Genomic DNA, 70,047 nt, shown 5'->3' on the forward strand with positions numbered 1-70,047 from the left:
GGGCGCCCGACAGCTGCCACGTCTGATTAAACCGTGATGCATTGAACTCGACGCGGCAGCCCGTCCTGTTCGCGCGGGAGCCCAGGAAGCCGGTGATCCGGAAAGAACGGGCCCGGCGCTGCTCTTTCCTGGCGCCCCTCTCCGCGCCAGGAGAGCCGCCTGCGTCTGGGCGGCGGGTTCTGCCACCATCAGCCATGGAGAGGGAGAGGGGCCAGGGCCAGGCATCGTCTGCGCTCCATGTCCTCTGCCTCTGCTCCTCGCTGTGTTCCGGTCGGGACCCTGCTCCGGGCTGGGCTGCCTGCTCCGGGCACGTGACCCTGGCTTCCTGCCTGGGCTTCAGGCTGGGCAGCAGCAGAGAGCACCTGCCTCCTCCGGCCAGATGGTGGACACGGGCCTGCGGCACGGGGCCCAGGGGCCCTCCTCAACCTGGGAGCCCTCCAGGCTTCCCACCTGCTGTCCACAGGGTGCCTGCCGGGCCAGGGCCGGGCCAGGCAGCCCGGGATGTGTGAGCGTGAGGCCTGCAGCACGCGGAGCTGGGTGGGACCGCAGAGCCAGCAGGATTCCGAATCGTCAGAGGCTGGGAACCCCGCATCCCGAGGGTGGGGGCAGGGCGAGCAGCCCGGCAGAGGGCACTGAGGCTAAAGCGCCCCCAGACTCGGCCAGCTGGGCCCCAGAGGAAGAGCTGACGGTGGGACAGGAAGGAGCTGCTGGTGCCAGGCGGGCAGCAGCCGGGGGCTCTGAAGGCCGCCCGCACAGCGCCCCTCCAACCCCCGCCCCCCGCGGCCTCTCCTCGTTCCCCGTCTCAGCACTGGATGTTCACCCTCAGCTCAGAGGCCTGCCGGCTGCTTGCTGCTCCTTCTTGGCCGAAAGGTGGGCTGTGCTGGCTGCACACGGGCGCTCCCGCGGGTCAGGGAGCCTGAGGCCCGAGGGTTGGCCCGTGGGGTCTGCAGCTGGACCTGGCGCCAGGCAGGGGCGGAGCCGGCCACGCACCCTCCGGCCTGGAAGTGCCCTGGACAGTGGTCAGCCCAGGAAGCCGGGCAGCACTGCCCCACCCTGGCCACCTCGCCTCCAGGACCAGGGTCTGCGAGGCCGGGAGAGCGGGGAGGGGATGAGGACCGGGGTGGACAAGGACGTGCGCCGAGGGCTAGAGAGGGAAGGGAGGAGGGGCGCTCAGAGGCCCGCGCTCTTCCGCCCGTCCCAGGTCCCAGGTCCCCCTTCCCTGTCCCCCGCTCCAGCCCACGGCACCGCGCCCGCCGGGCCCGCCCGGCTCACACGTCACCTGGCAAGAGCCTGTGGGGAAGTGTCCGCCGTGGGGGCAGGCAGGTCATCGTCTTTCTCTGTCAGCCTCCGCCCCTGCCCACACAGGCAGAGCGCCATGGCCCAGGGCATTCGGGGCTGCGCTGTGATGAGATGCGGGAGCAGCCACTTGGCAGACGGACGCCTGTCCCCCCAAACCCACAAGCTCCGCCCCCTTTCAGGGTCTCTGCTCTAACCGGCCCTGCTGTTTGGAGATAATGAGGACTGCATCGCGCATGCCTGTGTGCGCCTGTGTGCACGTGTGTGCGTGTGTGCATTGTGCATGTGTGTGCCTGTGTGTATGTGCGTATGTGTGCATGTGTGTGCCTGTGTGCATGTGTGTGCCTGTGCGTGTGTGCCTTGTGTGTCTGTGTGTATGTGTGTGCCTGTGCATGTGTGCATGTGTGTCTGTGTATGTGTGTGCCTCGCGCGTGTGCATGTGCGTGTGTGTGTGCACATGTGTGTGCATGTGCGCATGTGTGTGTTGTATGTGCTAGTGTGTGTCTGTGTGTGTATTTGTGCCTGTGTGTGCCTTGTGTGTGCAGGTGTATGTGTGCCTGTGTGCATGCACATGTTTATATGTGTGAGTGTGCAGGTGTGTGCGCATGTGTGCCTGTGTGTGCCTGTGTGTGTCTGTGTGGTGCGAGTGTGTGCATGCCTGTGTGTGCCTGTGCATGTGTGAGTGTGCACCTGGATGGAGTGGGTCACCCTGGACAGAAGTGGGCAGTTTCATAGCATCACACCCACAGTCCTGGGGGACGAAGAGGAGCACCCACACAGGGTCAGAAAGAGAAGAGTGGGGGTTCCCAGCAGCACAGCCGGCCGGTAAACCCAAGCGATGCCCCCGTCACAGAACCTCAAGGATGAGACCCCAGAACAAGGTCAGGGCAGCTGAGGACCCGGAGGGACCTGCCTGCAGGGCCTCCGTGGGGCGCTCAGGGGACGAGGAAGACCCCACACTGGTGATCTGGCCCCGCCCAGCCCCCGCTGTGTCCATGGTCAGCTGCAGCGGGGAGGCTGCAGGCCCCGGTGAGTCCTCGCAGGACAGCCGCCTGCAGGGGGTGAGGCAGGCGGGGCGGGGAGAGGACTGGGCCGACCAAGTGGGCAGCTGGTAGCACCTGCGTCAGGGCTGAAACCTCAGCCCAGGATCCGGCACCAGGAGGGTCCCAGCCCCGCCCGCGCCCACCTGTGTCCCGAGCACTTGGCCCCAGCTGGTTGGACACCGTAGATCCCTTACCAGCCAGTGTGGCTGGTCCCGCCCCTTGGTCAGGAACGCGGCTGCCACATCCAGCTCCACGGAGCCTTGGGGACTTTAAAACGTTCCCAGCCCACGGAGCCCCCTTCCTCTACTGCCCCCGATATAGACAGCACCCCGTCTCCACCAGGGTTCCTGCCCGCGCCCCTCCCCGGCCCTGAACACCACCAGGACCACAGTCGCCAAAGGACCTTCCCAGGACCTCCTCAGCCACCCTCTGCCCTGCCCGGGGCCCTGGCCCTAAAGCTCCGCCCCCCAACCCGTCTCCCCCTCCCCCACACGGGATGCCCAGGCCTGGCCCCCCTCCCGCCCTGGCTCTCTCCTGGGTCCTGAAAGAGGCCCGTGCCGCCCAGCCGGGCGGCTCAGTGGCGGAACCTGGAGGTCAGGGTTCCATTCCCAGGCAGGGCGCAGGCCCGGGCTGTGGGCTCCATCCCCAGCGGGGGGCGTGCAGGAGGCAGCGATCCATGATTCTCTCTCCTCCTTGATGTTTCTCTCTCCCTCTCCCTCTCCCCCTTCCGCGCTCAGCACCCGCCCCCCCCCCCCCGCCTCCTCGGAGGCCCTGTGCCCGGCCCCGCCCGAGGGGAAGGCCGCCTGGGGGGCAGGGCTCCCCTTTCTGTGCTCACAAATCCCCGCGCCGCACATTCTAGAACTCTGCGCGCAGGCGGGTCTCCAGCCGGACAGGCCTGGCGCGCGCGGGAAGCGGGGCGCAAGGGGCGCGCAGGGACCGCCGGCGCCCCCTTCCCAGCGCGATGCCCGCGCCGACCCCCGCGCACAAGGGCCCCCGGCAGCCGCGCCGCGTGTGGTTCGTGCGGGACCCGCTGGGCCTCGCGTGCGCCGCGGCCACGTGGCTGCTGCTGCCGGGCGGGTGCGCGTTGCTGCTGCGCGAGCTGCTGGGGCCCGCGCGGGGCGGCGCGGACGGCGGGGCGCACGGCGCGCTCTCCCTGGCGCTGGCCGGCCTGGCGCTGGCGGCGCACGCGCGGACCCTGCTCACCGACCCGGGCGCCCTGCCCGTGGGCGCGGGGTCCGGCCTGGGCGCCGAGCCCGGGGGCCCCCGCTGCTCCGTCTGCGACCTGGTCCGGCCGCCGGGCGCGCACCACTGCCCCGTGTGCGGGCGCTGCATCCGCCGCGTGGACCACCACTGCCCGTGGGTCAACAACTGCGTGGGCGAGGACAACCGCAAGTTCTTCCTGCTGTTCACGCTGTACACGGCGCTGGCCGCGCTGCACGCGCTGCTGCTGCTCGGGGTGCCCGCCCTGCGGGGCTGCGCGCACGGCCGCCGGGCGCCCCGCGCGCCGCTGCTCCTGCTGCTCCTGGCGGCGCTGTACGGCTTCCTCTTCGCGGCCGTGATGCTCGCCCTCCAGCTGGGCACGGTCTGCACCGACCGCACCGCGAGGGCGCGGGGCGAGCGCGGCTGGCGGGCCGCGTGGATGAACCTCAAGGACGCCCTGGGCCACCCGCCCTCCCTGGCCTGGCTCAGCCCCTTCGCCTCCCCGCGACCCCCGAGGCCCAGTGCGCGCGACCCCGTGGTCTGAGGCGCGCCCGGCGGCCGTGGGCTGAGCCTCCAACAGGTTTTCAGGGGGGACACGCGACAAACGTCAACACGAGCCGCCTTGTTTCGGGGGGCACCAGGAGGCCAGCATGGCGGACCCTGTAAAAGCCGGGGTCCTCTTCTGCCCAGAAAGGGGGGGTGGGCGTAGGGCAACAGGTGAACCCACCGCAGCTGTGAGTAAAGCATCGGGAGTGGGCACCACGAGTTCCTGAGGCGCCTGTGAGCTGAGGGGCTGGCGACGGAGGTGCCCCGCCTGTGGGGTGCGTCCTCGGTGCCCTGGAGTGAGGACTGCCCCTTAGCAGCCTTTGGGGCGGGGGGAGCGGTGAGTCACCTGCCTTGGTGGGGAGGGCGAGTGGCTCTGACCGCCTAGGGCTGGGGGAGGGAAGAGGAGGGGGACACGAGGTCCCCGCTGCCCGGAAACCCCCAGCAGCCTCCGCCCTCCAAAGGGGGAACCAGCTGAACCCGGGCAGGGCCAGCAAGCTCCGTCTCTGGAAGCGGGAAAACCAACCAATCGCATCACGGACCCCATGCGATTCTCCATATTCCTGCCCGAAGGTGGGGTGGCTCCCAGAGCGCCGTGGCCAGATGGGGGGGCCGTCCTGGGGAGACACTGGGGCTCCCAGGGGCACATAGTGGCTGGGCAAGGCCTTCTGCCTTTAACCATCTGCTCCGCGGACACGTCTCCCCACATGGCCCCGTGGCTGTCGGGTGACATCCTCTCGCGGTGGGAGAGTAGTCTGTTGCAGAGAATGTCTTTCCTTGTCTCTGGCGGGGGATCCGTGACCCCCACCACAGCTGGTCCCAAATCCGTGCTCCGTGGGCCTGGGGCCCCCTCCCCGCACTCGGTCCCCTGTCCCGCTGGCCACACAGTTACCACGGCCGCGCTCCTCACAGGAGCCTTGGGAGGACATGTGCTCGCTCAGCCCACGTGTTGATTCCAGCTGCTCGGGGGAGGCTTTTATGCTCAGTGTCAGCAGCAGCTCTAATTGCGTGTTTAGCCCTGGGCTTGAGGACCCGGCGGGGAAAGCCTTTCAATGAGGAAGCAAGAGGCTGACGCCCCTCAGGCAGGATTCCCAGGGCCCGGGGCGCTGGGGTCTTCCCGGGTGAAGGAATCGATGTCGGGAGCCGATGGGGTAAATTATGGGATAACTTTTCTATGAACAAGAGCCCGTCAAGGCCCCCAGACATCGCGTGACTTCGGGGAGAAGCGGGTCTGGGGGAGGTTGAGGCCACAGCTCCCCGGTCTGACCTCTCGCTGGGGCCTCTGAGCCGGTCACAGGCCCTGGGGGGCGTGGGACCCCTTTTCCAGGCAGCAGGGACGTTCACCTGGGGGTTCCCAGGGACCAGCTGGGGGTGAACGGAAAGAGGATTCAGATAGACACTCACACCTGGAAATGGTTGCCATGGACCCTGGCCAGTGTGGCTCAGTGGGTCCCGGGTTCAATTCCAGTTTACGGCACGTACCTCGGTTACAGGCTCCTCCCCAGCCCAGGCCTGGTCAGGGCGCGTGCAGGCGGCGACCAATCAGTGTGTTTCTCTCACATTGCTGTTTCTCTCAGTCTCTCCCTCGCTCTCCCACTCTCTAAAAACCAATGGAAAAATATCCTCCGGGGAGGATTAAAATTTAAAAAATGGTTGCGATGGTCAGCCCAGCTCCCGTGGCGACGGAGGTGAGGAGTCCCAGGACCCCGTCTGCCGTCCGGGGCTGAGGAGGGCAGTGGGGGAGGTTCCAGTCCGAGTCTGAGTCCAAAGCCAGGGAGGCCTGTCCAGCGCCGAGACCAGCAGACGGGGTCCTGTCCCTCGCTCCGCCTTCCTGCCCCACAGGCCTCGGGGGACGGGGTGGGTCCCCCCACACTCGGGGCCTGTGCCTTACTCTTCCAATTTTTTAAAAAAATACATTTTTATTGACTTCAGAGAGGAAGGGAGAGGAAGAGAGAGATAGAAACATCAGTGATGAGAGAGAATTATGGATCGGCTGCCTCCTGCACGCCCCCTACTGGGGGCTGAGCCCACAACCCGGGCCTGTGCCCTGACTGGGAATCGAGCTGTGACCTCCTGGTTCATAGGTCGCTGCTGAACCAATGAGCCACACAGGCCAGGCTCAGTCTTCAGATTTAAATGCTGATCTCTCCCAGAATCGTAGACACGCCCTGGAATAAGGTGACACCAGGTGTCTGGGCACCGTGGCCCAGTCACGTCTACACAGGAAATTACCCAGCACAGGGGCAGAGGCGCAGGGGCCTGAGGGCCTGGAGCACTCACCTGCCCACCCCACGGCCCGGGCCGCCCGCCCTTCACCTGGTCCGTCTGCTGGTCACACCTGCCTGCCAGGCCCCCGAGGCCTGGCCGTGCCCCCTCCTCTGTCTCGCTCCAGGCAGCAGGGCCGGGCAGAGGCCGCACGCTGCTCCCAGGGTCAGCGAGACACCGGCACATCCTCGCGGCCTCGGCAGTGCAGACGGCGGTGTCCGCGGTGTGGCCCGCGGGTCCCCAGAGGCTGACCCAGGTGAAGGGCGGGGCTGCACAAGGCTGGGCAGGGGCTCCTCCAGGCTGTCAGCCCCGCCTGCGCTTCACCCGTGTGCTGGGTCATCGTGTGTGTGGACGTGACTGGGCCACGGCGCCCAGTAGCTGCTTAAACCTTATCCCGGGGCGTGTCTAGGATTCTGGGTGAGATTCGCATTTAAATCGGGAGCCTGCGGCCGCCACCAGAGAGGTCTGACCGAAAATAGGTGGCTTGTTCCTTGGCCACCGGACATAAAGGCAGCGGAGGAGGGAGTGTGCTCCGAGGGCCAGCTGGTCTGGAAGCTTCTGGAAAAGGCAAGTTGGGCTGGGCAACGTGCAAGCAGCAAACACATCTGCAAAGATGGGGAGTGGGGAGCAGAGCCAGGGCCTGGGGTGATGCTGCAGCAGGTGCAGAGGCTCCCAGGAGCCCCAAATGGCAGGTGTGGGTTAGGGTTAGGGTTAGGGTTAGGGTTAGGGTTCCAGTTATGGTTTGGGTTCAGTTTAGGGCTAGGGTTAGGGCTAGAGGTTAGGATTAGGGTTAATGTTAGGCTTAGGGTTACAGTTAGGGTTAGGGCTAGAGCTAGTGTTAGGGTTAGGGTTAGGGTTAGGGTTAGGATTAGGGTTAAGGTTAGGATTAGGGTTAGGGCTAGGTTTAGAGTTTGTGTTAGGGTTAGGGTTAGGGTTAGGTTAAGGTTAGGGATAGGGTTAGGGTTAGGGTTAAGGTTAGGGTTAGGGTTAGGTTAAGGTTAGGGTTAGGGTTAGGGTTAGGGTTAGGGTTGAGGTTAGGGTTAGTGTTAGGGTTAGGGTTATGTTTAAGTTTGGGGTTAGGGTTAGGGTTAGGGTTGAGTTCAGTGTACATTTGTCAATGTAAGAAAAGTGAACGCCGAAACCGGTTTGGCTCAGAGGATAGAGCGTCGGCCTGCGGACTGAAAGGTCCCAGGTTCGATTCCGGTCAAGGGCATGTACCTGGGTTGCGGGCACATCCCCAGTGGGAGATGTGCAGGAGGCAGCTGATCGATGTTTCTCTCTCATCGATGTTTCTAACTCTCTATCTCTCTCCCTTCCTCTCTGTAAAAAATCAATAAAATATATTAAATAAATAAATAAATAAAAATAAAGAAAAGTGAACGTCTGTAATGCTTTCAATGGTAAGGACACCTTTTTGGAATGGCTGAAGGATGTTACAACACCTGCTGGATTCTAATTGGCCCCCTGTCTTTCTGGAACCCCTCCGGTCGGAGGCCCATCCCTGACCCCTGGCTCTTCTGTCCTGCTGGCCACCTCTGAGGTGTGGACCCGACTCCGCCTTCCTCCTGTTGGTGATCTGATTGCAAAGACCACGTCCCGCGGTTGGCTGAGGGAGGCAGAGCATCTGAGGACCCATGAAAGGAGGCCACAGGCTGTGAGGGCTTGTGGTGGAGCAGGCTGTGCAGGAGACTCCTCGTGTGAGAACTGGTGACCAATCCCCTCCGGACTTCAGGATTCCCGGCCGGAGGGGCACTGGCGGAGGTGGTCACCAGCCCACCCAGGCAGCCCTGGGCAGCGGCAGGGCCTGGGGGCGGTTTGGCCTGGACTCTCGAGCTCTGTGCAGCCAGGACGGAAGGCAGGGGTGGCTCTGAGGGCACAAGTGGGGACGGTGGGGACGGTGGGGCCCACACGGCCCCCTCTCCTGGACCGGGGTCCCTCATAGTCCCTGGTTCCCAGCAGCCAGAGGAACCGGGAGGGGTTGGGAGGAAGCCCTGTGCACAGACTGACGGGACTGGGCTGTCTCCACCCACTGCCCCCACGTCACCACCAAACCCCCAGGCTGCTGGCTCCTTTCCCACCCGGGGAAGGTGCCCACGAGGCGTGAGGCAGCCCAGCCCTGCGGCTCCGGCAGAAGCCCTGCCAGACTGGACTGCGGGGCGGCTGTGGACCCCAAGCTGGGGGCCAACCTCGCTGGAGAAAGACCGAGGACAGATCAGGGAGTGGCGGCGGGGGCACAGGGCTGGCAGGGGACGGAAGAAGCCCGCTGTGCTGGGCGGCCTTGCTGGCTTCGGTTCAATGAGATAAACCATTTTCTGAAGCACAGACCTGCCCAGGGCAGGACAGGCGTCTGTGAGGGAGTGAGCTCCCCGTCAGCTCCCACTCCTCCAGCTGGCAGCTCCGTCCCGAGAAGCATGGGTGGCCTCGGCCCCCGTCCAGGCCGCTGTGTCCCCCCCCAGAGCCGCCCGCACCGGTCGGGGCGCGGTCTTGAGCCGAGGCCGGTTCCTCCACCGGAGGAGGTGGAGCTGTGTGTCTACAGGCTGAGCTCCCGAGCCTGGCTATTTATATCCCCTCCCCGATCGGAGAGATAAGGGAGTGTGTTCGCAATTTTGATTTCCTTTCATAAAACAGAGGATGAGGCCAAATGGAAGTCGGCTTCCAAATGATCGCAGATTTCAGCTCTGAAAACCCGAGTTCCCGTTCAGCCTCCAATACCACTTAGCGGAAATCTCGTTTTGTAAAAAGAAGCTGCGTGTTGACCGATTCCTTCGCCTCAAATTCTGGAGGGATTTTAAAGCTCTACCTGGCGCGGGGGGGCTTGCACCCCACTCGCCAGGGATCCCCAACCCCCTGCGGGGTTGGTGCAGGCGGGGTCACGGGGTCACAGCTCCGAGGACGCTGATAGGCCCAGAAGGTCCCTGCAAACCCCACGGCCCTCCCGCGGTCGCCTTCCCTGCCCGCCGCACCCAGGCCAAGTCACATTGGCGTCGTTTATGGGCTGATGGGAAGACTGCTCACAGGTGGCACCCCCTTCTGCTGGGACACCACCTCCTGCCCAGACCCTCACTGTGTGGCCTAAGCAAGTCACTGAACCTCTCTGGGCCTCAGTGTCCACGCCTATAAAATGGTCACGAGAGCAGCACGTATGTCGGATGAACAGCAGTAGATACATGGAAAGGACTCGCCCAGTTTCTGGGACATAGTAGCCCTTTGCAATGGAGGATGGATGGATGGTGGACAGATGGATGGATGGATGGATCATGAATAGACAAATGATGGATGGATGGATGCATGGATGGATGGATGGATGGATGGATAAATGATGGGTGGATGGATGGATGGATGGATGGATAAATGATGGGTGGATGGATGGATGGATAAATGATGGATGGATGGATGGATCATGAATAGACAAATGATGGAAGGATGGATGGATGGATGGATGGATGGATAAATGATGGGTGGATGGATGGATGGATAAATGATGGATGGATGGATGGATGGATGGATGGATAGATGGATGGATAAATGATGGATGGATGGATGGATGGGTAAATGATGGGTGGATGGATGGATGGATGTATGGATAAATGATGGGTGGATGGATGGATGGATAAATGATGAATGATGGATGGATGGATGGATGGATGGATAAATGATGAATGATGGGTGGATGGATGCATGGATAAATGATGAATGATGGGTGGATGGATGCATGGATAAATGATGGATGGATGGATGGATGGATGGATGGATAAATGATGGGTGGATGGATGGATGGATAAATGATGGATGGATGGATGGATGGGTAAATGATGGGTGGATGGATGGATGGATAAATGATGAATGATGGATGGTGGGTGGATGGATAAATGATGGATGGATGGATGCATGGATGGATGCATGGATGGATGGTGAGTGGATAAATGATTGGATGGTGGGTGGATGGATGGACAGACAGATCCTCCTAGCTCAGCCAATCCTCCTGGCATCCATCCCCGGGCCCTTCCAGCCTCGGTCCCAGGTGCACAGCTGGATGGATGAGGGTGGGAACTCCATCCTGTCTCAGTGCCTCCAAGGAGCTACCCTGCAGGGAGGCTAGTGTGGCTGCTCAGCAGGAGCCCCCACGGCCTCCACACGCGGAACTCGAGACGCCGATCCTGCCCTGCTCCGCCCAAGTGGGGCTGTTTTAGTCTCACGCCCGGGGGAGGCCAGCATCCCTGGGACAGCGTGAGAGAGACAGAGAGGGAGAGAGACAGGGAGACAGAGAGGGAGAGAGACAGGGAGGGAGGGAGGGAGGGAGGAGGGAGGGAGGGAGGGAGGGAGGCAGAGAGGTAAAGAGGGAGGGAGAGGGAGAGAACGTGCAGCTCACACATACGGTTACCTCATCGCCGGGCGGATGACCAGCTGTCAGTGTGTTTGTGCCCGAGTCTGAGAGACAGGCGGGGACTCCGACTTCTGCCCTCTGTCTTTAGAATTAGGGTTGGAACTAGCAGAGAGTTTTAATTCCCAAGAAAAACAAGAGTAATAAGACCTTTAATGGTTTCCGAGCCAATTACAAATGGTCCCTATTGGAACCGCAGCCCCGTAGGGATGAGGACTGGGCAGGTGTGGGCAGGGGCGCTGCCGGCTCCGCGGGCACCAGCATCACCGCTCCCTCTGGGCTGGGCTGGGGGTGAGGCCCCCGGGCAGCCCTGCCCCTGCCCCTCAGGGAGGTGGGGGGCTTTACCAGTTAATTTTGTAAGTATGTTTATTAATTTATTTCAGAGAGGAAGGGAGGGAGACATCAGTGATGAGAGAGAATCATCCATAACCAGCTGCCTCCTGCACGCCCCACACTGGGGACCGAGCCCATAACCCGGGCCTGTGCCCTGACCGGACGAACCCTGACCTCCTGGGTCATAGGTCGGCACTCACCCCTGAGCCACCCGGCCGGGCCACAGTGACCTTTCCTAAGCTGTCACCCACGGAACACTGTAACTGGGAGACACAGGCCCGCCCTGTGGGGGGTCAGGTCCAGCCCCGGCTGGGCCCGCCCTGCGGGACCCCAGATCAGGAATCAAGCACAGAACCCCCCAGCCTGGCTGTGGGACCTCACGGAGCCCGCGAGGCGGCAGAGGGGCGCCCCCCACCCCAGCACCCCAGCCCGGACCCAGGTCCCTGCCGTCCTGCTCTTGACAACGCTGTTCACTAATAATCGGCTCCGTTTCAAAGTCCAAGGACGTGCCTCCCTTCTGCCCGCGGTTATTACTTACCCTTTTCCTGTTGAATATTTTATACTTTCCCCCCCAAACTTTGGCTTCCTCCCCCGCCCCAGAAATCAGTCCCGTCTGAGGTTGGGCACCGGGGCTGCGGCCCGCGAAGAGCGCGCCTGCCACCTGGTGGCCGTGCGGGGGGTTGCAGCGGCCAGGCAGCTGCTCAGACGCCACCTGCAAGGGCCTGGCCCAGCCTGCAGCCCCCGCCCGGCCTCCTCCCGCCGCCCCCCTGGGAACAGGACCCCCAGGCTCAGGCACTGGGCGTGCAGAGGGGCCTGGGAGCCTGGGGGGGGGAGGGTCCGGGCCAGGCCACCTGGGAGGCCCCCAGGCAAAGGGGCTGGAAGTGAGGGGTCTCAGAGCCACCCGGCACCCCAGCACCAACTGACCTCGAACCGCCCACCGGAGCCTCTGAACGCCCAGCGAGGCCCGAGCGCACGGCCCAGCCCAGGGAGGCTGAGCCCTGCGGGCCGGCAGGACACCCTCTGCGACCCCAGGACGGTGGCATCAGGCCCCACCAGCGCGGGCCTCGGCGGAGGGTCTCCCTGCGGGAGGCGCCCAGTCTCCTCCCGTTGTCCTCGGGCGGCCATTTCGCAGACGTTCAAGACCCCGGGCGCCTTTTGGTGTCTTTTCTCGCTTTTCAACGGGATTCGTTTTCATGAATGAAACTTCCTGCAGACGCAGCGCGATGAGGAAAACCCTCCTGGCCCCACAGCAGGCTGCGTGGCTCAGCGTCCACTCCAGAACCCCGGGGTCCCTGGTCCGATTCCCGCTCAGGGCTGTGCCCCAGTTGTGGGCTCGACCCCCAGTAGGGGGCGTGCAGGAGGCAGCCGATCGATAATGTTTCTCTCTCATCAATATTTCTCTCTCTATCCTTCTCCCTTCCTCTCTCTCTAAAAAAAAAAAAATCAATAAAAACACTTAAAAAATAAAAGGAAATCCTCCTTAAATAGACCAGAGCAACGTGCCAACTTGAGGCAAAGCCCCCTCCGCCGTGACGGCCGAGGCCTCAGGACACACCTGTCTCCGGTCAGACGCCGCTCAGGTGAGTGGCCTGTGTCCGCAGGAGGCAGATGGAGGCGCGACAGGGGCCACCTCGGGCCGTCCCCGCAGAGCCCGGCTGTCCTGGGCCCTGGGAGCCCTGGGCACAGAGGCCTGACCGCTGAGCGTGGGGACGGCCAGGGATTCTGGGGCGATGGCTTCTGCAGGCCCAGCAGACCAGGTGGCGGGGAGGGGAGGTGGCGTGGGACTCCCCAAGGGGCCAGGGACGGAGGGAGAGGGAGCCCCCGCCACCCCCCCTCACCGGGCAGACATCCCACAAGGCCCAGGCCCTGACCCACCTGCCTGTCCCCAGCCTCCTCCTCCTCTGGGGAGCCCCTTCTCCCGGGAGCCCAGCTGACCAGGGACCCCAGACCCTGAGCCCCTTCCTCTCCCCACAGAAACTGCAGTCAGGACGGGATAAGGTGAAGATCGTAATATACTGAAGGCAGCAATTGTTTGATATGTTTTTATTGATGTCAGAGAGGAAGGGAGAGGGAGAGAGAGAAACGCCAGTGATGAGAGAGAATCATTGATCAGCTGCCTCCTGCACGTCCCCAATGGGGATCGAGCCCACAACCCGGGCCTGTTTCCTTGACTGGAATCGAACCCGGGACCCTTTGGTCCGCAGGCCGACGCTCTATTCACTGAGCCACACTGGCCAGGCCTGAAGGCAGCAATTTACGTTTTCACAGACAAGGACCGGCACATGGCACTGACCTGTAGGCACTGACAGTAGCTGAGAGACCGGACTCACTATCAGTTGGAAGTGGCCCACTAATTAACTGGATTTTTCTCGGGGACGTGCAGGCGGCGGCTGCGGGGAGGGCTCTGTCCTCGGAGCAGCGCCTGCGAGGCCGCACCTGGACGCGAAGCTCTCCCCGTCCGCCGAGACCAGATGTGGAACGCAGGTCTGGACAGAGCTGAGCGCCGGGTCGTTAGGCTTTCTGAATGGGGGTGTCGCACACGTCGGCACTGATCCTGACGAGTCGCATTTGCCTCTGAGGGGGTGACGCCGGTGACGGGGGGCAGTCAGGGCCGAGGGTGGCACCCAGGCGGCTGGGACTCAGAGGTCGGGACGCAGCCAGAGGTGGCAGCTGTCTGGATTCCGGGTGGTGGACAACTGGATATTCAGGGAGACGGGAGGGTGAAATGAGGCGGGATGGGCCTGGACACGCCCCGGGAAGAGTCCCCCCAGGACCCTCCATTGTGGGGATCCTCTCTGCCCACCCTGGATCCCCCAGGAAGGGGCCGCACCTCTGAGCCCCGGAAGGCAGCCTTGGGCCCCTCGCCTGCCCTGGAGGATTCCTCGGTAGCCTCCACGCGAAGCCGTGTTCCTTAAAATGTGGTTTTCCTCGCGTGCCTGGGACGGTTGAGCTTATTGGACACGTAGGTTTGTACTTTTTGTGGAATTGGGGGAAATTCTTCAAAAAGTAGAAAACATCAAGTGATGACCAGGAGGTGGCGCTGCTGGGCGACAGACTGGCATTTGTCCTAAAGTCAAACACAGGCTTGCCCCACCCTCTGCCCCCTCCGTCCTGGGTCCTGGCCGGAGAAATGAGAAGACAGGCCCTCTGCACGGTCTGTATGTGGACGTGGCAAAAACTGGAGACGCCGCCAAACCAGTGAATGGACGAAAAGTCATAGCGCTCCGTGCAGCGGTGTACTTCCCAGCAGTAGAGCGCGTTCTGGCCCGGCCACGTGGCTCCGTGGCTGAGCGTCGACCCATGAACCAAGAGGTCACGGTTCGATTCCCAGTCAGGGCACAAGATCCCCAGTGTGGGACTTGCAGGGGGCAGCTGAGCAATGATTCTCTCATCCTTGATGTTTCTCTCTTCCTCTCTGAAACCAATAAAATATTTTTTAAAAAATATATAATATTTAAAATTTTTAAATTAAAAAAAAAGTGCTTTCTGCACCTGCAGATATGATCACTACCTGTGTTATGTGTGGCATGGAACATTCCACGCGTGGTCTTTCTTGGGTAGCCTGTTGGTGTGGTGGTAACACTTCCTGGTTCTTGAAGGTTGAACCAGCCTTGCACGCCTGGGGTAAATCCCACTGGGCCGCGTCCTGGTGGATTCTTTTTGTACATTTGTGTTTGAGCTGCTACTATTTTGTTGAGGATTTTTGCTTCCGTGTTTATGAGAAATGTTGGTCTGTGGTATTCTTTTCTGTTAATGTCTTTGTCTTTTTATATATATACTAGAGGCCCGGTGCACAACATTCGTGCACTCAGGGGGGGGTCCCCAGCCTGGTCTGTGCTCTCTCACAGTGTGGGAGCCCCACAATCGATGGTCCCAAAGAGGTAGGCAGGAGCCAGGGGTCCCCCAGGCCTCACTGCACGGAGCCGTGGGCCCTGCCTCCGGCCGCACGCACAGCATCAAGCCCCCGCCCACCTGCCCCCGCCCACTGCGCACGCAGCCTCCTGGCGATCGTTCGTTGAGGGCATCACGGCATGAGGGCGTGACGACCACATCGGCTTTTATTAATAGGACTAGAGGCCCAGCGCACGATATCATGTGCAAGAAGGGTCTCTAGGCCTGGCCTGTGATCAGGGCCATGTCTGCCGCCCCACAACACTCGCCACCGCCCCCCAATGCTCCGCGAAGCTCACCACCCCACAAAGCTCCGCGACACTCGCCTCCGCTGCCCCCCGAAGCTCCGCGAAGCCCCCAAGCCGCAATGCTCGCCTCGCCTCCGCCACCACGCGATGCTTGCCGCTGGCCGCTCACCACCCGCCGCCCACCGCCGCCCACCAGTCCCCAGTCCTGCCCTGCCGCCACCCCCAGGGGGAGGGACCGAGAGGTGGTTGACGCACCTCATAGCGACTGGTCGATGGTCATTATGGTCCTGGCGCCGTTATGGTCACTGGCCTTTTATTATATAGGATATGTTTTTATTGATTTTAGAGAGAGAGGACAGAAGAGGGAGAGAGAGAAACATTGATGAGAGAGAACCATCGATTGGCTGCCTCCTGCACACCCTCTACTAGGGATCAAGCCTGCAACCAGGCATGTGACCTGCCTGGGAATCGAACCCTGACCTCGTGGTTCATAGGCCACGCCGGCTGGGCACCCCTCATGGTTCTTGTTTCACAGCCAAGGACAACCCACAGCAGCTCACGCCTGGCCCAGGGTTCCAGGGCGTGGCCTTTGGGAAGCTTTGCAGCCGAGTCCAGAGACAACGTGGCTGACACCCCCAGGCCCAGAGCCCTGCAGACAGGGCTCATTCCTGAGACCTCCAGGGAGCCAGTGGGGTGGAGCTTGTGGGGATCCTCCCTGTGTGAGGAGTGAGGGGCACGGGTGGAAGCGGGGCCCCGGGTGGGCAGTGGCCAGGGGTCCCACGAGGCTGTGCCACATGGCTCACCGGCCCCACCAGGCCCCAGCTCCTGGCTCCCGGAGCCACTTCCTGGGGACAGAGTAAGTGTGACAGCAAACGCCATCCCTAACGGGAGTTAATTAAAAGATATGACGATGAGACAGGGAACTGTGCTGAGTCTGGGTAAAGGCTCTGGGCGCCGGCAGAACCCGTCATCGCTCGAAGCCGGGATTAAGGCATCACAACGCACATTGCTTGCAGGGGAAACGCCGTATTTCTCAAATGCCTTCAAACTTCTTCCCACGGCCTCTACGCTCCTCCGCCCGATGCTGATCACTTCCAGCTGAGTCTGCCTCTCGGCATCGAAAGAAAAGGTCGTGCATTTTACTTTCAATCAACGTGCAGGCATCTATCAGAGTCACCGGGACGAACCTCATCACTCACAATCCAATTCCCAAACTGCCAGGAGCCAGGGCCTGGCCTGCCAGCTGGGAGGACCACACACCCACTCCCTCGGGGCTGGGCTGCTGTGTGCACAGGCCCCCATAAGAGCAGGAGAGCCCTGGCCGGTGTGGCTCAATGGATAAAGCATCACCCTGCAGACTGGAGGGTCCCGGGTTCGATTCCCGGTCAGGGCACAGGCCTGGGTTGTGGGCTCGATCCCCAGTGTGGGCCGTGCAGGAGGCAGCAGATCCATGATTCTCTCGTTTCTCTCTCCCTCCCTCTCCCTTCCTTTCTGACATCAAGAACATATTCCCTCAGTGCAAGGCCATCAGAGGACCCACACTCAGCCTCCATAGCTGACTGAGTGCACGTTGGGGTCGAGGCTCCGGGCGGCCCCAAGGTCCCAGCCCCCTGACCCTCCCGGGGCCAGACCCGGGGTCTCAGCCAGGCGACGCTCCAGCCGTCCCTCGCACCCCCGAGCAGGCAACGCCTCCCTCCGAGCCCCATGTCCCCTTTGGAAAACGGGGACACTACTAACAGCTTCGACAGGACGCCTTTGTGGGGGTTGTGGGGGGATGTGACACCATATGTGTGGAGGGCTCCCTGCCCCCAGACGGGCCCCTGCAGCTCGGGCTCCGGGGGTGGGGTGCATCCGTGTAACCAGCCCCCACACCCCCAAGCAATGGATGCAGGCAGCTCTCGGGGCTCAGCACAGGCAGCAAGGAGTGAAGTCTCCACCCCTGGGCCTGTTCTACATTGTACCCCAGCACCCTGAACCCCAGAAACCCAACAGCCCAGCCCCCTGCCAGGCCCTCCCAGCAGCCTGGCTGCAGGTGAGCACCCGTCTCCCCGTGTGCACCAGGGCACGGCTGCCAGTTGCAAGCAGAGCGGGGAGCCGGCTGCAGGCCCCTCCCCGCAGCGCCACGCCTCGCGGGCCTGCCCAGGCCCCCCACCCCACACCGGCCCAGGGGGCCTGGCTGCAGTGGCCGCTCCCCGGCTCTGAGGCGCCTCCTCGGCCGAGCTCACATGCACGGAGCGCCCGGCTCGGCCAGCAGCCCTGTCACAGCGTCTGCTTCATGTTAATTACAACAAACCTGCCGCTGGTCTGGGACCCCGGCCGCCACGGCCGCAGCCCACGGGCCACGCGTGGTGCTGTGTTCACAGGACGCCGCGACCCATGGCCAAGGCTCCCTTGGTGGTGCCGGCTGGGACTGAGGTCTGCACATCCTCGCCAGTGTCACTGGAGAAAAACTCCCGTGGGTTAAAACCATAAACGTGATGGCTGCTGTGTACTCACCAGGCAGACACTCAGCCCCGGGCCGGCACCCCCCAAATCCCACCGAGTGGGCAGGTGCGGGGCCAGCCCGGCCCCCGGTGTGGTCAGTACCCGACTGCGGCCCCACGGGCACCGCAGGGACAGGTCCCGGGGCAGAGGGGGGAGGCCACAGGGGCCCCCTGGGAACTCGGGCTGTCATCAGTACCCCCATGAGGCCCGACAGCCAGGATCGCAGCCGGTGATCCCCCACCAACCTGCACACAGCGGCCCCAGGACCTCAGCCCTCGGCCCTCCCCCACCCTGGGCAGCAGCAAGTGAAGGGAGTGTGTGTTTGGGGGGGGGCGGGCAGGAGAGCGGCTGGCATGTCGGGGTGGGAGCGCCCTCTGCTGGGCTGACAGGAAACTGGAGCAGGTCCCTGAAGGCGTGTTTCAGTTGCAGCAGGAGAAACGCTGATGAGCCAAGACCACAAGACGCCAAGTGACGGGGGTCCCCTGGAAAGGGGGGCCCAGCACTGGCCCCAGGCAGCCGGGTGCACCCCCATCCCTGCTGTGGGCCTGTCCCTGCGGCCTCCGGTCCCTGCTGTGCCTCCCAAGGTCAGCTCCTCAACCTTGACAGACTCTGTTGCCTCATGGGTCAGACAGAGCCTCAGGGCCCTCACAGATTTTAATTCTGTGTCCTGGCGAGTGTCACTTTTTAAAAAAATATATTTTATTGATTTTTTACAGAGAGGAAGGGAGAGGGATAGAGAGTTAGAAACATCGATGAGAGAGAAACATCGATCAGCTGCCTCCTGAACACCCCCTACTTGGGATGTGCCCACAACCAAGGTACATGCCCTTGACCGGCATCGAACCCGGGACCCTTCAGTCCGCAGGCCGACGCTCTATCCACTGAGCCACACCGGTCAAGGCGAGTATCGCTCTTTAAGACCAAGTCAAACACCCTCCCTAGGAAAGCAAAGCGTTTGTTTTTAAATACGAGTCCCGACCACAGACGCTGGGCCACGGCGCCCACTGAGCCTGGAGACAGCGCTCACCAAGCACTGCGACCCGGCAGTGTGTACTGAAATGATGAATTTTAACGTGAGCCTCCAGGTTCACAGAGCTCTGCCCCTCCTGTGGCCTCGAGGGGTCCACTCCCCCCAGGGCCTGCAGCCTCCCAGGCCGGGCTCTCCATCCACCCAGTGCGCCCAGCACCCCTGCCCTCACAGCTGCCCTGCAGCGCCCCCACCCAGACCTCCAGGACCCCAATAAGCAGTCCAGAGACAACCAGGCCACCTGCCCAGCCCCACCCAGAGCCTGGGGCCCAGGTGAGGACTGGGTGCCCCGACACCACCATCAACCCAGAGCCAAAGGCAGGTGTTGGCACCTTCAACCACCTGCAAAGGACAAAGACCCACCACATCCATGTAATGCTCCCACCAGCCTGCACGTGGGTCCGACATGGAAGGAAACACCCTGGGTTAGAGCAGCGAGGGGAGTGCCACAGCTTTGGCCGGGGGGAGGGGGGGGGGCGGCACGTGACGTGGTCATTTCACTGGGGCCCACGTGACGTGCTCACTTCACTGGTCACAAGAGATTCCGCCAGGCCCGCCGCTGCAGCCTGTCCTAGGCCTGAGCCCAGCTGATGCCACCGAAGGCTCCAAGCATCACCATCCCACGCACTCAGACCCTGTGACGGCACCTCCCTCGACCTGTGGAGGGCGCACCTGCGCAGCCCGGGCTCGGATGGCCCTACCCCGACCACGGCCCTGGCTTGCCACCAGCAGGCCCCCCGAGAGGAACACAGCAGATAAAGCGTCTGCCAGACACAGGACAAAACTATCAAAGGAAGACATTTATTTTCAAGTTTCTGTGGAGACGTCACAAACAACGGGGACTGAAAAGGAAAAACATTTAAAAATTTCAGACTACCAGTTTAAAATAAAAATATGATTAGCTAAAATAATAAATAATGCCATGACAACGCAGGGTACGGTGCCTGGAGCGCCGGTGGGGACAGGCCGGGGGCGCAGGCCTGCCAGCCTCCAGCACTCTGGGGACGTAGGAATGAAATGGCCACACCATCCAAATCTTGACTTTATTTTTTAATATAAAAAAATGCATTTGGAAACCCACCCTACCTTTTCCCCTAACATAATGCTTTACCTCTTAAAAATAAAAATAAAGTACTAATTCTATGTACATCACAGGTACCATACAAAATGTATCCAAAGTTTCTATTGCTACCAAAGTGTCCTAAATCAAAACAAGTACAGAAAGCCCCTCATTGTAAACAGGATACAAGTTACAAACCAAAGAACACAGCCAGTCTGTACAGCCAGCAGCCCGCGCCGCGGCAGGCGGACGTCCGTGTGTATAAAAATGCTATCAATATACTTTTGCAAATTTATTTTTCATTATAAAGCAGGTGAATACACTTTCTACAATAAATAATCCGCTGGGGCCCCCTGGGCGGCCGGAGGCGGGCGGCAGCACCGGGACGCGCCCGCCCAGCCGCAGGGCGCGGAGTGTTTTTGGTGATTCGCAGGTGATGTACACGGCAGAAATTCCCTCTCCGCCTCTTTCCACAAAGTACCACTCAAAATAATGTCATTTTCTTTCTTAAAATACACATTTGTCACTGCAAATTTACATCCCATCTCGTTAAATAACAGGTACTCTGTGTAAAGAGTGTGATTTACAAATTTATTAAACATTCAAAAGTCTTTTGAAAAAAAGCTATGGATCAAAGAAAGTGATGCAAGCAGCACCCTCCGGTGACCTGTGCCGGGCAGAGTCGTGCGGAAGCTGCGCCCGCCGCGCCCAGACCGATGGTTTCATAGAAAACTTGGGAACAAACCTCCCCGACTCCCCAGGGAAAGGAATGAAAGAACTACATCTACCATCAGAATAAGTTAGGTTTTGAACAATATACAAACATGTACAGCTTATCAACATACGGACACGGCGGGCCCTCAGTCGATGTCGCTGAGGTCGCTGGCGGGCTCCCCGTGCACCCGGCTCAGGTGGTTCATGGCGCGGTCAAAGGCGACCCGCACAGCCTTCCGGATGCTGGAGTTCCTCCCCTCCATCATCTTCAGCTTGTCTATCGTCTCGTCAATGCCAAGGGGGACCATTTTGGACTTCGGGAGCCACTGCCTTTTTAAAAGAAAAGAGGTGGCAACAGTGAGAGCTGCGGGCATGTTCCCTTCGCCACACGTCACGTCAGTCTAACCACACAGAGGCCTGCTGACGCGACCCCGGGGTCAGGGTGCCCCGGGGGCCAGGGTGCGCGAGAGGCCCCTCCAGAAACGCCGGAGCAGGGCTGTCGGTGGCCGGCCCGGTCAGCGTGGGGCCTGCGGGGCGGGGCACAACCAGACCCTCACGAAAACCAGGCGGGCACCTCCTCTCCTCCGTGACTCCCCAGAGGCCCCTGGGTCCTGGAGGCCCCGTCAGCCTTCCACGTCTTTCCCCAGTGGCCACCCAGGGCCACCAGCACGACACCCAAACCCAATCCAGCCGAACATGCCAATCCTGGTGGGTGCCCCAGCTACAGCCCCCAGGTGCCAGCAGGCTCTGCACCCCGAGGCGGGCGCCACACCAGCAGCTGCGGGCAGAGGGGCTGCAGTGCCGAGGTCGGAGGACTCTGCTGTTGCCCGCGAGCTTCCATCCGCGCTCAGAGGGGCCAAAGCGGTGTCCCCGGGCAGTGAGGGCAGGGGGACTGGGTGGGCCCACAGGTAAGAAACGGAGGCCCGGCCGCCCCCAGCCTCCGTGCTCCCAGGTGCCGGGCACTTACCAGCTCCGCTTGTTGTCAAAAAAGAGGACGAGGAACAGCCGCTCGTCCGCCTTGGTCTGCATGTGCTCGCCGATCTTCAGCACGTCCAGCGGCGGGGCCGGGATGGTGACCCCGTTGTGGTGCCCTGGCACGCGCGGCATCTTAGGGTCGATGATCTGCCGGGGGACACGGGGGTCACACCGAGCGCTGCACCGAGGTGGGCTGTGCAGGCGCTCTCCCACCCCCTCCCCCACGGGTGTCCTGGCAGGAGCCGTGGACGCCTGCCCCGCACGCAGGGGACAGCAGCACCGCCCAGCCCGTGCCCCGCTCACCAGGGCGGGGTAGGAGGGGTAGCCGCTGCACTTGGCCCACACCACCTTCAGGGGCTCGAGCGCGGAGGCTGCAGCGTCCGTTGAGATCCACATGCTGCTCTGACCCACTTCTAGAGAGAGAAGGAACGAGGGGTGAGCCCCCAGGCACCCAGCAGGGTGCATGCCGTCCCCGAGCAGAGACACCACCTGGAACGGTGGGCACGGGGCACCTGCCCTGGCTGAGCGTCTCTGAGGCCCCGGCACCCTGACACTCTTACCCGCAGTATAGCCCGGGGTTTCCACCCGACCCTACTTGAGGGCTCCAACCTCCAGGCTCCCAACATCTCTCCCTCCTGAGCCCCCACCTCCGCCCTCGTGCCCACCTCCCAGGAGGTCCCCAGGGCACCTCTGGAACCAACACCCTAAGTTCAAAACCACAGCCCTGGCTCCCTCCCCATCCCTCCTCACACCCTCAACCAACAGGGAGCCTCGTCTGACCCTCAGAACATCCCTGGAGTCCACACCCACATCCTGGTGCCCAAGGTCCCGCTAGTCCCCAGCCCCCTCTCCACACAGCCCAGGGCTGACCAGCTGCTCTGCTCAGACCCCTCCTGGCTGGGCCACTCGTCTCCACCCACATTTCCAAGGCAGTCTCCATCCCAACACAGCCCACTGCTCCCACCTGACCCCGAGCCTCCTCTAGATACTGAAAGCTGGGGGACCCCCACCCCGCCCTGCAGTTTCACAATTGGCTGCAGATCACACATGAGACTAAACAAAGCCCGTCGGCCTCACAGGGTCTGACAGGAACCACTTGGGGCTGAACACCCACACAGGGCAACATGCAGGACAAACACATCGCTTCCCCCCGGCCGCCCGCAGGCCTGTCTGTGGCTCAGCACCCGCCTGGCGCTGCGCCAAAGCCGCCTTCCGGGAGAGGCCAGGGGGCAGAAGTCCCCCGAGGTGGAGGCAGACAGTGTCCACGGGGCACACCCAACGTGCTGCCTTTACTCCTGGCCAGAGGGACGCACAAAGGGGCCTGGGCTGCACTCACCGGCTGCGATCCTGGCTGCCTTGGCGTAGTTCCCGTTCTCGATGCAGGAGATCAGCTCGCTGCGGTCCTCCAGCGTGTGCCTGCGCACCAGGGCTGGCTTGCCGCGGCCGCACTTGGGGGCACTGAAACTGCGGGGAGCACAGGCTGGTCAGGTGGCGCCGAAACCCTCACACCCGCCCCCAGGGAGCTGGGCCCAGCAGCAGGGACTGCAGCCCAGGTACAAAGTGGCCCCTGCAGGGCAAGCGGCCAGGGCTGCGCTCACCACCATCCCGTTACAGGCAAGACTTTGTAAGGAAAAGTACGAATAACTCCCCATTAAGACCTGATGCTCATGCATCTGTTTGTAATTCCCGCTTCTCTGGTTCGGGCCCACAGAACAGGTCCCATGGAACTGGGGACCCCCGTCGCCCACCTGGTGTCGCAGAGGGGGCTGCTGCTGGAGGCGATGCTGGACTCGGAGGCGCAGCGGCGCCGGGGCGTGGCTTTCCTCCCGGGGAGGCCGCCCGGCTCCTGCTCACTCCTCACGCCCCCAAAGCCATTGGTGAGACCTGCAAAGACACATCGGCTGAGCTCTGCGGCCAGAGCCGCCACCCCGAGCGCAACGTCGCCCCAAACCAGAATCTGATGTCCCATCTGTGACAGAATGGAGGCCGTCACCCCAAACCCCCAGCCCCACGGCACAGGAGCCGCGCCTGTGCAGCGACACCAAGGCTGACAGAGCCTCACGCGCTCAGGGGCGCTGGTCTCAGGGGCTCTTCCAAATGTCACATGTGACACAGGCTCCACCAAACACGACAGGCATGCCATTCGCTCCCAGGCGGCGGGCCACCCGCATGTCCCTCCGGTGAGGCCGGGACGAGCCGTGTCTGCACCAGGCTCGAGGGCCAGGCGGGCCGGGACCTGGCTGAGGAGCCAGACCACCAAGAGCGACTTCACACAGTGGAACTTCAAATGGGAGCGTCAAGTCGATGAAAAAACTCTTTCAAAAGAAAAGTATTAACAAGAACCTAAAAAACACGTTAAAACAGGCCACAGGCACCTGGCTAACGGGGGTGGGGGCAGCGCACTCCCAGGAAGCGGTGCTCACAAGGCCAGGCCAGGCCGCCTCAGAGCCGCGCCCTCTGTGACCAGACACACTGGCCACGTCCCTACCACCGACGTCAGGCCAAGGCAACGGGCAGACCTCTCACTGCATAGCCCGTGTGTCCTGTCCGTCCATCCGTCCGTCCGTCCATCCCCGTTCCCCCCGCCCCCTGCAGACCCAGCCGGGCTCCCTCCGTGTGACACCGAGGACGGTGCATATTTTTTCCCCCAAAAAAGAAATCCCACTCCTCATGCTTAAAAAATTGAAAAGCCTTTTCTTTAAAACCGAGTGAAGTGGGTGGTCAGGTTAGAGGGCTCTCTCGCCTGCTTTACAAAGGCAACCTCGCTTCACTGCGCTTCGCAGAGACGGCGAGTCCACCAGCTGAAGGCTTGTGCAGCCCTGCATCTCACCAGCCCACGGGCACCACTTCCCCAACAGCCTGTGCTCAGTGCTGCTGAAGTATCACAATCCTTGTCATCGTCAAAACCTGGTCATGGTGCTCGTGATCAGTGACCCTTGACCTTACTCCTGTCATTGTTTGGGGTCACAAACTGCCCCGTATGAGACCAAGAACCTAACTGATAAAGGCTGTGCTCTCACTGCTCCACCGACCGGCCGCCCATCTCGCTCCCTCTCCCGGGCCCCCTATTTCCTGAGACACAACAAGACGGAAGTCAGGCCCATTCAAAGCCCACAATGGCCTCCAGGAGGCCCAGTGAAGGAAGAGCTGCACCTCTCACTTCAAATCAAAAGCAGAAACCACCAGCTTGGCGAGGCTTGTCCAACGCCAAGAGAAGCTGAAAGCGAGGCCTCTCGCGCCCAACAGGGAGCCTGCTGTGAAGGCCAAGAGGTTCTGGAAGGACATTCAAGCGCTGCTCCAGCCAACACGTGTGATGAGGGGGAACAGCCTATTGCTGGTGAGGAGACGGGTCCGTGCTCTGGGTCCAGGCCACACAGCCACAGCTCCCTGCAGCCAAAGCCTAATCCAGGGCCAGGCCCTGCTCTTCCATTCCGTGAAGGCTGAGAGGTGAGGAGGCGGCGGGAGGAACGTGTGGAGATGGGAGGCTGGTCGTGAGCTGAAGGAGGTGCCAGGGGAAGAAGCAGCAGGTGCCGAGCTGCAGCAAGTTGTGCAGAAGGGCCGCTCAGATGACCGTGGAGGGGACTCAGCAGGTTCCTCCACAGCCTCGGAGTGTGGAGGACACGGCCTCCTACGGGAAGGAGACGCCGCCTGGGACGTTCGCAGTGAGGGGAGGTCAGCGCCTGGCCTCACAGGACAGGCGGCTCCTGCTAGGAGCTCATGCAGCTGTGACTTTAAGCTGGAGCCAGTGCTCACTTCCATTTAGAAAATCCTAGGCCGGTAAGAGTGATGCTCCGTCTGCTCTACCTGTGTCTGAATGTGCCGCACGGCTTCCTGCATCGTGTGAGCCCCTGTGGAGACCTGCTGCTCAGAAAAAAGGATCTTACTGCTCGCGACAGGCGCCTGGTCACCAGGAGCGCGGGGGGAGACGGGCCAGATGAATGTTGTTTTCATGCCTTTCTGCAGCTCTTGGGTCAAGGACTAACTTTGACTCCCAAGCCTCACTGGGAAGAAAAACCACATTTGTAAGCAATTGCTGCCGTCGTGGTTCCTCTGATGGATCGGGGAGAATAAAGGAAAAGGTCTCCCCGTCCCAGCTGCCTCCTGGGAGGCAGTCACAGGCGTCTGGGAGAAGCTGATCCACCCTCGTGGCCGATCTGAGGGCTCCAGACCTTCGAGAGGAAATGCCTGCACGTGTGGTGGGAGCAGCAGAAGGAGCATGACGTGGAGCCTGAGGACGCGCTGAATCGCTGCAAACTCAGGACAGAGCTTGAGTGATGAGGAGGAGCTTGCAGAGGAGCAGGGAGAGGGGTTTCGGGAGACGGAGCCCACCCTGTGACGAGGCTGTGAGGACGGGGAGACGGCGACAGAGGATTCAGAGCGTCACGTGAGCGTGGCTGGCAGAGCAGTGCCGGGTTTGAGGACTGGCTGCAGTTCTGAAAGAGGTTTGTGGGTGATGCTGCAGCCACAGGGAGGCTGTGCTGAGGAGTCGGCCATGCGGAGAACGTCACTGCTGTCTTACTCTGAGAAGCCGCCACCGCCCCACCCTCCGTAACCACCTCACAGTCAGCCGCCACCACCGCCACACAAGACCCTTCAGCACAGAGATTGCTCAGATGACGGCTAATTCTCATCAAGTATTTTTAATGAAGGGATGCACCGTGGTTGCTAAACACACGCTATCACACACTTAGACTACGGTGTGAGGCGAACCGTCCTATGGGCACTGGCACCAGAGCATTCACGTGATCACTTCATGGCGACCCTGTTGTGTGTGGGTCTGGACCTCGACCCGTGTCCCCAAGGTGCGCCTGTGTACTTCCTGCAGAGGCTCAGTGCACGTGACTCACTTTAAAACAAGGGAGATGAGTAACCCCGATGGAGCTGAGAAGTCCAAGTGCAGAAAGGGCATGAGTTCTGCTGTTCCCACAGGACCTGAGAGGCACCGGCTGCACTGGGTGGGCGTCAACCCCCCTGGCTTTCAGCATCACTTCGTCCTTTTACCTTTAAAACGAACTCACATTCATCAGCAGCAGCGGAGCCGTTGGCTGGGGTGCTGCGCTCGTGCTGAAATCTGACATCTGCACGCGGCAACCAACCGTGTGGCAAGGCAGCTGATGCCGCATGAGACGCCACGAGACCGACTCCAGCCCACGCCCCGGGAGCACGGAGAGCAAGGGGACGGACGGACGGCCTCTCCACCTCAGGGTCCTCCAGGCGACAGGAGCACAGAAGGCACTGTCCGGGGAAGACCCCCAAGGCAGTCAGCAAGTCAGAGACGGCCACCCAGATTGACGGACAGATGGACGGAGCCTAGTGTGCAAGACCCGAGGTGAGAGAAGGGGCCACAGCCACAGGCGCACATCCGGGCCCAGCACCACATGGGAACAGGCCGCCACCTGTGGCCTCGGAGGAAGCCCTGAGCATCACCAGACCCGGGCCCGGTCCAGACACACCTTGTGCCAACGGTCCGACGACAAGGACACACAGTCCCAAAGTCTCTCCCTTCAGTGCCACATGGAGCTGACGGCCTCGCCCTGCCTCCACCTCCTGGACCTCGGCCATTCGCTCCTCCTGACAGAGAAGCTGATGACGCCCGTCCAGGCAGAGAAGCAGGATGGCGGGGCCGGAGGCTGCCACAGCCGTGGTGGTGAGCTGCGCCCGGAGGCCCTGGGACAAGCTCACATGTGGAGCGAGCAGGTTGGGCCCTGCACCAGGTGGGAGCCTGCGCGGGAAGCACAACAGCAGGTGGCGCCTCACGGACAGCTGGCCCAGCGCAGGTCAGGTGGCGCCTCACGGACAGCTGGCCCAGTGCAGGCCAAGTGGCGCCTCACGGACAGCTGGCCCAGTGCAGGCCAAGTGGCGCCTCACGGACAGCTGGCCCAGTGCAGGCCAAGTGGCGCCTCACGGACAGCTGGCCCAGTGCAGGCCAAGTGGCGCCTCACGGACAGCTGGCCCAGTGCAGGCCAAGTGGCGCCTCACGGACAGCTGGCCCAGCGCAGGCCAAGGAGGCGCCCAAGCAGAGGAGAGTCCGGGACAGAGAAGCCCAGCACCGAGACACACAGCGAGCCCACCCTCGGGACGTCCACGCAGACGACGTGCTTGGGGACCACCACCTGACGCCAGGCTCCCGGGAGACACGAGGGGGAAGGCTGAGGGTGGGGAGGCCTCAGCCTGAGGCACGAGCGCATCTCCTCCCTCTGTCCCAGGACCCAGCGGCCGCAGCGGGGCCAGCACCCCCGTTCTTCCCGAGAAGTGTCCCTGAGCACCTGTCACTCTCCCCACGGGGCCCCCTGGGCAGCAGCCAGGCCGAGCCTCAGAGACCCTGCAAGGACACAAAATGACACGCGGTCAGGCAGGCTCTGCGGGTCTGCAGACAGGAGGCCGAGGGCCCCCCCAGCAGCAGGAGGCCCGTCCCCGAGCTGCAGCAACCACGTGGCCAGTGGAGCCGACGCTCAACAACGTGGCAACACGAGGCGTTCTGAAGGCACGGGAGGGGACAGGGCGGCTCTCGAACCCGGCCGTGTCCTCCACCAGCACCGCGCTCGGGTCCACCGGGGTCACAGGAGACACAGCAAACACAAGCCTTCCTCTGCCCCAAAGGCCTGGCCAAGCTGAGACCCCTGGCCAGGCTCCCCACCCCCTCCAGGCCTCCCGGGCTCACCCAGGCCACATGGAGAAGAGGTGCCCCATGGGGTGGCTGAGGCGACTCTGTAGAGAACGCTCACCAAGGCCAGGCCTTCAGTTGGAGCAGCCTGCACGGCCAGGCCCCCAAGCCCCGGGTGTGACAGCCAGACCCACCTCACCACACCTCACTGCACCTTAAAGAACCTTCTGGCCCTAGCTGATTTAGCTCAATGGATAGAGCCTCAGCCTGCGGACTGAAGGGCCCCGGGTACATGTCTGGGTTGCAGGCTCGATCCCCAGTGGGGCGTGTGCAGAAGGCAGCCACTCATTGATTCTCTCTCATCATTGATGTTTCTATCTCTCCCTCTCTCTTCCTCTCTAAAATCAATAAAATATATTAAAAAAAAAAAAAAAAGAACCTTCTGGCCCTGGCTCGTGTTGCCCAGTGGATAGAGCATCAGAGTTCAATTCCTGGTCAGGGCAGATGCCCAGGATGTGGGCTCAATCCCCAGTAGGCGGCGTGCAGGAAGCAGCTGGTCAATGAGTCTCTCTCATCATTGATGTTTCTCTCACTCTCCCTTCCTCTCTGAAATGAGTAAGATATTAAAATAATTTTTTTAAAAAACCTGGTTGGCAGCTGATGAGGCAAAGAGTGGGCTGCGGTCACCACCATCCACCCCGGCCACGTGCTGCGGACACCAGCGTTCCTCCCAGGCTCCCTGCGCCCCCCAAGCAGAACATGGGATCAAACATGGGGCCAGCTCCGCAGGCAGGGGGGCCACTGCCTCAGTCTCGTGAGCGGTGGGGCAAGCCCATCACCTCGTCCGCACGTCGTGACTTACACTCTCAGCAAGAGAACTGCGCGGTGTGTGTGTGTGTGTGTGTGTGTGTGTGTGTGTTCCAACCTTTCGATAAAACCAGCGCGTAAGATCCCAACCGCCCTGCTGTGCCCAGCCCAGCCCCACGAGACGCCATGGCGCAGGAAGCAGGCCCGGGCGCCAGGCACAGGCACAGGCACAGGCCGCCGCTCTCCCGGGCTGGGCTTCCTCCCTGCAGCGGGACGGCCAGGAGAACCAGCAGGAAGGGGGAGGGAGAGCGGAGGACGTGGAGGGACAGGGTTAGCACCCGGTCTCCTGGCTGTCAGGTGGCGCACGCGGGTCCTGTCAGGCCCGGTCCTGTGCCAGCTGAGGACGCGATCGGAATCTGTGCAGGGCGTCCTCCGGATGCGAGAGGTGATCTGAGCCACGACTGACTCGAAGGCTCACACCTGTCCCTGGCGAGGCGGTCCCTCCCGCGCGCCGGGCTGACGGGGCCGGGCTCCACGTGCTGGTGTTAGTGTTGAAGGTGGTGGAGCTGGTGCTTCCAATGACATCCAAGAATCATGTGAGATCAAGACGCAGCCATCGCCCTGCGTTCCAGAGCGACCACTTGGCCGAACTCCATCCAAGTTGAGCAAGAGAAAACCATTAGGACCCCAAGAGGGAACCACCCAGCACGTTAGTAGCTAAATGAGAGCCTGGAAAACAGTGAAAAGGCCACTTGGTCTGACTGAAGAATCAACAGACCAGCCGCTGCCCTGACCGGCCAAGGACGCGAAGAGTCCTTCTCCCCTCCGCCCCTCGCGCCCCGCCCCCACGTGCACACAGGAATCGCGGCAGGAACCTCAGGAGGAGACAAGCAGCACAGAAGTCCTGCCTGGGTCGCTGTTGGAACCAGCCCGTGGCCACGGGAGGGGAGCCAGCAGAGCAGAGCTCTGGGGACCAGCAGGAGCCGAGGCAGGTTGCTAACCTCCTGGAGGCAAGAGCAGCCCACGCCTCCCGCGGCGCTTCCCGCGGAGCCCACGGCGGTGTCCTGATGGACACATCGGCTGTGCTGGAATGAACTTGCGTCCTGGAATGAACGCGTCAGCTGGCATCTAACTTGGAAACGCTGCAGCGCAGGGGAACCCAGACTCCCCACAAGGCAGGCCGAGCGCACCGACGAACGTGGGGATGATCAGAGGACCAGGCGTTTCCTGTCCCGACTGCGAAGGCTGCAAGCTTGGAGCCGAGACCCAGGAGCCGCAGCCCGAGTGGGTGAGGCCGAAATGGGCGGGTGGGCACCGCTGGCCGCACTCTGCCCAGAGCAACTGAGGCTCCCGGCCGCACAGGAGCGAAGGCCTCGTCGCACGTCCACGGGCGGCGGACGCGCCAGAGGAAGGAAGCAGAGGCCTGCGTTTCCGTCGGGACCGGGGCACAGACTCCTCCACGCCACGGCCGCCTGTGCAAAACCCACCCCTCAGACACGGAAAGCGGGAGAAGGACATCGGTGACCTAGTGCAAGCGCCCTGCGCGCCACGAACACCGGCTGGTGGACCCTTGCCAATGGCTCCAGCCAGACCCAGCAGGTCAGTGAGGCCAACGCAGGGCTGGCGGGCCTTCTGGTCACCAGCTTCTCAGTGGGTGCGGGGCCAGCAGTGCCCGGCATGTGCGCTGCAGTTGGGTGGCGGGCAGAGGGTGTGGCGTGGGATAGGCCCCAGACGCGGGAGCCAAAGACACAGTACAGTGACTGCCCCGCGACTGCCCCTCCGAGCACGGCTCAGAGCACTTGCAAACAAGCGGCCCGAGGGCCCAAGAAAGGGGGGGGCGGGGTATGCACTGACGCGAGCGTCCATCCTTCACCTGTGTCTGTGAGACGCTGAGGAGCTCGTGTGGCTCAGACACTCGATGGTTTTAACAAATTACTAAAGAACTCCAACTTGGTATCAATCCATGAAAAGAGAGGCCACGGGTGGAGAACGTCTATGAGACGAAGGGCACGTGTGAGAGTTCCCTGCGTTTCAATGACGTTCATAAGAAGTGACTTCGGTAGCAAGAATGAGTGTCTGCCGAGTGCAGAACCAGCACCAGAAACACCTGCTGGACCGCCTCCTCCACGGGCACCTTCAGTGCGAGCGGGGACGGCCCTCCACCTCCACCCGCCACCGGCCCCACCGGGAGGCTCGGGACGCAGATGGCTCGCCCCCACCCGGCCTCTGCTCCTCCAGCTGAACTGAGAAGGTGCCCTGACAGCAGGACGGCCAAGAGACCGTGTCTGGACGCACCAGGTCGACCAATAAGAAACACAGACCAGGCTCTGGTCCAAGACAGAACCCACGGGACAAGCATGTCCACACACCTCCTAAAGGAGGCATCAGACACAGAACCGGCGCCTCCCAGAGGCATGGCCATCGTGGAGCCACGAGGGGGACAACAGTCCCGCCGGTTTCAGTGACACACGCGCGGCTGCAGTCGCGGGGGAGGCACAGGCTGCAGAAGAGCTCAGGCGCCTCCTTCCAGCCCCCTGCAGCCCAAGACATGCAAATGAGCCCCTCCGGCTCTCCCCCCGGCTCTCCCCCCGGCTCTCCCCCCGGCTCTCCCCCCGGCTCTCCCCCCGGCTCGCCCCCCGGCTCTCCCCCCGGCTCTCCCGCGGTGCACAGTCCAAAGGAGGAGCAGGACCACCCGCCCAGGCCCAGGAGGCCGCACCCTCAGACCTACAGTTAGGGGTTTTCAGAGAGAAAATGCGCCCTCTGTCTTCTCATCTGGAAACTAAGAGACCTGTGGACAGTAAACTGAAATCCGTGCACCGACTGTGCCCTCTGACCCCGGAGGAGAGAAGGGCCGGCGAGGCCGCGGCAGTTACCTGTGTCCAGGCGCTTTCCCGGGGACCCCGCCTCCACCTCGGAGTCGCCGCAGGTGCTTCGCGACCTTTTTCTTGGCTGCAGAAGAGTCTCCAACCTCGGAAGGACTACAGACAGAAAGGTTTTGGTCCCTAGCTGAGGAGAAGCTGGCGGGGTCTCAGCGTTCTTGGCAGACTTTGGGGGGCTTACACTGTTCGATTTGCAGAAGAGAACAGAAGGGCGTCTGTTCACATCGCTTGCTGGCTCCGCCCCCGCGGAGGCCGCCGCCGGCGCAGCGCCACTACAGGCGAGGGTGGGCTCTGCAGGGTGTCCGATTACCAGGGCGCTCTGAGTGCAAGTGCTATGTGATTCATTATCAAATGTGACTCTTTTGAATAGTTTACTCTGCTCTGGGTTGAGTTCTACTGGTTTGAGGGTTGGTGGTTCTGAATTAGTCTCCGAGTTTGAAGGAAGAGGTAATGCATCTGATGGTTCAAGTTTAGGGGGAGATTTATCTCCTGAAAAAATTATAAATAAAGTGATTTTTGAAAACTGGTAATTATAAAATCTATTATAAAACTTACTATAAATGTGAAGTCCACCAAAATACTACTTCAATTAAGGAAACAAAGCATCACACACAACTACCTGTGGGCAGTGAGGGCTGTGGGGTCCCAGCAGGGGGCTCCCCACCCCACAGGCGGGTGCCCTGGCCTCTGGAAACACCCGGGAGAGGACTTCACATTCGCCAACATTAAGCACATCATTGGGGTGCACGCCGGCAGCTGCAGCCACAGCTCACTCACCTTGAGGAGAGAAAGCGCACCCAGCTAAGGCCTATGGGCACCCCCGCCCGCCCGGCCTCGCCCAGAGCTGGGCACCGGGGAGCCGACACTCACCCCCACTGCTGACCAGGCTTCCCTAGTCGGCGCCACAAGCAGGCAGTGCCGAGGGCTGTGAGCGATTTAAAAGGGAGAAACCTCACTCCTATGCCAGCCACACCCGGAAATGCTAGTGTGACTCCTTCCAATCTAACTTTAAAAATAAATACAACCTTTGGAAGAGACTATTTTAACCGAGGCTTCAGCGTCTCCACATGGAACAAGCCGTCTGAAAACCAGCTCAGCCCTGGAGGCTGCCCGCGGACGGCCCGGCACTACCTGCGAGGCCACACCCACTGGGATGAGCGCGTGGCCTACAGCCCAGAGGAGCTACTGAAGTGACCCCAGTGGCATTGGTACCTAGATACACTTCTTCCTGTAGTGACCCCGGTAGCCCTCCGAGCCCCTTGAAAGAGGTCAAGGTAACACTTTAACCCCGAGTTCACTTGAGAAGGAAAAGCTGAAAAGCTGCCACCGTGTAGGGCCCCTGTGGCCTGAGCCAGTGCTGAACTCGGGCCTCGGGGCTCCACGCTTGCCAGAGGGCCCGCCTCACGGACTCCAACACCCGGGGCAGAGGCCTCCCACCGAGGGCTGCCAGGGCACACCACCCCCTCGTGCGTCAGGCTCTGGGACAGACACCCACAAGCAGGATGCGGCATCAAGAGCCACAGTGACACGTCGGCTGGTGACACAATCCTCCCCACCGCTGCTTGAAGTCACGCACACGTGCTAGGAAACAGCTTACAAAACACAAGGCACTGCGTGGACGGACAGGGGCCTGCGGAGTTCCCGCTGAAAGCCTCTGCGAAGGCGCGCCACAGGCGGAGCTCGCTGCGCTCTCCTCCCTTCCTCAGCGCACCCCCCGCTGCTGTCCTGCCTCCTGTCCTGCCTCCGGCCTGACCCTCGAGCCCCCACGTCAGCACTCATCCTGACCATGACTAAAGGGCCGCCTCCGTGCCGGCAAGGCTGCCTCCACCTGGGCCTGTGGGTGCGGCCCCCGCCTGCCCCTCTGCTGCCCCTCCCTGCTGAGCTCTCCCACTGCACAGCCAGGCCCTCGCAGCCCCCTCCAGCCCACCCCCTACTCAGACACTAACCTCGGCCCCACCAGGCGCCCTTGTTCCTGGCACACACGAGGCCCCGGACCACCATGGCTCACCCCTCTGCTCCTCTCATGCTCAGTCCACAGGGGTCCTCTCACTGTCACGGCAGACCTGCACCAGACGCAGGGAATCTCACCAGCAGGCCTCCCGGCCCCTCCTTCCAGCCGCTTTGCTCACCCACTGTCGCTGTTCTGCAGCCACGGGGCGCCCACCACCAGGGCAACTCACAGGAAGATTTCCAAGGGGCAGCGCGTGAAGGACCCGGCGTGGGGCCACACAGACCCAGGTGCCTGGTGAACCCCTTGGCTGCACCACCACGCCCGTCAGCCAGTCCCCGCCCCCCGCCTCCAGGAGAGCAGGTGCCCCGCAGGACTGTGTGGAACGTCACTGGACGCTAACACACACGTAAGGAAGCTCTTTTAAAAAGCCCTTACAAGCACGACAGGGCCTTCACCTGCCCTCGCCCTTGCCCACAGCCGTCATAAAGCAGAACCCAGCCAGGGCATGCTGCCGGCAGCACTGAACAGGCAGGCCCAGGACAGGGGACGGCTCAGCCTGGAACAGCACGGCAGGGCTCAAACAATGGCCTCAAACCCCCAAACCTACAGCAAAAGCCCATCGGAGACTCGGCGACAAGGCCCTCTCCCTGCCAACCCCTCACTGTTCTCCCAGAGCCACCCGTTTCTCCGGCCCAGCAGCCAACTGAACGCACGCTCCATGTGCAAGCACAGCACAGGCCTCTCTAAGTGCTGGCTGCACGCAGGCCTCCCCAGGTGACGGGGTGCTGTGGCAGCCGCCTCCAGCTCTCCCTGAGCCTCACAGTCCCCTGGGAAAATAGCCCTGAGCTGGGCAGCAGACAGACGAGGGGCCGAGCGCACACAGCCGCAGGAGCGCTGGCCCCAAACGGTGCGGCGTGAGCAGCAGGGACGGGCCTGCCGCCGTCTCACCTCCAGGCCTCCATCAGAGGAAGGTCCCTGGGGACCCCGAGCCAGCAGATCTCCCTCCCTAGCCGGGCGGGTGCAGCCCCCACCTCAATGGGCCTGACACCCACCCTTCACTTCCCTGTTCTTCAAGAGGAAACCACGTAAACACCAAGTCACAACCAAGACAGTTCTTGGTATCAGGAGTTCCCACGACTTTAGTGTCACAGTAATCCTGTTGCTCGAGATTGTTCGAGAAGATTCTTGGGTCTGTGCATCCTAAGTCTCCCAGGCTCACATTGCTGGAGTAACGCCAACGGCTGGTTGTCTGTCTCCACGCACAGCCGCCTGGGAACCTCCGGAGCTCCCTGCTCCCTCTGGTGGCCCCCGGAAGCTGCTTTCTCTCCACCTTCCTTTCCCACCAGCTGAAAGCCACACGCTCTCTCCCTGCACATGGGGCACGTTCCAGGCAGCTCCAGGCTGACTGTCATCTCTGGTCGCGATTTGTGTGCTTCCTTTAAAGTGACCCCAGCGCCAGAGTAGCAAAGGGACCAGCCTGACTGATGGGCTCCAGCCTGGCAGGCGAGGTGCCCCGCCCAGGAGTGAGGGCGGGAGCCTGGACGCAGGAACAGAAGGGTCCCACGCCTCTCCGCTGGGAAGAGCAGGTGCTCAGAGCAGCCGTTCCAGTGACGGCGGCGCGTCACTTGGTGACAATCTTTCTCCCGCCCTCGCTCTTTTCAAGGCAATTAACCCACAAGGAGCGGTTTTCTAAGAGGCAGATACCAGGGCCAGAGCAGCCGCTCCGGCAGCAAGAGGGGGCTGGCTGGAGGACAGTGGTGCCCTACACTGACCGCCCCCCCCCCAGGTCCTGCCATGTCTCAGGGCACCCATCCCCCAAGGGTGCACAGGCCTGACGAGGGGAGGCCACCCTGGACCCCAAGGACCCTCCTGGCTCAACAGGGGGTCAGCCTGGGACCCCAAGTACAACTGGCTGCCAGAGGCCCCTGGAACAAGTGTACCGGAACCCGACCCTCCAGCAGGGAGAGCGCGGAGAACAGAAGCTCCGCTCTCTTCTGGAACCCACGGCAATTCCCATCCCCAAGGAGCGCGCCAGGCCTGCACCTTACGCTACGGACCTAAACCAACCAACCGCACACTGAGAACCAGGCATCAAAGGAGAAAGGCAGCAGAGCCACCCTTGGCTGGAGGCACAAGAGGCATTTGCTAAGGGAACCGCTAGAGGACACGGGAGCTGTGACCCACGGGACCGTGTGAAACTCAGAGGAACTACACAGTCACGGCCAGCACTTCCTGGGGCCGCAGATGACACAACACAAGGCACACACACGGCCGTGACCAGGACCCTGCAGACCGCCAACAGCAGGCAAAGGCTTTTTAAAGCAGCTGCAGAACAATGTGTGTGTGGCTTTTTCAACACTCAGAAAGGTTATAACTGACGGCTGCTGTGGAGAGTCTCCGTCCGCTTTCCGTTTTGTGTGACTGACCCGCTTCCCCTGAAACTATGAGAGGGTAAGAGAGGGAAGGGTTTCCTGCAAGTCCCCCCGCTCACCTCCTGGACCAGCCGCCCGACTGCTCCCTCGGCACCCGTGCCCGCGTCCCCGTTGGGGGGCAGGGTCTGCGCCACCCTGTGTTCTGGTCCACAAAGACATGCCTGCAGCTCGATCTGCTCACAATGCACCCCCCTCTCCACGCTCTGCTTGGGGAGTGCCAGGCTGCCAAGGCAGGGCTGGCTCTGGGGGCCCTCAGGCAGCCCTGGTCCCCCTGCCTGCCCCCCGTGACTGGCGCCCACCCTGCCTGCCCACCCTCCAAAGGTCTAAGAGGTGCATGTATGGGAGGGCACTTTAGAGCAACCCGTCAGCGCCTCTCATCACCCGTGCCCATTAACTGGGGCTCCCTCCTCACAGACAACACGACAGCAGTGCCGCCACACCTGTGGCACGCCACCCTCCTCTCCCACCACGCAGGATGCTGCGTGAGACCTAAGCCGTGCTTTTCGGACCAGGACCCAGCTGGGAAGGACAGTCTTGCTCTGCCTGGCACTCGGGCCCACCTCAGTGCCAGCGCACAGCACCGACGGCAGGACTGCGGGCACCAGAGCGGAGTGGCATGGGGCGGGGTCAGGTGACCCTGGGCTGGGGAAGACGCCGGGAGGCCGCGCTGCTTACCTTCCTGCCCCGGCTCCTGCCCCAGCGGAGCACCTTCCTCTTCAAAGCCTCCAGTACCTGACTCGGCGGGCGGGGGCTGGCTCTGCTGCTGGCTCAGCTTGTTCCGCACGAGCGCGATCTCCTTCTTCAGGAGCTTGGCCCGCTTGCTCCTCGACCCGCTGGACTTCATGGCACACGTGAGGTCCAGCTTGTCCAGCAGCTCCCGCAGCTGCTCCTCCAGCCCCATGTGGGCCCTGTTGGCCGGGTTCAGCAACCTGTCCACTGAGTCACAGAACACACGACCATTAGCCGTCGCCCGTGGTGCCACTGAGCAAACACCCTTCCACCTCCACGCCCCGACGTCACCCTGGGCCACGCCCCTTGCTCAGCCACGTGACGGCCCTCACCCACGCTCTAAACCCACGACAGGGGCTGCCACAGGGACAGACAGGGCTGCCACAGGGACAGACAGGGCTGCCACAGGGACAGACAGGGCTGCCACAGGGACACGCTTGCCCCCGAGGTGGTGCGCGGACGTGGGAGACGCAGGTGCAGACGCAGGACCAAGCCTCTCGGGAGGGAGGCCAGCCCTGAGCCCTCTGACTCGGCCCCTTGACTGAAAGTAGAGGCGACCGTGCCGGCTGGGCAGGCCCACCACCTGCTGAGCTTCCTCCTGAGCAGGACTCCCCTTCCCCGCGCCAGGGCCAAGGTGGGGCTGCTTGTGCAAACTGACCTCGAGCTCGAGTCCAGACCCAGGGATGACGCTGGGCTGCATGTCTCACAGGTAATGCTGAGCCTCAGGCTTATGTACTACAGAAACCCCCAAACCTCCGAGGCACAAGTCACCTGAGACAAGTGAGGCCGCCAAGGAGAAGCCTACTCTAGCGCCACCTGGTGGAGCGGGAGCCCCTCCCAGCTACGGATGCAGCTGAGACTGCACACAGCAGCCTGGCTCGAATCCCTATCATCACTCACAAAGCCTCATAGGCATTGAACTCAGAAACATTCACGTGAGCCAAGACCATGGCATCCGAAGCCCAAAGGAGAACTCCTCAGTGCATCTTGCAGATCCTTCAAACAGAGCAGGGACAGCTGCCCGCCTGCAGCCAGACATGGGCCCGCCCAGCAGAGGGGCACACAGCGCCCACCAGACTTAACGGGAGGGAGGACACACTGGGTGCACCAGCTCACCGTGGACCCCGCCCTGACACCAAGGAAGAGGTTCAGTAGGACTTCTCGTCCTCGGTTTTATGCCTAGAGTTTCCTTAGGCAGCATGGCAGCACGCACGGTCATCTGAAAGGCCCAACGCTGAGGCCCCGGACCCCTTCGTGCTCCAGGAAGCTGGGTGGCAGCCAGTGTGTGGCGGCCGGAGCCTGGGGCGGAGGGCAGCCCAGCCTCCGAGGACAGACACAGCACAGGCAGCTCTGCCGTGTCTCGCACAGAGGGAGGCGGCCTGAGTCCTGAGGCCCTTAATACAGCGCAAACCGGGGGGGGGGGGGGGGGGGGGGAGCCAACAGAGAGCGGAGTGCAGGTGCCGGTTTCTGGGCCCTTTCAGCAGCTAACAGCACCCTGGAAGCTAGAGACCAGCCTGGGCGCAAGTCCCCACTGAGCTGCTCGCGGGGCTGCGTCAGGGGGGCCGGGCTGTCCCGTACGGGCCCCGCCGCATGAGCCTCTCACGTGGGCGCCTAAAACGTGGCTGGTCTGAACGAAGAGGGGCTGTGAAGGTGGCAGGAGGCGGAGGCGAATGGCAACTATCCCCGCGGCTTCTATAATGACTGCGTGTCGAACCCTCAATACGCCGGGCGTGCTGGGTCCGAGGGACGCTCCGGAAATAAGCCGCCTTCCTTCCCTTTCTTCGTGCGGCTCCTAGAGAGCCTAGAGCGCGTGGGACTCGCATCCCAGTCCTGCTGGGCGGAGCCGACCAGGCTACAGGTGGCTCTCCCGGCACCCGGACCCGGGCCCGTGCTTACCGTCCTCCCAGGAGAAAGGCCGCCGAGGGGCCGCGGCCGGCCGCTCCGGCAGGTGCACCCCCGAGGTCGCCTCGAACCCGATGCTGTCCACCTGGCGCCGGGCCTGCCGCAGCACGACGCCGCCCTGGTCGCGCAGCCTCACGGCGGCTCGGTAGAACACCGTGTCCTTGGCGTTGTACCGCATGCAGTTGTCCACAATGAGGTCGAAGTCCTCCTCGAACTCGGGGAGGCTGCTGTACCCTTGCGCCTCCAGCCGCTTCCTCATGGTGGAGAAGTCCATGGGCTGCTTGATGTGCTCCAGGTAGTCGGGCACCTGATCGCAGGAGGGCACAGCACTTACACGCGGAAAGGTCGTTGCCACTCCAGAGAATTCACGCGCCCACACGGAGTCTCACGCGCGCGTACGTGCAACACGACACGCCTGAATGCACACACAGCACACAGGACTCACACGAGCACACGGCAACACTGAGACATGGCACTCGCACCCCTTCCCACGGGCTCTGCTGACTCAGCTCCTTCGCTGAAACCAGAGCCACGACGCCCCCGCTGGGCAGACCCCCACCTGCTGGGGTTCTCAGCAAGAACGTCCCCACCGCGTCGCTAAGACGTTACAGTGAAACGTGCGCCTTCACAGCGTAAGGACTCGGTGAGAAGAGGGAGGACTCAGGAACACAGGTGAGCGGCGTCCTGCGGTCAGTGTGGACGGGGCGGGGCGAGCGGTCAGCACACCCACCTCCTTCAGGCTCACCGGCTGGGCGAATATGCGAGCCGGGTCCTTCTCCTGCAGCTGGTCCAGCACGGAGCGCAGCAGCACCGTGAGCGGGGTCAGCCGCAGCTCCAGCGCCATCTGCTCGACCTTCACCTGGAGGACAAGGGCGCTCAGCGCGGACACGCACAGGTGACCTTCCTGTTGCAGGACTGCCCCGGCTGACACTCAGTCCACGGCCAATAAATACAAGTGCCTCACTTAAACCCTAAGTCCTGGCGGCCTCGGTCAAGGCACCTCGCGAATGGTGCCACCCACACACCCACCAGGTGCCGGCCAGGCTCCCACCTTCCCTGGCCCCATGTGTCCCAAACACCACACTGGGTGCCACTGTCGTCCTTCAAGGAGACATGTCCCCTTCCGTAAAGCTGCCTGCCACCCAGGGCGCCGGGATGGCGAGGGCCGGGCCCAAGGACTGCAGGCCCAGAAGCCCACACCCGGCGAAGCCCATGGCCCCGCGACGGGCCTCACCTGCTCCCGCTTGAGCTTCTCGCGCTTGCGCAGGAGCTCAATCAGCAGGCGTGCGCGCTCCAGGTCGTGCCGCAGCCGCTGCCAGTACTTCAGCTTCTCTTTGGCGGCCTGAATCTCCTCGTCGTTCTCTCTCTGTGAAAATGAATCAAAGGCTGAAAGTCAGCCGCCGATGCCCAGGGAGGCAGCGGGAGCCCAGCCCCCCACAGCACCCAGAGCTCCACCGTGCGGGCACACCAGGGTCCCTACAGGTGGAGGGCAAGGGGCCTCTCAGGACCCAAAACGCTGAAGGGCCTGAGCCGAGAGCAGCCACTCGCCTTGACCTCGAGACGGGCTCTAAGAATCAGCAGCAGCCGAGGAAAAACAAATACACAGAAAACACCCAGGACGGACAGGCAGGCCTGTGCTCTGGACACGCCATTTACCCATCTCCGTTCCACGTTTCAACACTGAAAAGACTGCACTGAAAAGTCAGAGAAACTGAGGAGGTGCCGGCACACGCGCGGCCCACCCAATGCACCTCCAACAAAGCTGACCCGGTCCGACCCTGGCGGAGCCCTGACAGCCCAGCAGGACTGTCCCAGCGCAGAGAACACCACCAAAGGCGCTCCCGGGTCCCGGCCCGGGCTGGGCCCAGCACTCCAACCTCCCCTCCTCCCTGGGCTCCACACAGCCACCCCGACGCACTTCCTCACACTTCCTTGCTGGTCCCCCGGGTGTGCCCAGGGCCCTGGTCCTCACACACGCTCACCGTCCACTCTCACAGCAGCTGCCCACCGTCAGTTCCTCCTGGGCCCACCTCCTCCTGCTGACTATTAACACAGCACCAGGGTCCACGTGCAGAGCTGGGCCCACCTCCCAGTGTCCTGTCTCTGAAGGCCTGACCTCTGCCCAACCACAACCCAGAATGGACCCAGCACAGACAGCAAAGGAAACTGCTGGGACAAGCCCTCGCCTCCCCCTGAAACCAGCATCTCCGGGCAGGCCCAGGCCCATGTGTGTGGCCCGCGGTTATCCTGGTTCCATGGCTGATGAGAACCCAGGTCTGTCACCCCACCTCCATGTCCAGAGCACCACGTCCCGCTGTGCCCAACAGTGTCCCCTCGCCTTGCTCAGCCCTAGCAACTCAGCAGCAAGAGGGACCGAGCAGTAAGCCGTTCAGACAGTGGTGGTGCGGCGGACGCACAGGCCCCCACCAGCTCATCGGAGAGCAGCTCTCTGAGTGCCCAGGAGGGCAGGGGGGCAACGAGGGAATTCTGACCGGACTCCTTTCTGCTGAATGCTCCCAGCCTCTCGACCCAGAGGCCAACCAGACACCACTCCTACGAGGCTGGCCACCCTCACAGCACAGTGAACAGACACCAGCCAAAAACTAGGGCGATGAGCAGGTGACCATTTGTGTTTTCAAATTCTAAGAGCCCATGTCTGACTCTAAATCCGAATTTCAGAACTGCTGTAAAGTGCCCCGTGGCCCTACAAGCCCAGATTAAGTCCTCAAGGGTAAGAGCTTGTTCGGTGTGCCTAGAGAGCCTCACGGACCTGGCGTCTCCTCGCACAGGCCACGGTAACCTTCTCTGTGTCCTTCCCATTTAGCAATCACAGGTTTTGTTCTTTTAAAAAGCAAAAACCACCCCAGCTGGTGTGGCTCCGTGGATAGAGCGTCAGCCTGTGGACTGAAGGGTCCCAGATTCGATTCCAGTCGGGGGCGCGGGCCCAGTACGGCTCAGTGGTAGAGGGTTGGCCTGAGCACCAGAGTCTCAGATTCGATTCCCAGTCAAGATCAGGCACCTGGGTTATAGATTCAATCCCTGCCCCAGTCAGGGCATGTGGACACAAGTGATCGTGTGTGTCTCCATCCCTTCCACTCTCTCTAAGTCAATGGGAAAATACCCTCAGGTGAGGATTAACAACAAAGAAAGCAACATCACTCACTCAGCTCTTGCCTCCTGCCCTCCCAGTGCAGTCAATGCTAAACCAGCCTGCAGAGAAACGCCCTTTAGTAAGTCCCTCTCACACATTTCCAAAACACACACACACACACACACACACACCCACCCACGGGGCCCGGGCCTCACCTGCGGCTGCTCCCTCCCCCAGGCCCACCCCACGTGATCAGCAGTGAGGCTTCCCCTTCCCCAGACATTCCACACGTGTGCAGAGGGAGGGGAGGAAGCAGAAGCCACGGGCGGGAACATCCGGGGACACGATGGATGAGTCGCCTGCACAACCAGCAGCCTAGCAGGCGGGACATGTGAGGTCTCCATCGGCTCCCAGGACCAGACCACACTGGGCCCCGCCAACGAGCGGCCGGAGCCCGAGGAGAGACGCCACGTACCTGCTGCGTGCTCCTCTGGGACTGCAGGCTGGACTGGAGCCGCCTCAGCAGGGGCGCGCCGTTCCGCGACAGCCTTTTGAGCAGCCAGTAGCTGTGGGCTCTCTCGACAAACTGCTTCTTCCGCTGAATGGCCACCTGATTCGCGATCCTGTTTAACCTAAAACACAAAACACTCAAGAGTTCAGTTTTAAAGCCGCACATTAGCATGCTTTCCTCATGGAGACTGGAAATGACAGTGTTCCTTTCAATAAACCACACATGTTCACACGTGTTTCCCCCTCATTCGTGGCACATAAATGCTGCCTCTGGTTCTGCTGAAACAAAGCCCACCTCCTGCTAGCCACAGGCTCCATTCACTCTTAAGTCACTCGTGTCTATCAGATTAAACATCTAAAAAGAAAACAAAGCTCTAAATATTCTCTTTTTTTAATATATTTTATTGATATTTTTACAGGGAGGAAGGGAGAGGGATAGAGAGTTAGAAACATCGATGAGAGAGAAACATCGATTAGCTGCCTCCTGCACACCCCCCACTGGGGATGTGACCGCAACCAAGGTACATGCCCCTGACCGGAATCGAACCTGGGATCCTTGAGTCCGCAGGCTGATACTCTATCCTCTGAGCCAAACCGGTTAGGGCTCTAAATATTCTTAATTCCTCCACCTGACACTGGCCCATGCACGCAGCTGCGGGCACATCTTGGGGAGCTGTCGGCTGGCACGGCAGGCATGGGTCCCTCGAGACCAGCTGGCTCTCGTGGAGGGAGGGCAAATGCGGGCGCCAGCCTCGCTCCGTCACCTCACAGAGAAGAGGAGCTGGGACAGACACTCGAGGGAGAAGCAGGGGCAGGGCTGGAGACAGGAGCAAAGGAGCTACTGCTGGCTGGAAGGACGCTGGCATCTCTAGTCTCCCGGGAGACCCCATCCCATAAAGTGCAAGGGCTTTGTGAAATGGGGGTAGGAGGGGGGAGGGGTGTGAATGATCCTTCAACAACCCTTCACGTTACCAGAAAGCTGCCTTTCCCCAGTTACCACTCTCCTGCTGAAACAAAGAGCAACTCATCAACTTGCCTCACAAGGACACTGAGAGATAAGTTCCATCTAAACTAAAACAGAAAACCACAAAATGCAACAAGAAGGCATTCCTCATCGCAATCACAATGTCTGGACAGCAATCAAAGACTTTTAAGACCAAACTTTTTAAAGAATGCAAACCAGCCCTAGCTGGTTTGGCTCTGTGGATAGAGCGTCGGCCTGGGGACTGAAGGGTCCCAGGTTCAATTCAGGTCAAGGGCATGTACCTTGGTTGCGGGCACATCCCCGGTGGGGAGTGTGCAGGAGGCAGCTGATCGATGCTTCTCATCAATGTTTCTAACTCTCTATCCCTCTCCCTTCCTCTCTGTAAAAAATCAATAAAATATATTTTAAAAAAAAAAGAAAAGAATGCAAACCAAAAGTCTTACAAAATAACCAAAGAACAAAACTGGGCAGACCCCCAGCTCGACCACGACCAGACCATTAGGGTCTGCCCTTAAACACAATGGTCAGTGCGTTTCCAAGACCGCCCTCCGGCCAAGTTCTGACGGGCAAGCATGGCTCAGGGCTGTTCTCGGGGCTGCTCTCGGCCCAAGGCCACCTGCTGTGGCGGGACACAGCTCCTGTCCTTTGGAGGGGCTTGACCCTGGGGGTTTGGCAGAAGGGGCCCTGTCGCATCAAACCCGAGAAGGTGCCAGGAGCCTCTGCCTCTACAGGCAGACCTGGAACCCAAGCTCGTGTGTCCACAGCAGGCCCTTGACCAAGGGGCCACAGGCCTGCACACTGGAGGACACCTGGTCGCACGGCCTCAGCAGGAGGTGAAGACAGGAGGCGCTGCGAACCCAGGCTCTGCCTGCAGCCCCCGTGCCTGGGGCTGGGGCTGGGGCTGGGCTGGTCCTGGACACGTCACAGGTGCCTTTCTGGGTGGAGTTTTGATTTTGCCATTTTTGACGGAGTTATCACGGCGGTGCAGTGACGTGCCTGCCAGCTCCGTGGATCTCTGCCCACAGACAGACATTCTAACACACAGTCACACTCAGTTTTCCACAGCCAGATAAAGCAATGTGGATAAAAGTATTTTTTAACAATTCCAAGGTCCAAAGACATGCTGTTTGGCAACAAGCTTATAAATAAAGACTCTGTCCCATGAAACAAGCCACTGACTTCTCAGGGTCAGGACTTGTGAGCCCCCGGCCCGCAGGCGTGAGCAGGGCTCGCACGGCAACAGACCCAGAGCTGTCCTCAGTCTGCACGGGCTTACAGAGCCGCTGCCTGCACCCAACAGCCTCCTCCCGGCGTCACGCAGGAGCGGGGGCTGAGCGCGAGGCGGCCCTGCAGACGCCCCCATGTGCTCCCGGAAGGACACAGAGCAGCTCGGGGAGCAGCTGTGCCAACAGTGAACACACCACCATGTCCCTCTGCACCCATCACCCCACCCCAACCACCATTCGCCACAGGTAGAGGGCACGGCACACGGGAAACCAACCACGGAAATGCCAGCCGAGGGACGGGGACCGGACAGAATGGGGGCCAACCCCTCCATAAACTCCAAAGGGAGAAAGACCAAGAGGGACCTTCAGAGGTGGGGCTGCAAGGATTAGGGTTTTTTTTTTTGTTTTTTTTTTTAAATATATTTTTATTGATTTTTTACAGAGAGGAAGGGAGAGAGATACAGAGTCAGAAACATCGATGAGAGAGAAACATCGATCAGCTGCCTCCTGCACATCTCCTACTGGGGATGTGCCCGCAACCCAGGTACATGCCCTTGACCGGAATCGAACCTGGGACCTTTCAGTCCGCAGGCCGACGCTCTATCCACTGAGCCAAACCGGTTTTGGCAAGGACTAGGGTTTTTAAGGCGCAGTAAGCCCTGGTGATCGGAAAGGGGGAAGCAGGCAAGTCCCACAGGTGAGGGCAGCAGTGGTCCTGAGGGTGGGAAAAGGGCCCCCCAGGGGCTGGGGGCAGGCCAGGCCCTACCTTCTCAGGTGGATGGGGGTCAAGAGCATGTCTGCCCTACAGCAACTCCCTAAGCCATGTGTTTACCAACCTCCTGGCTCTGTACTGTATTGTAGACCTTTTTTTTAATATATATATATATTTTATTGATTTTTTACAGAGAGGAAGGGAGAGAGATAGAGTTAGAAACATTGATGAGAGAGAAACATCGATCAGCTGCCTCCCGCACATCTCCCACCAGGGACGTGCCCGCAACCCAGGTACATGCCCCTGACCGGAATCGAACCTGGGACCCCTCAGTCCGCAGGCCGACGCTCTATCCACTGAGCCAAACCGGTTTCGGCTGTAGACTTTTTTTAAATGCAGTATTGGCAAGGGCCTATTGGAAGGATCAGAAGTTTGAATTTCTCAAGCCTCTGAAGATCCCTTCCGCTCAAGGGGTTTCCAATGAAAGGGGCGCAGGCGGAAGTGACCATACGGTACGGAGGGGGGGGGGCGGATTTTGGGGAAAAGCCCGTGGAGACCTGCCAGGAGGAGGCAGTGGCGGACGGACTCTCAGGCCAGGCCGCCCACTTAGCTTCTGGAGAAACTGCAGATCAGTTGACAAAACATCAAGCTGTGATTTTGGTGTGTAACTTGGAAGGAAATTTCCAAAACTGAGCACATCACTGCTACAGCGAAACTGCGTTTGCACAACCTACTTACACATGCGACCCAGGTTCCCAACACTCACGTCCACAGAAACACACACCAGCAGAACTAAGGGAGACCCCACCTCGGTGCAGGCCGGCCGCGGCTCGGCAGCCTCACGAGGAGACGCGCCCGTTACAGGTGGCTGCTGGCCGAGAAGCTTCAAGCCTGGAGTGTGTACAAGCCAAGTGCGACCACCTGACGAGGAAGCAACCTCAACACGAAGTCCCGCAAGAGCGCAGACTGGCGTGGGGGCAGCAATGGGCAGCCGAGCCCAGCCTGAGTGGAGGACGCCTGGCACTGCCAGTTCCCCAGGACTCGCTGTCAGCAGTGATGTGCCTTTTAACACGTACACTCCCTCGATGGCCCAGAAATTACACCTTCCCACTATCTGGGGTGGAAACACAGGACTTCAGCTAAACAATGGGGACGGTGCAGCCCTGCTTTCACGACTGCGAGGGGTTCTATCCGGACGCCTCTCGGGAGGAAGGCCGACGCAATGTGCTGGGCATCCGGCTGACCAACGGAGGGGAACCTCGGAGCCCCAGGTACAGAGGTCACCGGGGTGCACACGTCCATGCCCCCGGCCAAGCCTCGCCATCATCCAGACCCACCGAGGTGGCTGCCTGCAGTGGGGGTCTCACTACTTCAGCTCACTAAGCAAGAACTGAAGTTCCTGAGATCAGGAACTGGGCAGAGCCCAATTTTATTAGAAATGCCACCAGATGCTCACCTCTGTGAAGCAGCCTGACCTTGCCCAGCACCTGAGCCCCCCTCCGTGGCCCTGCTGGGGTGGACCTCTGAAAACCAGCACCTCTTGGCCCACAACATCGGGAAAAGGGAAGGATCCGCTGGACGGAGGGCAGAGTGGACACTCGTTTGCAGCCCCCACAGGGAAGACGGCCCAGGCAAGAACAGACACGACTTCTGGACGGGGAAGAGGAGCGGGGCCACATGGCCTCCCCAGGTCTCCCAGCCTCAGGTCGGGGGCCAGAGGAAACAGGCAGAAATCGTCCAAGATGCTGGGGACACCTTAGGCACCAAGAAGCAGGGGACATCACTGCATCCAGACGGGGCATGCCTGGCACCCACCTGGCACCTGGGCATACTGCCACTAGCCAGGCGGACACCACACCCTAGACAAGGCTGGCTCTCCTAAAGGGGAAGGGCTGTCTTCTTTCAAAACAGAACATCTCAGCCCTGGCCAGTGTTGCTTAGTGGCTAGAGCACTGGACCTTGTACCAGAGGGTCTCGGGTTTGATTCCCAGTCAAGAGCATGTCGTACCTGGGTTTCAGATTCGATGCCAGTTGGGGCATGTGTAGGAGGCAGCCAATCCATGAGTCTCTCTCACATCGATGTTTCTCTTTCTTCCCCTCTCTCCCTCCCTCCCTCTCTAAAAAATGGAAAAAATACCCTCCAGTGAGGATTAACCAAAAAAGAAAGCCGGCGTCTCAGAGGCCACTGCACAGCTGTGGGATGCCCCAGCCACAGGAGGCTGCCCAGGACAGGGCCTGGCGGAAAGCACAGAAGCATCTTGGACCTTCCTGCTTCGAGGCCAATGGATGACGGAGCCCCTCCCCGTGCCCACCTGTCCTAGGAGACAGCTCCCACGGAGGACGGCCCATGGGATCACCCGCAGAGGGCACGCCCCTGTGTGCTTGCTACTTGTGCAGGGCGCATGGGACACAACGTTAGCAAGAGGTGCCTGGGTAGAGGATTGGGGTGTTCTCCTTCATTCTGCAATAATTTATAAGCTTGAAGGTTTTCCAAGTCAGAGTTGAAATAATGACACCCCTGACCCAATTCTAGACTGTGTGCCCGTGGGGGTGCTCCCTCAGTCAGCCTGTCCCACTGTTGACTACTGTGTATGCCAGGGGTCCTCAAACTATGGCCCGCGGGCCACATGCAAATACAAATATTGTATTTGTTCCCGTTTTGTTTTTTTACTTCAAAATAAGATATGTGCAATGTGCATAGGAATTTGTTCATAGTTTTTTTTTAAACTATAGTCCGGCCCTCCAACGGTCTGAGGGACAGTGAACTGGCCCCCCGTTAAAAAGTTTGGGGACCCCTGGTGTATGCCCAGGCGACACTAGGCTGGAGTTGGGGTGAGACTGTGTGGCGTTTACCCACTGTCAGTAGTAAGATTCAAATAAATTATCACCCCATCTCTGCCAAAGGAAAGTGAATACAGTGAGTGAAGAGAAATGGCAAAACTCCATGCTGGGGAGCTCTCCTGGGGACTGAGCCGCTCTGCGTCCAGGGGATGCTTGCCCAGCGCAGTGAGCACAGCAGGCATGCTGAATGTGAGGGACACCAGGGTGGTCCTGGGAGAGACCACCAGGCAGAAGCCCCAGGAGTAGGTGCCTGAGGGTAGTTCGGGCCGAGGGTCTAAAACAGGGGTGGGCAAACTTTTTGACTCGAGGGCCACAATGGGTTCTTAAACTGGACCGGAGGGCCTGAACAAAAGCCTGGATGGAGTGTTTGTGTGAACTAATATAAATTCAAAGTAAACATCAGTACATAAACGGGTACGGTCTTTTTTTTTTTTTTAGTTTTATTCATTTCAAACGGGCTGGATCCGGCCCGCGGGCCATAGTTTGCCCATGGCTGGTCTAAAAGATTGAGGAGCATGGAGCACTCCGCCCACGGCACTGCCCTCAGCACTAATTTTAGTTCGACAGGCATCTCTCGGGAGTCAGACAGCCGAAGCGAAGCGCACACTGACACCACGGTGAGCTACGCAGGCTTTAGTGCCGGATCTGTTCCCGGCACGACTTTATTTTCACTCACTTTGGCTCTTCTATGAAAACAAACCTGCTCACCAGATGGCCCACGTCCCACTTCACTGCAGGACGCCCTTTCGGGCTGGACCAAGACAGACTCGCAAGGAGACACCCAGTTCCCCTGAATTAAAACCAAGGAAAGGGGCCCTGGCTGGGTAGCGTCATCCCATTAGGCCAAGGTTGCAGGTTTGATCCCCAATGTTTCTCTCTCTCCCCCTCCTTCTAAAGATCAATCAGCAAATAAATAAATTTAATAAAAACTTTAATAAAACCAAGGAAAGTGATGAAGTTATAGGAGGGAGAGATCATTTAAGACAGCACTCAGGCCAACACCCACACAAGGGCTTCTCACCTGCACTGAAAACCCTCAGCGACCAGGACACAGGCGTCTGGCAGTAACGGAAACACGGCCCCGCAAGTGCACACGACCGGCACTTTTCAGTTTGGGTTTAATGCTTCTTTCCAGAGTAGCCACTACACAGGCCACTGGGGACCCTGGTGCGCTGCCTCCCTCGGCAGCAGGGCTCCATGACTGCCCCCGGCGGGCACCCACAGGGGCACCCAGAAAAGGGCTTCCACACTGCTTCCAGCATGTCTCGTGGCCCCAGTACACGGTTATGTCGGAACTTTTACAAAATATACTAAGATTAACTGCCAGACAAGTGGCCACAAACACTTGTCCAGGTACGTCCTTTATCTCCACTCCAAACTGTAATGAAGTTTATCCCTAAATTAGGAAAACAAAAACACGAACATGAGCCAGACCACACCTTCAGTACAGGGTTGAGCTGAATCACCTGCTTTGAAATAATTAGGTCCAAAGCACGAGTTTTCTTCTCATTCAGGCCTGGGCACCTCAGATGCTCAGGTGTGTGCATTTTCCACCTGCGAACGCTTCCTCCTGAGTCCCACAGGCAGGTACTCACCAGGGGCTGGACACAAGGAAGGGACCACTTCCGACTTCCGACTTTTCAATTTGTTAGATCGCATTTTCTGTTTTGTTTACTTCAATTTCAGTAAAGCTGAAATTTTTAGGGAAGTTAAAACAGAAGCTTTTGATACAAATCCTACACCACTTTTTGACTCAGGTAGAAATCCAAGTTAGGTTGCCAGCCCAGGCCTGTGTTGCTGAAGTGCTAGAGCACTTCAATTCCACGGGTCTGAGCCCATGTGGGAGGTAACCAATTGATACACCTCTCGTACATCAGCTTCTTTCTCTACCTCTCTCTCTCCCACCCACTCTCTCTAAAATCAATAGAAAATAAAGAATTATTTTAAATAAAATCTTAAAAAGAAAAAAAAAATCAATGGAAAAACTACCCTCAGGCGAAGAATAGCCCGGCTGGCGTGGCTCTGTGGCTGAGTATCGACCTATGGACCAGGAGGTCAAGGGTTCGATTCCCAGTCAGGGCACATGCCCAGGTTGCGGGCTCCAAACCCGGTGAGGGGTGTGCAGGAGGCAGCCGGTCCGTGATTCTCATCATTGATGTTTCTCTCCCCACCCCCCACCCATCTCTGAAATCAATAAAAATAAAAAAATAATAAAATAAGCCCTGGTTAGAGCATCTTGGGTTCAATTCCCAGCCAAGGGCATGTACCTGGGTTGCAGGTATGATCCCCACAATCAATCGATGTGTCTCTGTCACATCAGTGTCTCTCTCACCACTTCCGACCTCCCTCCCACTCTCTCTAGAGATCAATGGGAAAAATACCCTCACTCCTTGGGTAAGGATTTAAGTAATAATAATCATCATCATCGAGCCCTAACCAATAGAGCGCCGGCCTGCGGACTGAAAGGTCCCAGGTTCGATTCCGGTCAAGGGCATGTGCCTTGGTTGCGGGCACATCCCCAGTAGGAGGCAGCTGATCAATGTTTCTAACTCTCTACCCTCTCCCTTCCTCTCTGTAAAAAGTCAATAAAATATATTTTTAAAATAATAATAATAATCGATATAATAAAAACCTCAGCGACTGTTATGGCAGGAAGGACTGGTCATTATGATGCGCACTGACCACCAGGGGGCAGACGCTCAATGCAGGAGCTACCCCCTGGTGGTCAGTACACGCCCACAGGGGGTGTGCCACTCAGGCAGAAGCCAGGCTCATGGTTGGCGAGCCTAGCGGCGGTGGTGTGGCAGGAGCCTCTTCCGCCTCCATGGCAGTGCTAAGGAGCAGCAAGCAGGTGGGCGGTAAGGAGCAAGGGGTCCTGGACTGCAAGAGGGATGTCCAACTGCCAGCTTAGGTCCAATCCCTGGGGATCAGGCCTAAGCCGGCAGTCAGACAATCCCCCAAGGGGTCCCAGACTGCGAGGAGAAAAAAAATACCTGGGTGCATTAAAGGAAAAATACAAGAAAAAAAAAGGGCAGAGAACATCTTAATACTCAGAAGAAAACCGGCAGACGGGGACATCCCCCGAAGGGTCCCGGACTGCAAGAGGGTGCAGGCCGTGCTAAGGGATCGCCCCCCCCCCTCGGCCCCCCCCTCCCCCGCACACATATTTCGTGCACCGGGCCTCTAGTAAAATAAAAGTCAGGTTGACTGATCTGCAAGAGATGCCTTGGTTTTGACAGTGGTTTTCTCTGGATGAGAGGGATTATGAGCACTTTTTTCTCACTTTGTCTGAATTTACTCATTCTGTAATAAGTATGTACTACTCTGTAAAAGAAAAAAGATTTCATTTCAGGGGGAAAACCCATGTTTCTCATTCTTAATACAAAGTAAGTGCTTGCTCTTCTCAGGACAAAACCAGTATGCTAGATGGCAGATCCCACCACACTCATAACCTATTAGATAGTGTGACAAAAATTGTGACACATTAAAACCAAACTATATAGTTTAAAAAAAAAAAAAGAACAGTATATATTTTAATCACAGGTTGGTAAGCATGAATTATTTTACACCACAGACATACCGGAAAACAATACAAAAAGCTAATATTCAACATATTGAAGGTAATTTTTACATAATAATAAAAGTACCCTAGCACTCTGTGTGGGGAGCCTGAACTCAGGCCCTGTTCCTCATAACTCAGTCCCTGGTCCCAGAACTCAGTCCCTGGTCACAGAACTCAGGCCCTGTTCGGGTGCCATATGTGGGGAGCCGGGACGGCCATGGCATACTCAGCCCCAGGGTGCCTTATGTGCCGTGTCAGCTCAGCCTGGTTCAGTGACTGACCCTAAGTGGGGGCCATGAAAGGCTTAGAAAAGAGAGATATGAGAATGAAAGCTGGGTCTCGGTGGGACGCTGCTCCCGGATGGAGACAGCGACAGCGCCCACAAGCCACAAGCCGTGTCTTTATTTTATAGCGGATGCCACGAGGCAAAGGGCGTGATCACGTTTACAGCATTCTCATTAGTTTCAATCCCACTCCACTACATGCACCCGAACTCTTATCACTCAGGCACGTGAGGCCACGTGTTCGGACCACAGGCTCAAGCTCACAACTCTAGCTGTTGGTTATCATTGTGCTGGGAGGGCCCTGCCTCCAAGCTGGGACTTGCACGTGGCCATGAGAGGACTGTGCCCTCTCAGTAGTCCAAGGCTTGAACCTGTCCAAACACCCTGGCCGCGCCCCACACTCTGTTATCCACTCCATCTGTAAGATAAATACAACTTTATTTATATGTGACTTTCAAATAACAAGATAGTCAGGGTCACAACATGTATCATATCAGCTGTTCTACAAGCAGACACCCATTTGCATCTTCACTTCACCAGCTCAATGCTTTACTTCCTTAACCAAAGGCTTTAAAGTCCCATGCCCTCTTACAAAGAAAGTGTGCCACTTCCTCAAACTCAAGGAAGTGCTGGAGTGGGGACGTCTGCTCTCCCAGACGCACAGGGCACTTGCCGGCTCTCAAGTCACTTACCTAGTGGTCTGAACAAGAGCCTCTGAAAGGTACCGGAGTAAGAGGAGCAGGCAAAGAGGTGGGAACAAGTTCGATCACAGGAGCCAACAAAGGGCAAGAGCGAGGCAGGGCCTGCCCACAAAAGGCGCCAGCAGAACCCGGACCCCACCACTGTGGACCACTCTAGGTCAGAGAGCCCTGCACCGACCAGGCAATGTTCGCATCGCAAAGGAAACGGTCAAGAAAACCAGAAAGACTGTCACCCAACAGGAAGGTGGCCAGCCCTCCCTCCCCATAGCTCATGTCAGCCCCACTCTGATCTCTACCCTAGTGTCTCCTTTCTTAGCCACGCTGCTTCACTTTCCAACAAATCACTTTAAAAATCCTACAAGATTCCCAAATGTTGGTGGGAAAGAAAGGTGAGGAAGAGCATTTTATTGTCAAAGAAGGCGACCACACCTGGACTACAGGGCCCCAGACCAGTCACTGCAGGCAGCGTAGCCTTGGTCACCCGGCAGCGTCTGGCTTACCCCATGGGCCAGTGCAGGCACGAAGAAAACCACATATCCTCCCAGGTCCAATAGACTCGAGTCTTTTGCAACATCCATGCTCCATTCACAAAGTGGTGCATGAAGAAGGCCGCATCTCTGAGGGCCACGAGGAAGCTCCGTAAACAGAAGGTACGAGGATGGTGTAACAGCCCTGCGGACCTCTCCCTAGCACCCCCTTCCAGGCTCACCTTGACCCCTCCCCGCACGTGCTTACCTCTGGGGGGGGATGTATGGAGCACACACAGGTGGCAGGGCCGCGCAGGGCTCACTCAGAGTTTTCTTTGCCTTTTTTGCTTTCTTCCTGACCTTGGATGTGGACCTAACCGTTTTGACCGAGCTGTCTTTTCGACACACACCATTTTTCATTTCGACATCCCCATAAATGTTCAGAGGCCTCCGGATACAGCCGGGAGGCGTGTGTACGTCACAGTAAGCGGTCTTTCTGACAGAGAAGGTTGTGGTGCCCCCAGTCAGTTCTTTCACGGGCTCCATTTTCATGTAGAGGCCGGCCTTTTGGGCACAAGTCACATGGAAGGCTGTGTAGCAGTTGGCCTTGTGGCACTGGATGCAGGCGCCCACGCCCTTCTGTTTGCAGAGGTAGCATGTCAGCTTCCACCGGGCGGGAGGAATGTTCCTCACGCCATCGATGGGCTCAATGAACACTGTGTTGGCAAAGCCAACCTCGGGGATCCACAGGGCGCACACCACGTGGCCCCAGCGGTCATCATCCGTCTTTTTGAAGGCACCTCCCTTGTTGGGACACAGCACACAGTCCGCGGGACGGGCCCGGGACTGCAGGCAGTGCCGGCACAGCCACTGGCCCTCAGGGATGTAGGGGACCCCGTAGCACTCCTGGTGCACGGCCAGGTTGCACATGTCACAGAAGAGGATCACGTTGCTGTTCTGGCACTCACCGTCCATGCAGATGCAGCACACGGCATCCTCGTCGATCAGGGACTGCTGCTCCCCCTGCTTCTGGTTCTCGCAGTAAGACTCCTTCTCGAAGCGGTCCATCAGGAACTCAAACACGCTCTGCGACACGGCCGCCACGCAGTCGCCCTTGCGCTTCTCGTTGACGATCTCCAGCCAGGCATAGTCCTCCTCGTCCATGTCATACTCCACCTCGTGGTCCAGCTCCTCGGCGGACTTCTCCACAAACTTGTAGTACACGGGGGGCCTCCTGGGGGCGGACGGGGGGCTGTACTCCACGATCCGCACCGTGGGCTCCGGCAGCGCACTGGCCGAGGCCGGGGCGCCATGGGCGCTGGGAAGGGCCTCGCTCTTCTTTTTGACTCTGTTGTTTTTGTGGCGCTTAGTTCTTAAGCACACAGGCGGCCTCTCGCTGTTCTCTTTGTTGCTGTTGCATTCACTCATCTCCTGAGCAGTGAGGTCATCTTCTAGTATGATCTCCAGGGGATCAAAAATACTGATCCTGTGCAGGCGCCCCTCAATCTCGATCTCCACCATCCTTTGCGCTTGTGCGTAGGTCAGGGTCTCTCGCGTCGGGGAGTGCTTAGTACTGCATGGGGAGGAAGGGTGCCTCGCTGCAGCGCCTCGATGACATCGTCCTTTCCTCCTCATTTGGTACCGACTCCCTGGAACAGAGCAGAGGTGGAGTTAGCTGAGAAAACCACCAACCACCTTGGGCAGAGCTAGCTGACCCACTCACACGGAGTCAAAACTTCCGGCGAACGTAGTTTTGAGGCCTCCAAAATCACTCATCCCAAGACTCACCATCGCATTTCAATAGCCCGTCCCCACCAGGCCAATCCTCCCCAGGGACTTCAGGACCAGAGGCTAGGAGTGTCCTAGAGAGGCATGTGCAGCGATGAGTCCCTCGTGACCTCTGATGCCCACTGCTCACCAGCCACCTCCTAGACCAGCCGGGGGCAAACTACGGCCCGAATGAAATGAATAAAACTAAAAAAAAAAAAAAAAAAAAAGACCGTACCCTTTTATGTAATGATGTTTACTTTGAATTTATATTAGTTCACACAAACACTCCATCCATGCTTTTGTTCCGGCCCTCCGGTCCAGTTTAAGAACCCATTGTGGCCCTCGAGTCAAAAAGTTTGCCCACCCCTGTCCTAGACCAAGCCAAGGTCACTGAGGTGCTTGGAACAGCCCTCAGGAGTGAGTCTCTGCCCTGAGCCAGAGAAGCCCACACACAGGTCAGACTCCAGCAGGTATGGAGGTTGTGATCATGAGACAAGGGTGCTCAGCGGCTCCCTGCTCATGACCTATGACCCCCAGGACCCACCTTCTCCCCCCTGCTGCTGCCCAGGAGTGCCTCTGGAGCCCAGTGCACCGTCCTGACCGCAGCCTGTCCTCCTTCCTCTCCATGAACGTGTCCTCCACACCTACGTTGAGACACAGGGCCACCAACCACACCAAGAGCCAAGGGAGGAGCTGCATACTGATCTAAGGGACAGTCTTCACCCCCAGGAGCCCCCAACCCAGCTTCTGCGGGCCTCGGCAGAGACGGCCATGAAAACCCCCCATGGGCAGTCAGCTGGCCCTTCCCCTCGGGGCACTTCTCAGCTGTTGGCTTGACCAGTGCGGGGCCAGGCCCTCCCCCTCATGTACACAGGACACCGACATGCCCAGGGGCAGCATCTCTGCTCCCGCTCCACCGCAAGGGCCCCCCGAGAACCCGCACTGCCTTCAGAGCCCCCACTATGGGTTTGCAGGCAATGGCTCGGGTACCTGAATCCTTGGCCAGAGGTTTATCATTTGCTCCTTTCAGCCTGCACTGTCCCCCAGAGTGCCCGTCACCCTAGGAGCTGACAACAAGGACGGCTCTCGGACCTCTACACTCGCCTCCAAACAACGATTTACTGACAGAAAGCAAAGGGATACTTGGGAGACTGACTTACTAACAGCTGCATGTGGCGGCCACCGCGGGGCCTGAACCACAGCCTCGCCCTCCAGCTGGTCTTTGGGAAAAGCCCTCAACAGGCTTCCCAGGCCCTGAAAGCAAAGCCCGGAGCCCCTCCCTGCACTTTGTAAGCCAGGCCCTCCGGAGGGCGGTGTTTTCTCTTTTGTCCAATGGAAATCCTTGTAAAGTGAAGCATGGCAAACCCCGTGGTCAGCCAAACCGCAACTCACCTGCACTCAGGGCCTCCACCTGAGCCCGGGAACCCAGCCCTCGGCCCGGGGAGTGGTCAACAAAGGCACCGCCTAGCCGGCCAGACCTGTACTCCCCTGGGAGGCGAGCCGGGCGTGTCCCCAGGAGTGGGTGCCCAGCCTGCCCGGAGGGGACCCTCCTGCACCCAGGGGCAGGTTCACAGGGGTGTCATTACCGAGGTGGGGCAGAAGCAACAGCTGCTTACTCACCGGATTAAAAGCAAACATGTAATTTTCTCCTCTACAGTCCAGTACCCAGTAGCTATACCAACAACCCACCTGCAAACCCACCGTCCCGATGGGCGCGGAAGCTCTACCCGACGCCCTTCTACGGGAACTTCACCCCCCACTTGCTGGTCAGGGCTGCTCCTCACCTGGCAAGGTCCCTCTGATGGGAAAGGAGGCCTTGAGCAGCCCCGCCCAGCACAGTAACCCACCACCTGCCTGCCCACCACCCACCACCCACCACTTACCACCGGCCACCCACCACCTGCCTGCCCACCACCCGCCACCCACCACCGGCCACCCACCACCTGCCTGCCCACCACCCGCCACCCACCACCCGCCACCGGCCACCTGCCTGCCCACCACCCACCACCTGCCTGCCCACCATTCCCACACCAGCAGACTCTGCATTCGGCCCTCTGGCTCCAGCCGCCCCGGGGCACTCTGCACAGGGACCCGCATTTCCAGGGGGAAGGGACCAGCAAGGACAAGCAGCAAAGCCTCTCCAGACACCATTCTGCTGGACACGCCCACCCGGGAAGGCCGTGTGGGCCCAGGAGGGGCAGACTCCACCCTGCGATCAGCTCGCAGGTCAGGGGTCCGCCTGGCCCTGGACGCGTCCCCCACAGGCCCCCGCGCTGCCCGGCTGTGAGTGGAGGCAGGAGCCGCGCACACCTCCGAGCTGTGCCGTGACCACGGCGCTCAGGCCCGGGGAGCAGCCAGCAGCCAAGTCTACACCCCGCGAGAGGCGGCGACCGGGCGGGGGTCGGAACCCACTGCGCTCCCAGCGGCACCTTCTGCAAAGGGGGCCTCCACAGAGTTCCTTCTGCACAGCAGGGCCCGGCGCCGGGCACGAGTCCACTCCGCCCGGAAGCGGGAGGGACCCTCCCCGGCGGCCTGACCTGGCGTCCCCGGCTCCCCGTCGGCTCCCGGTCCCGGAGGAAACCTCACCGTCGGGCCTGCGGGCAGGTGCCCGCCCCGGCGGAGCGTCCGAGCGTCTGTTACATAAGGAGACCCGCGGGCGCGACCAGGGCGCCCGGCCGGCTCGGCTCGGCCCGCTCTCGCGCCGGTCCCGCCCCGCAGAGGCCGCCCCCGCGCCGCCCCAGCCGGAGGCCTGCAGGGCGGGCGGGCCCGGAACCAGCCCGCAGCGAGCCCGGCCCCCGCCCCGGCCGCCCCGATCCCCGGCCGCCCCGATCCCCGGCCGCCCCGATCCCCGGCCGCCCCGACCCCCGGCCGCCCGGACCCCCGGCCTCCACGACCCCCGGCCCACACCCGGCCACCCGCGCCCCGCCACCCCGGCCCGGCCTCGGCCCCACGACCCCGATCCCGCAGCCGGGCCTCCCAGCGGCCCGGCCTCGCCGCCACCCCGGCTTCGCGCCCTGCGGCCGCCGCCCGCGGACAATGCGCCGCCACCGCGGCCTCCAACATGGCGGCGGCCCGCACCGGCGCCCGGGGCCCGCGAGGCGGCGGCGGCGACCCAGCCCGGCCCCCCCACTCACCTTCGGGGCCGCGGGAGCCGGCGGGCGGGCGCGGGGGCCGGCGCGGCCGAGGCGGCGCTAATGGCGCCCGCGGCTCCTCCGCCAACGGCCGCGCAGGCCCGGCGCCGCCGCTCTGGGCGCGGGCTTCCGGCAGGGGCTCCTGGCGGCGGCGGCGGGAGGGGAGCCGGGGCCCGGCCGGCGGCGGGAAGGGGAGCGGGGCGCGGGCGGGCTCGGTGCTCGGACGCCCGGGCCGGCTCGCTCGCTCCCCAGCGGAGGAAACAATGCGGCGAGCGCTCCGCCCGGCGCGCTGCGTGGGGACGTGCCCCGCCCGCCGCCGTGACGCGACGTCGGGGGAGGTGCGGGGCGGGGCCTGTGAGGGGCGGGGCCTATGAGGGGCGGCCAGACGCGGGCTGAGGGGAGGCCGGAAGCGGGTGGGAGGGGCGGGGCCTGTAGGGGCGCTGGGCGCGGGGCTGAGGGGAGGCCGGAAGTTGGAGAGGGGCGTGTGAGGGCGCTGGGCGCTGGGCGCTGGGCTGAGGGAGAAGAGATTGTGCGGAGCTGGGGGAAGGTAGATCCCAGGGCTGGGGGCCTCTGGGCATCCGCAGGGGGAAGGAGCAGACCGGACAGACCTGAGGGGTGCTGGTTGAGGCGGTGCCTGGGGGGACCCCAGCGGGGAGGAGACCTAAGAAGTGGGTGTGGGGGCTGGACCAGAAGCAAGGGGACACTGGACAGGGGCACCTGGGGCGGGGCTAGAGGAAGGGGACCCCCGTGGTGGGCGGAGGAGAAGGGCAGTGGACACGGGGTGGGGTTGGGGCCCCGGGACGGGGGAGGGGAGAAGCGAGTGGGAGCAGTCATCCCCCATCCCAGTGTCTGGAGGCTCCTGGGGGGGGAGCTGGGAGGGTCTGCCCCCCCCACCCCCCCACCCCGCACAAGCCTCAAAGCCAAGCTTGTTGGAAATTAAGTTCCCGAACCTTGTTTAAACTCTAAAATTCAGTGGTTTTGACAGTGTTCATCCTGACATTAAGTCCCAAAATGTTCTGAGAAGAGGGAAAAACCTAGAGGATTCCTTGGTTTTCTTTATATTTCTGTAAATACTGGAGGCCTGGTGCACGGATCCGTGCACTGGTGGGGTCCTTCGGCCTGGCCTGCGGCGGTCAGACCGAAACCGGCTCTCTGACATCCCCGAGGGGTCCCGGATTGCGAGAGGGCGGTTCTCGGGTGACGCACCCTGGGATCGGGCTTCCTTCTGTTTGGTTCTGGGTGCGTCACCCAAGAACCCAGGCGGCCAAGTCACCGCAGCTCGGCAGCTCCTGCGTTGTCTGCCCCCTGGTGGTCAGTGTGCATCATAGCTACTGGTCAGATGGTTGCTTAGGCTTTTATATATATTTATTTTTATTGATTTCAGAGAGGAAGGGAAAGGGAGAGAGGAATAGAAACATCAATGATGAGGGAGAATCATTGATTGGCTGCCTCCTGCATGCCCCTCACTGGGGATAGAGCCCACAACCCCAGCAGGTGCCCTAACCAGAAATCAATCTGTGACCTCCTGGTTCGTGGGTCGATGCTCAACCACTGAGCCACACTGGCTGGGCTCGTTGGTTTTCTTGGAGGATTTGTTAGTACAGAACTGGCTGTGTGGGCAGCCCAGACCCAGACAGGGGAAAGGTGCCAACAGGTGGGCCCCCAGCCTGTGAAATCAGGGAGGCTGCTCAGGAAGAGAATGGACATCCCCACATACACCCAAGGGTCCTTCTGAGCTGGTCAGATCTTACCCCACAACAGGCAAAGCAGGGTCATCCGCTTAGGATCCTCCACCAAATGCCAGATAGGAGTGGGTTGCCCCTGCCCACCAAGTGTCCTAAGTGGGGGGTGGGGCCCCACAGGCCTTTTGCTGGCCAGCACTTGTGCCCCACTGCACCCAGTGTATGAATTGAGAAGTGAGGCTTGGAGGATGGCTAAGGACTGCAGCTAACACCACCCAGTGGTCAGTCCTGAGCTAGGCCCAACCTCAAAGCTGGTGTCCCTCCAAACACATCCTTGGGCCAACATAGGGCAGGCCCAGCACATCTGCACCAGACACAGGAGCTGCAAGGGCCTCCTCTGCTCTAAAGATGCCTGCTTCTCTGCGTCCAGATGGGCCGGAACAGCCAGCAATGGAGAGCAAGCGAGCAGGGCCTGCAGCCTGCTGTCCTCCTCCTTGGGCAAGCCTGATGCACACCAACAAGCTGGAGAGTCTCACAACACAGAGCGCCTGTAAGAGACAGTCTCATGAAAGAGAAGATGGAAGTCAATATAGCCTTTCACCACAGAGCAGGAGAAAGATGGGAAGAATGGCCTCTCACAGGATGGAAGTTTGTCCAAGGAGTTAAAAAAATAAATAAAAAATAAAAAAGACCACAGGCCTGTCACAATGACATTCTGGAATTCCAAGGATAAAGAGCTGAGCCCAGACACCTTCAGAGAGGAAAGATCTTTAATCAGACTGAACCTGATTGTCAGTTCTTTTGAGAGGAGGGAGAAGCCTAGATAGTTTCTTGGCAAAGAAGCAACTGACTAAATTCTAAGGGATTTGAGCCTTAAATTCCATACCCAGTGAAACTAGCCTTCAAGTGAAACAGCAAAATCAGGGTATTTCATAGCCTGTAAACATCCAAGTTTACCTCACACAAAGTTTCTAAAAAATTAATGAAAGATATACCCTAGCAAAATGAAAGGTGAATCTGAGAATAAGATGTGGATGCCAGCAAAGAAACCAGTTCAGACTGTTAAAAGAAAATCAAATAACAACTTGAAAGAAAATCCCAGATGAGCTGAACATGGCTATGACAAAAGGAGAAGGGAGCAGGAAGTAAAAGTGTACTAAAGTTCTGGTATTGTCAAAGGATATTAGAATATACAGAAAAAAAGGTTTAAAATATTAAAATATCCAAGTTTCCACTAAAAAAATGGAAACGGGATTTATAGACTTCAAGACAGCTGGGGGGCGGGGAGGGGGGGGACTGAGATGAAAAAATTGACAGTGCCAACAAAAAGAAGAAAAGATAAATGCATCCTATATAATAAAAGGCTAATATGCAAATCGACCAAACAGCAGAATGACCGGTCACTATGACATGCACTGATCACCAGGGGGCAGATGCTCAACACAGGAACTGCCCCCTTGTGGTCAGTGCACTCCCAAACGGGGAGCACTGCTCAGCCAAAAGCTGGGCTCATGGCTGGCGAGTGCAGCAGCGGTGGCGGAAGCCTCTCCCACCTCCAAGGCAGCGCTGCTGACCCCTAGGGGATGTCCAACTGCTGGCTTAGGCCGCTCTGGAGCAGGCCTAAGCCGGCAGTCGGACATCCCCCAAGAAGTCCCAGACTGTGAGGGGCACAGGCCGGGCTGAGGGACCTCCTGCTTCCCCGCCCCTCTCCCAGTGCACAAATGTCATGCACCGGGCCTCTAGTAGTAAATTAGGAACATAATATAACGAATAAATTCAAATGTTTGAGTAATGGGAGACATGATTGAATTAAAGTCATCTATTAAAAGTCTGAGACTCTCAAATTGGAATATAAATACTGTTAAATACTGTTTACAAGAAATACGCCTAAAAATGTCACAGAGATTGAAAACAAAAGAATGGAAAGCATACATCATACAATTTCTGCTCCTCAAAAGACCATAAAGAGAATAAAGAACAAAAGACTAAAAGTTAAAAGATATTTGCAACAAATGTACTTTGCAAATGATTACTATCCAGAATATAAAAAGAATCATTTCAAATTCACTAGGAAAAGACAAGCCAATAGAATGATGAACACAACACATTATCAGACTCCTTACAGAGAAGAATATGGAAAGGGCCAATAACTTCACTGGTAATTTTATAAATACAAACTGAAACCACACCAAATTAGCACAAATGTTAAAGTCTGGCAATACCCAGTGATGGCAAGAAGATGGGTCAACTGAACCCTGCTGGCCAGAATGTCAGGTGGTGCAATTATCCTGGTAAATAATACGGAATTACTGAATGAAGTTGGACATGTGTAACACTTATCACTGCATAGCAAACCACCCCAAAACTTCAATCATAGCTCAAAACAACAATCATTCCCTTTGCTCATGGACCTACTATGTCAGCAGGATTCATCAGTCTCAGCTTGTCTACTCCATGCAGTGCCAGCTAGAGCATCTCCATTAATGGCTGGAGGGGCCATGTCCAAGATGGTGCACTTGTGTGGCTGGTAAGCTGGTTCAGGCTATGGTCTCTGGGACTTGGGGATTTCCTTGTGGGATGGTGGTCAGGTTCCAAGAGTAAGAATCCCAAGAGAACGAGGTGGGACCTGTATCACTTTTTATTTGTACTGATTTATTTATTTTGCAAGGTGGCACACTGGGCTTCCAGATCTGCATCACTTTTTACATGGTTACCTCAGAAGTCACATAGCATCGCTTCTGCACAAGCCTGTCCAGATTCAAGACATGGGGAGGACACCAACCCCTACTTCCTGTGGAGAGAAGCGTCGATCACATCTTACGAGGAGCATGGGGTATGGGAGGAGTCATGTGGCCACTGTGGGAAAATGCCAGTGCACACCCACTCCCAGCTGAGGGTTAAACGGATCCCTCGGCAAATTTCATGCCTGGATGTGGGCTAGAGAAACCGGCAATTGTTCATCAAAGCAGCACTGTCCTTATTACCAAAAATGTCGGCTAATCAAACGAGGTGTGTCCATACAATGAATGAGTTGCAACACTTTGAGCCAGGTGCTGAATCTCAAACAGTAATACTGAATGGGAGAGACAGCTCACAGAAGACTGAATGTAAAGTGTGAGTCCATTTACACTCAGCAGAGAGCTAGGAAAGAGATGTCTTAAGTATACACACACACACACACACACACACACACACACACACACCTACCTTCTTCAAAATCTATTAACAAACCTTGAGTTCATACTGATAGTTCCAATTCCAACCCAGCAGAGTTCATTCTCTCCTTCCCCCTTCCTGTATAACTCTCAGCAGTGAGAAACCTCTCTGAGTTCACCTAGTGGCTCAGTTGACTGTGTGTTGGGGCCATAACAGCCAGGAACTTGTCTCCAGATGCCGGGAGCCGGTCCATCCTTGCTGTTTCAAGGGACCTGGCATATATGGCATACTGTTCTTAATATGTTTGCTCACCTTCTTGGCACTATGTGTTTTAACCAAGGTCACCTCTCTGAGAAAGGTTGTTTCCTCAGGTAGAGATTTTCCCCTGAAGTTAGGGAGGGAATAAAACCCCTTAACTAAGTTCCAGGCGGGTAATTAATCACTTTAACTACGAACAATCATGCTTAAGCTACATAATCTTTACTCCCTGGAATGGAGATAAGAAACGCCCTAAACTTTGGAATAGAGATTGATAGGATTGGAATCAACTGGTATAAATACAGATATAGCAAGACAACAAGACACAGAACCTAGACACACAGAACCTAGACACAGAACCTACACAGAACCTAGAGACAGAAGAACTTCGCTGGAGAGAACATGGCAAAAGATCCTGGACAGAAACTGGCCACAGAAGCTAGAGACAGAACCTAGCGAGAGAACATGGCAAAAGATCCTGGACAGAAACTGGCCACAGAACCTAGCGAGAGAACCTGGCTGAAGAACCTAGAGACAGAACCTGGCTACAGAACCTGGCAATAGAACCAGGCAAGAGAACCCAACCATGCTGATCAACTGAACGCTGCCTCTGTGTCCTTCCTTCTTCGCCGACTCCGTCCACACCTTTGGGGACCCCTGGACCTGCTGGGGCTGGACCCCAGCACCCAGACACATCAAACCTCCCCCTCCCCGCCCCCATTAGATGCACCCACCAAAGGTTCAGTTCTGGGAACATCACACCCCCACCCCATCACAGCCCCACACCATTAAATCTTCTGCTGAAAGCTTGGGCCCAACAAAGGCCTGGAAAAGGGCACTGAATTGTTTTTTTTTAATGCCCTATTTCCTGACTCTTCACTTTTAATATAAATCGATTTATTTGCATAGTTTCAATAAAAACCAGTCCTCAGTGGGGGACATATATAATACTTTCAACAATAAAGAATTATTAAATAAAAATTTTAAAAATCAACCAGAGAAAGCATAAATAAGTGGAATAATAAACTGATATTTCTCTCCCCTTTCCTCTCTCTCTCAAATAAATAAATATATGCATAAAAAAAAAACAGTCCTCCTTTTTACCAGCATATAATTAGACAAATCAATTGTGCAACCAAGGCCTTACGTTGCTGTAGTATTTGAGAATATATCTCATGTGATTCCATGTGGCCTTCTCAGCTTCAGAACAAGGATTGTGGCATCTGTGTTGAACCAACGTCCACACAGCCCTTAGACCCACATTGGTCTTACAAGTAGTAAGGAAGGCAGGGTCTGTGGCAGACACCACGGGCCTTGAGAAGACAGAAATATACCTGCGTTCACAGCAGTGCAGGCGAATCTGCAGAAGCTTGGTTTGGTTCAGTTTTGTAACCTAGGAAGAGAAGAGCAAATCAGAGAAGTTAAAATCTCAGGCATAAGAGGCCCAGTCCTACATTCCTTACGATGACATCTCCAGACAGAAGTTGAATTTCCAGCCTCTGTGTTGGGTAACACCATGAGGCTTAGATTGCCGGCCCAACCAGAGGCTGCTGCGTGTTAACTGCCACTTCTTACAGCACCTGCGTGGATGAATCAGGTCCAAACACAACACGCCTAGCTTTCTGTGCTCAAGAAGAACCTTTGGAGGTTATCATCATGAAGCGGAGGAGGGGACCTGATAAAAAATTTTCCAAAACATGAAGAGGCCAGAAGGATAGCAAATGGGTCCTTTGGGTAGGAGGCTGAGAGCTGGGCAGCAGACCTGCCAGGGAAATTTTCTGATTCTCTGAGGCACCATTTCACTTGTTACTTCGTATTGATTGTGATTCTTTTGCCACTCAGCGAGGGCAGACTTGTAGAAAACGCCGGCTTGGTAAAGTGATTCTTGCCTGAAAGCAATGCCCAGCAGTAAACGGTACAAATGATTTCTGTCTGTAGAAAAGATTACAGTTAGGAGAGGTTGCCGTTTCACGGCCCTGCAGACCAGTGGCTTGCTTTTAAACTAAATTAGCAGCTTTACTCAAGCCAGCTTTTTCATCTACTACACATACTTCCCTCTCTCCCCCAAGCTTCTGAAGCAGCCTCGCCGTCATGCTGGTTCCCTCGTGAATGATTTAAATAAATCTTTGACGCATCCTTACTTTAGAGCCGGAGAGTCCTATTTTTAACTTTTTGAAAATTATGCTTTGGCAGCTCCCCTATCTCGCTGCCTCCTCAGCATCTCTTCTGGGATGTCTAGTGGGCATCTCACACTTGACATGCCTGATACCGAGTGCCTGGCCTTCATCTCCAAACTTCTCCTCGCCTGTCTTCCCCATCTGTTATGGGTTGAATTGTGTCCCCCAAAAAATAGGCGGACATCCTAACCCCCAGAACCTGCGAATGTGACCCCATTTGGAAGTAGGGTCTGTACCCATTAAATTAAATTAAATGAACTCATTAGGGTAGACACTGACCGAGTGACGGTTGTCCGTATGAGAAAAGGGGAATGTGGACACAGACACACGAGGAGGAGGACATGTGACAACGGAGGCAGAGATCGGCAGGATGCAGCCATGAGCCAAGGACCACCAGCCACCAGGAGCTGGGAGAGGCAGGAAGACCCTCCCACTCAGGTTTCAGAGGGAATGCAGCCCTGCGGACACCTGGGTCGCAGACTCCCACCCTCCAGGACCTGGAGACAAAATTCTGTTTTGTTTGTTAAGCACCCAGTTTGTGGTTCTTTGTTATGGCCGTTACACCTTCTCAGTAAGTGGTGACTTCATGCTTCCTGAATGAAAGGGAATGCTTGCTGCTCACATCTGATGCCACAGCAAATCCTATAGGCTCCCCCTTGAAAATGTGTCCTGAACCAGCCCCATGTCACCTCCTCTGTTACTACCTCAGGGTCAGTCACTACCCTCTCTCACCTGGTTATCTCAGTATTCTGACTAGTCTTTGTGCTTCACCAGGCACTTCTATATTTTTTCTATTCACAACAGCCCAAGTGATACTGCCACTCCTGTGTTTAGAAGCTCCCTCAACTCAGCAATCAAAATAAACAACCACCTTTTAAAAAATGGGTAAAGGACTTAAGTAGACACTTCTCCAAAGATGTAAAATGGCCAACAATGCCCAGCCGGTGCAGCTCAGTGGGTTGACCATTGTCCCACGCACATAGAGGTCGCCAGTTCTATTTCCAGTCAGGGCACATGTCTGGGTTGCAGACTCCATCCCCAGTGGGGGACATGCAAGAGGCAGCCAATCGATGTTTCTCTCTCATCAATGTTTCTGTCTCTCTGTCCTTCTCCCTTCCTCTCTCCCTAAAAATCAACAAAAACTTATCTTAAAATAAACAAAATTACCGTCATAACAAGAACCAGGAAATTCATAACTTGAATAAGAAAAAAAAACAGATATCAACACTGAGATGAATCAGATGCTGGAACTATCTGACAGGGATTGTAAAGCAACCATCACAAAAATGCTTCAACAAGCAATTACAAATTATCTGGAAACAAATTTTAAAAGAGAAAATCTTAGCAAAGAAACAAGTTATTTAAAAAACAGCCGAAACCGGTTTGGCTCAGTGGATAGAGCGTCAGCCTGCGGACTGAAGGGTCCCAGGTTCGATTCCGGTCAAGGGCATGTATGGGCTGCGGGCACTTCCCCAGTGGGGGATGTGCAGGAGGCAGCTGATCGATGTTTCTCTCTCATCGATGTTTCTAACTCTCTATCCCTCTCCCTTCTCTCTGTAAAAAATCAATAAAATATATTTAAAAAATTTTAAAAAACAAAACAAATGGAAATTATAGAACTGAAAAATACAATACACCAAAATAAAAATTAAAAAACTCAATGGCCTCCATAGAACACTTGATATGATAGCATAAAGATTCCATGAACTAGAAAATAGAACAATAGTATTTCCCCAATGAGAAAAACAGAGAGAAAATAAACTGAAAAAATAAACTAACAAAGCTTCAGGAAACTGTGGGACTATAAAAAGGAAAATTAACATTTCTATCGTTGGATCCTAGAAGGAGAGAAGAAAGTTATGAGGCTGAAAAAGATATCTGAAGAACTAATGCCAGAAACTGTCAAACTTGGCAAAATACATAAACCTACATATTCAAGAAACTGAGCAAACCCCAGACAAGAAAAACTCAAAGAAATCTATGGCATGCATATGATAACTAAGCTTCTGAAAACTAATGAAAAAGGAAAAATCTTGCAAATGAATATAGAGAAGCAACACATTGCCTATAAGGGAAAAACAACTGGAAGAACAGTGGATTTTTCATCAGAAACCACGGGGCCAGAGGAAGTGACACATTTCTGAAGTGCCGAAAGGAAAGAACTGTCAACCATGAATTCTATATCGAGTGAAAATATGCTTCAGGAATGGGGGGCGGGAATGAAAACACTCACAGACAAAGACAACTAAAAGAATTTGTCACTGGCCGAACTACCTATAAAGAGTAGCTGAAGGAAGCCCAGCGGGCATGGCTCAGTGGTTGAGTGTTGACCAGTGAACCAGAGGTCAATCCCGGTACAATTCCCAGTCTGGGCACAGGCCCGGATTGCAGGCTCCATCCCCAGTGTGGGGCATGCAGGAAGCAGCTGATCGATGATTCTCATCATTGATGTTTTTACTTCTCTCTCCCTTCCTCTCTGAAATCAATAAAAATGTATTTTTAAAAAATAGCTAAAATAAGTTCTCAAACCGAAAAGAAAATATAACAGAAGGCTTAGAGCTTCAGAAAGCAAAGAAAAATGCTGGAATGGGTAAAATAAGGGTACATATAATAGATTATCCTTTTATTACAACTTTCTTAAATCACATTGGATTGTTGAAGCAAAACTTGTAACTACCTGATATGAAACTAAATGTATAAATAGAAAATATTTTAGATGTCCATATTTTTTAAATGGAGGTGGGAAAGGGAGCTAAGTGGAAGTAAGGTTTCTACACTTTGCTCAAAGTGCTAAACTGAAATCCGTAGACTTTGATAACTTGTGTATGTATACTGCAATACCCAGAGAACCACTGAGAAAACTATTCCAAATGTTATGCTCAAAAGCAGTAGGAAAAAATCAAATAGAATTTTAAATAATGTTCAAGTATCCCACAGAAAGGTGGGAGAGAGAGAGAGAGAGAGAGAGAGAGAGAGGAATGAGAAAGAGAGGGAATAAACAGAAAACAATAAAATGACAGACTAAACCCCTAATATATCAAAAAATTTAATGTAAATGGCCAAAATACACTGATTAAAACACAGATTGCCAGCCCTAGCTGGTTTGGCTCAGTGGATTGAGCATCGGGCTGCGGAATGAAGGGTCCCAGGTTCGATTCCGGTCAAGGGCACATGCCTGCGTTGTGTGCTCAATCCCAGTAGGGGACATGCAGGAGGCAGCCGATCAATGATTCTCTCTCATCATTGTATCTATCTCTCTCCCTCTCCCTTCCTCTCTGAAATCAATACTATATATATATATATATACACACACACACACAGATTGCCAGAGTGGATTGATTACAAAAAAACATACAACACAACTCATGCTGTCTATGGGAAACTCGCTTCCCACATAATGACATAGGTAGGTTAAAATAAAATTATAGGAACTCACACAACTTAACAAAAGGGAGATAAACAATGCAATCAAAAAATGGGCGAAGGACCTAAATAGACACTTTTCGAAAGAGGACATAAAGAAGGCCGAGAGACATATGAAAACATGCTCAAAGTCACTAATCATCCGAGAGATGCAAATCAAAACAACAATGAGGTACCATCTCACACCTGTCAGACTGGCTGTCATCAACAAATCAACAAACAACAAGTGCTGATGAGGATGAGGAGAAAAAGGAACCCTCATGCACTGCTGGTGGGAATGCAGACTGGTGCAGCCACTGTGGAAAACAGTATGGCATTTCCTCAAAAAATTAAAAGTGGAACTCGCACTTGACCCAGTGATCCCACTTTTAGGAATATATCCCAAGAAACTAGAAACACCAATCAGCAAGGATATATGCACCCCTATGTTCATAGCAGCACAATTCACCATAGTTAAGATTTGGAAACAGCCCAACTGCCATCAGCAGATGAGTGGATTAGGAAACTGTGGTACATCTACACAATGGAATACTATGATGCTGTAAAAGAGAAGGAACTCTTACCATTCGCAGCAGCATGGATGGACCTGGAGAGCATCTGCTAAGTGAAATAAGCCAGTCGGAGAAAGATAAATATCACATGATCTCACTTACTTGTGGAATATAATGAACAACATAAACATAAACAAGAATAGAACCAGAGAAAACTATATTTTAGAATGTAATAGAAGTAATCCTGTTATTTGCAGATTTTTAATATTTCCTACGACTTTTGTGGTATCATAGTATGTTAGTACAGTTTTGGTAATATTATTAGACTTAAAATCTTTTTCTTGAAATATTAATGTTTATTGCATGTAATATTTTTAAAAATATATTTCATTATTGATTTCAGAGAGGAAGGAAGGAGAGACAGAAACATCAATGATGAGAGAGAATCATTGATTGGCTGCCTCCTGCACGCCCCCTACTGGGGATCAAGTCCAAAACCCAGGCATGTGCCCTTGGCCGGAATCCAATCTGGGACCCTTCAGTCTGCAGGCCGATGCTCTATCCACTGAGCCAAACTGGCTATGGCTATTGCATGTAATATTAGATTTAAGATAGTTTTCTTGAATAATTGGTGTTTATTGCATGTAACATAATTATATTTAAAATAATTTTTCTTGAGATATTAAGGTTTATTGCATGTGACATTATTATATTTAAGATTGTCTTTCTTGAAATATTAAAAAATAATAAATAAATAAATAAATAAGTTATAGGAGATATACATATCTATATATATAAAAGGCTAATATTCAAAGT

General features: G+C 58.0%; 2 protein-coding genes across 8 annotated transcripts; one reads left to right on the forward strand and one right to left on the reverse strand.

The window, feature by feature from the left end:
- Positions 1-3,300: 3,300 nt before the first annotated feature.
- LOC308514037 (palmitoyltransferase ZDHHC3-like) lies at positions 3,301-4,083 on the forward strand (the record flags this gene model as incomplete). The annotated part of the gene is made up of 1 exon (XM_081084065.1): positions 3,301-4,083. One exon carries the CDS (start codon positions 3,301-3,303, stop codon positions 4,081-4,083), a length of 783 nt encoding a protein of 260 aa, XP_080940191.1.
- A 15,413-nt stretch (positions 4,084-19,496) lies between these two features.
- On the reverse strand, positions 19,497-54,796 carry BRD1 (bromodomain containing 1). Of its 7 annotated transcripts, none has more exons than XR_013995574.1 (13): positions 53,412-54,787; positions 42,331-42,487; positions 39,999-40,130; positions 39,495-39,623; positions 38,759-39,071; positions 36,809-37,069; positions 31,932-32,239; positions 31,745-31,849; positions 23,209-23,344; positions 22,797-22,924; positions 21,764-21,873; positions 21,453-21,607; positions 19,497-20,815 (listed from the first exon to the last, which is right to left on the reverse strand). XR_013995574.1 is itself a non-coding variant. In XM_081084196.1 (13 exons), the coding sequence occupies exons 1-12, from the start codon at positions 54,776-54,778 to the stop codon at positions 20,632-20,634; spliced, it is 3,177 nt and encodes a 1,058-aa protein (XP_080940322.1). In that variant the 5' UTR covers positions 54,779-54,787; the 3' UTR covers positions 19,497-19,553; positions 20,617-20,631. The 7 variants fall into 7 exon arrangements, 6 of the variants coding, with proteins under 6 accessions (XP_080940322.1, XP_080940320.1, XP_080940325.1 ...); XM_081084196.1 differs by lacking the exon at positions 31,932-32,239 and having other exon boundaries at positions 19,497-19,553; positions 20,617-20,815; XM_081084194.1 differs by having other exon boundaries at positions 19,497-19,553; positions 20,617-20,815; positions 31,745-32,239.
- Positions 54,797-70,047: the final 15,251 nt, after the last annotated feature.

Source organism: Myotis nattereri, assembly GCF_964212035.1.
Source record: "Myotis nattereri genome assembly, chromosome: 2".
Taxonomy (NCBI): domain Eukaryota; kingdom Metazoa; phylum Chordata; class Mammalia; order Chiroptera; family Vespertilionidae; genus Myotis; species Myotis nattereri.

Excerpts from the sequence above, each read along its gene's own strand:
- BRD1 (XM_081084199.1), bottom strand. The coding sequence starts at position 54,778 with ATGAGGAGGAAAGGACGATGTCATCGAGGCGCTGCAGCGAGGCACCCT. Across the intron at positions 42,488-53,411 it reads CCATACATCCCCCCCCAGAG|GTTAAACAGGATCGCGAATC; the intron begins GTAAGCACGTGC and ends TTTGTGTTTTAG. Across the intron at positions 40,131-42,330 it reads CCCAGAGGAGCACGCAGCAG|AGAGAGAACGACGAGGAGAT; the intron begins GTACGTGGCGTC and ends TCATTTTCACAG.